General features: G+C 36.4%; 1 protein-coding gene across 3 annotated transcripts; it reads right to left on the bottom strand.

Moving 5' to 3' along the window:
• Positions 1-27,840: 27,840 nt before the first annotated feature.
• On the bottom strand, positions 27,841-30,249 carry LOC143624681 (plasma membrane ATPase 2-like). Of its 3 annotated transcripts, XM_077095247.1 has the most exons (6): positions 30,075-30,249; positions 29,965-29,995; positions 29,599-29,890; positions 29,080-29,277; positions 28,814-28,996; positions 27,841-28,731 (listed from the first exon to the last, which is right to left on the bottom strand). In XM_077095247.1, the coding sequence occupies exons 3-6, from the start codon at positions 29,731-29,733 to the stop codon at positions 28,516-28,518; spliced, it is 732 nt and encodes a 243-aa protein (XP_076951362.1). In that variant the 5' UTR covers positions 29,734-29,890; positions 29,965-29,995; positions 30,075-30,249; the 3' UTR covers positions 27,841-28,515. The 3 variants fall into 3 exon arrangements, with proteins under 3 accessions (XP_076951362.1, XP_076951363.1, XP_076951361.1); XM_077095248.1 differs by having other exon boundaries at positions 29,965-30,249; XM_077095246.1 differs by having other exon boundaries at positions 29,599-30,249.
• Between the last annotated feature and the right edge of the window lie 41,840 nt (positions 30,250-72,089).

Genomic DNA, 72,089 nt, shown 5'->3' on the forward strand with positions numbered 1-72,089 from the left:
GTTGTCATGGCCTTGCCATGGGATGACCTCAAGAAACTCATGCTCAAGAAGTTTTGCCCGAAACATGAGCTTCAGAAGTTGGAAGAGGAGTTTTGGAATTTGAAACAAGAGAGTGTTAATGACACCATCTACAAAGATCGTTTCCATGAACTGAGCCTTCTCATTCCCCACATGGTCACTCCCCTTGAACGTTCAATCGACAAGTACATCTCGGGTTTGCCTATGCAATCCAAGATTCTGTCCTAAGTCGTGACTCTCAAACCCTCCATGATGCCATCACCTTAGCCGGTACCCTCACCGAAAACCACGTTAAGGCCGGAACCTTGACGCGAAAAAATTCCAAGAAGCTCAATGATAAGCCTGCATCCGAGCCCACCAGAGGACCCAAGCCCGAATCTTCCAAACCCGAGTCTTCTAAGCCCGAATCCTTCAAGCACAACAACAATAACTCTCCCCACTACCGCAACAATAAAAGAAAGTCCAATTCCTAAAACTATGTCTTGGCCAACCGCAAACCCAACCCACCAAGAAGCCCTACACAGGACCCCACCCATTATGTGATACGTGTAACTTTCACCATTCGCCTAACCTCAAGTGCCAACAATGCACCCGTTGCAATCGATTTGTTCACCTCTTTACCACATGTTGTGAACGCAACCAACTTTTGATGCAACCATTTACCTCACCTCTTACCCAACCCAAAACTTTACACCATGCTCAACCGTTTACTCAGTCCCCCCTCAATTATTAGAGGTTGTTACAATTGTGGAAGACTCACACTCATGAACCAAATTCAATCCAACCCAACCCAAACCACTCAATATCAAGCTTACCAAGCCCAAGTAAATCAACTTCAACCAATCCAAGCTCAACCCATCAAAGCAATTCAAGCCCAACCCATGCAACCAATTCAAGTCAACCAACTCCCAATCAACCCACCAACCTCAAGTGACCAAGCTACTCAAGGACATGTGTGTTATATCAACTGTTCCCAAGTCTAAGCCTAACCAGTTATGAAGACATGCTACGCAAAAGACGTTTCTTTTAATTAGTTCTTTTCATTTAAATCTAATGTATTGACTTCATTAAATATCCAGTTTTGTTATGAATGAGAATTTTGGTTATTTATAATGGCATTCAATCTCTCAATTATTCCTATCTTGTCGCTTATTGCACTATTTATTGTTACATAATTTATTATCATGATTTAAGTGGTCTATGACCGGTTATTTACCGGGACTATGTGCATGGCGATGCGCATAGTTATCTAATAGTATCGTATTTATATCATAAACTACCTATGACCGATTTCCTACAAACGTTTTGGAAATTGGGACTATGAACATGTGTTGTACATAGTCATCTAATATGAGTCACATGTACAAATTTTATTTCGATATTTGAACACACGGCTACCCAAACCCTCCAAATTCACCACATTCTCACGGTACTCTTTCCTCATCATATATGATTTTATAATCTTAATTCAAAGCCTCATATATTATTATATTCTTTAATCATGTGTTTTGTTGAACTATTTATGTGTTTAGTTATTCATGAAACTTGTTTTCACCTCAAGTATTTCAAATACACCGAATGTGTAAGATAGTTATATAATTTCAAATTTTCCCCCATCTATTTGTTTCACCTTGTTGTTATTACTTTCGTTGATTAACTTAACAATTCTGTTATATTTTGCAAATTTGTTTACTAGTTATTTATGGTCATCAAAGTCCACTAATTCATTTTGTTTCATCACTCTTGACCAAATAATTCCCTTTAATTATCAACTAAAAATTTTTTTTCTTCTACCTTGTTTTCGAACCCGCAAAACGGGACAAATCATGTGCATCATGCGACAATCTAAATAATTATGAGTGCACGCATAATTATCAAAATCCTCGTATGGAACTCATGGTGAGTACGGTTGTGTGTCATAGCACGGAACCTAGGGTGATTTTGGGTAACGGTACAAATATCGATGTGATAAAGACATGGTGGATACGCCGCAGGTAAATCCTATATATAAGTGTCTTTATCATTTCTTCCGTTTGTAGCGTTATTTGGGTCACCTGAAGATCTGTGTTATTTATTTTTTTTTATATAAAAAAAAATCTCCTGACAGTTACGTTCTTTCTTTATGTTATGTTTTTCTATAATTTCGGGACGAAATTTTTAAAGAGTTGTGAATACTGTAACATTCGTCAAATTTAAAACCCGAAAACCCGACCCGTTTATTTTTCTTTTTCCTCATTTATTATTCGAACGTTCGTTACTAAATAAATTCCCGCATTCGTTTAAGTATATATACTTCGTTTATTTATTTATTGATAATAAATATGAACTATTTGCAATAATATCCCCCCCCCCCAACTAACTTAATACCACTTTTCAATTCACACCTATAGACCAGGGACCAAAATGCAATTTGTATAAAAGTTATTTTTTTCATTTCGTTTTTCTCCTTCTTCCCGTCGAGCAGCCCCCCCTTTTTCTTTCTTGTTTCACAAAACTCGGCATAATAAACGGAATTGACCTTGTATAAACGTTAAGTGATCTAAAACGCGTCCAAATCATACCTTAATTTTGTTAATCAACAACCAATTGACAGCTCAATGCCAAAAAAACGAACCGCGGACCAATTGATTTCTAAAACCCTATATAAACTCATTTATATTTTAAATAAACTGGTCCACAACTCACTCAAGCTATCAGCAACCTTTACCCCATAATCATTTTGATTATCGTGACCTGTTGATATCTCGTTCATCACAATTTTTGGCCGGCCATGTTTCTTCCTCGTTCTCCATCTTCTGTTCACCATATAAGGTAATTGAGCATATGGTTTTGATCGCGTTTGCAAGAGGATCAAAACCCCTAAACTTGTTTTGATTAATTGTAACAGATTCAATCAAATCGGATTTAGGGTTTATATAATCAATTTTGGGATAAACAGTTTATGTATATTAATTCTTGTAACTGGTTATGTTTGCACGTCTCCTTAAATGGTGTGCTAGTAACACTTGTGTGTTTGGTGGTGGAGTTCGCAGGTTCGATCCCCCCTTACCCGAATTTTGTTTATTTTGCTTAACTAATCTATTTTATTTTTTGTTATTGAATAATTATATTTAAAAATTAATATATTTTTTTTTCCTGTTCACTCATTTAAAGAACCGAACCCGTCAAACTTCCCAAAATAATTTATCGATTTAACATCTCCGTATATATATATATATATATACAACTTTACATATAGTTATAAATTTATATTTGCTTGATTTAAAAACCTAAAATAATTTTAAAAGGTGACTATATTAAAAATAACTTTTACCCAATTAACAAAAGTTCACCGCTAATCTTTCATAAGAATGGTTCGTTTATTATAAATGACTAAATATAATATATACATATTATATTGGCTTTTAAAAATTAAAACTAGTAAAAAGACAAAAAAATTTGATTAAGTTTCCCAATTCAACTTTATAAGTTGATATAAAATATATTTAACACTTTATCGATCCAAATCTTTTATAAACTCATTCTATCGTGCCTAGTTTGTTATTTTCGATTAGATATTTATTTCATTTATACTTTTAACTTAGGATAACCTGTGAAATTCACCGCGTGACCGATCAACTCGCTTAATCCGACAGCTTGTTAACAACACCTATATATTTCATGTGAATTTACATATCCCCCATTTTTATCTTTTAAATTTTGGGGGTGGCATGTATACCCTATTTAAATTACTCATTTTATTTATTTATCTATTTATAACACTATTCAATATATATTTATGTGTGATTATTGCATGCTCTATGATAATGCTCTATGTGCTTAATTGTTTATTTTATGTTTGGTGGTTGGTATCTCATCCTCATCTATCCTCATTTAATATGATCATACACTTACCCAAGTACTTTGATTTCGTATCAATAAGAACAGGTCCACATCTATTTAGTTGTTTACATACTAATATGAATTGTAATACTCATCATTTACATATGAATTGTGATTTCTCTCTCTCTCTCTATATATATATATATATATATACACAAAACTAAAACTTATGTATTCTCACCAACATTCGTGTTGACAAACTCTATTTTTATACATGCTACAGGTACAAGTAATTTACATTGATCAAGATTGAAGATATTAGTTTTACCATAGGATATTCATTCTAAACCCAAAAAGTATGATGTATTTATTCTGTATATTGAATTTGTGTACCTGTTTTAATGTTAATGAAATTAAATAATTATTGTCTTCTTAATTAGTTTCTTTTGAACTACTGTCCAATCAATACGTTGCGCCCCGGCATGTTTCACCTTTGGTCGGGGTGTGACAGTGCATACTAAAATTCAGCTACGCTAAGTGAGTTCTAGTTAATCAGGTAACATATAATACATTCACATACTTATACATATTCATCCGAAGATATATATTATATAATTAACATGCTTATCTTTCTTTTGTACACACGTAAGTATATACCTTCTTTCTTTCTTTCTTTCTTTCTTTCTTTCTTTGATACTTTACATTTATTACTACTTTACATACTTATACGTTTTAAAGAGTATTACGCCCTACTGCCTCGAGTATTATTAGAGCTCGGTCCCTTTTCTTCCTCGGATATTATTAGTGTTCGGTCCTTTCTTCCTCGAGTATTATTAGGCTTGGTCCCTTTCTACCTAGGATATTATTAGGGTTCGGTCCCTTCTTCCTCGATTATTATTACGGCTCGGTCCCTTTCTTCCGTACAACCTTACTTTAACTTTCTTTTATATTTATTTATAAACTTCCATACATAACATACATATATCGTTCATACATCATATATAAAACAATCACATCTTCTAACGATCATCTTCCCTGGCGATACGTGCAATATCCGAAGATCGTTCACGTACCGACAAGCATTCATTCATAACTTCAACAACTTTCACATATATCATACAAGGCAAACACTTACCACTTAAGTTAAGTGTATTAACTAATCACATCGAGTATGCACACAACCCCAAAAATAAAACAAGGTAAGTCCTTTCCTTAATTGGGCGCGGCTAACAGTATAACAATTACATCTATAAATTAACTAGCCCTATCCATATCATATTCCTAGGTTATTGTAACCCCTAGCTACGGGGATCCGGGGGCAGCGCCCCAGACAGAATGGTCCAAGGGGCATAGCCCCTGGCTGGGATTAAGCTGAAAACCTCATCAGAAAAATGAAGTTCAATTAGTTAATCATATCAAATCTTCATTTTAAATGTCACCTTTCATTGTAAATATTTACTTATTCTAATCATAACCATCATATAAGTCCATATCTATCATATACGTTATTTATCTTTCGTTTATTTTATAAAATCATTTCATCGTATAAGTCATGCAGGCGTGTAAGTTAGTTTGGGCGTATAACTAGTTCTGGCACATAAGTCCTCGCGTATAAGTCTTTCCTTAGCGTATAAGTTCATCCCAATGTATAAGTAGTTCCAGCCTATAAGTTATCCAGCGGATAAGTCTTATAGCGTAAAAGGCATACAAACAAGTTGCATGCATACATATACGTTGATAATACTTATATGGTCCATACATACATATATGCCTTCATACATACACGCTGCAAGTATACTTATATGTTTCATAGACTTATACGGCACATAAATACATATACGCTTCCATACATATGCTCTTCATACTTACACGATGCAACTTATATGATGTATATACTTATACGGCATATAAGTGAATGTCAACTTCTTTTTCACGTGTTTTAAAGGTTTTTTCTTCGATTCCGGCGTCGTCAGCCGCCGTTAACCACCATGGTTGGTCGGGGTTTGATCGTCTATGGTCTGAGTAGCTTCTGGGTATCCTGATCTGAGCTAAGGTGGCCCTTAAGCTCATTTTTGGTTGATTAAACACCCGAAATAAGCTAGATCTTGATCCAAACGGCTCATTCGGTATCCCGGGGCTGCATTTTCGGGTGCTAATATGTTGGGTCAGCTGAGATAAATGATATCTTACCTTCGTTTGGTCTTGGATCGATGAATATAGTAGAGTAGAGAGTGTTTGACTTAAGTGTGTGTTTTTGATGGTGTAGGCTATGGTGTAAAATGAAAGAGATGGATGGAAAATGGAAAGAATTAGGGTTTAAGGGGGTATTTGTACTCCTTAAGCCCATGGACCTAGTAAGCAAGATAGCATAAACGTTAGAAACAAATAATATATTTTAATCTTATTAGGTTGTTTTAATTGTTACATATATAACTATAAAAAATATAATAATAAATGAAATCGGATTATATAAAATAAACATCCAGTAATTAAAAAATTAGATAAAATTAGACTTCTGATCAATTTTTATTTGATATAAATATTATTGATTTATCCCAACGAGACAAGTCTACATCAACCTTGATTTGAGAACCACGATCTTAAAAAGAGTAACATAATATAATTTAGATTTTTGTTTATAAGAAATTTTTAATTATTCATACATTAGCATTTCACTCCAAAAACACAACAAATACAAACATTGCCACGAAAAAATGACATTTCTATGCTTGACCAGGGTGGGAAGATATGTATGCAATCTTCGGCACACCACTCTGGTTTACAATGTGCCGATCCACGATCAAAAGAAAAGGCACAATAATTTTCAATAGGATGCAAACAAAATTAGAATAAATAAATTAGTAAAGTTATTTGATAGTTTCTAGACATTAATTAATACTCAGCATACGAGATAACAAATGGCAAAAAAAGTCATACATGTTGTATGGCCTTCTTTAGCGGTGTATAATGTCACATAAATAGCTTATGCATCATTTGATTTGCATAAACGTGTTTAGGAATTAGCCACATAAACACTTATACAACCCCATATAATCTATCACACAACCCGTGTGATGTGTTAGTGATGTATGATCAGTATTCCAGTAGTGCGTGTACAAACTGTAAGGCCCCGTTACCGGTGCCCTACTTTGGACGTCGGGTTTACTCATTAACATAGTTATAATCATCAGAGTTAATAAAAGCATTCGCGGAATATTATAACATTCATAAAACACTACACATTAATCCATAACTTGTCTTATCAAACATATTGTCTTTCAAATCAAAACATAAATTATAGAACGACTTGAGTCTTCGGATGCCAGTCCCTTATTCTTCTGCCACGTGTCCCCGCTCAAGCCAGCTGTCTCATGCTACTCACCTGCGTGCATACTAAAAGTCAGCTACGCTGAGTGAGTTCTAGTTAATCATACAACATACAATACATTCATGATTACTTACTTTCATACATACTTAATATTCTCATACTTCGTTTATAATATGCATACTTACATTCATACTTTATTCTAAATTCTACTTTACTTTATTCTATTCTGCCTCGGATATTATTAGCATCCGGTCCCTTTTTCTGCCTTGAGTATTATTAGGGCTCAGTCCCTTTCTGCCTCGAGATTATAAAAGGGCTCGGTCCCGTTTCTGCCTTGGATATTAATAGAGCCCGGTCCCTTTCTACCATGAGTATTATTAGGGCCCAGTCCCTTTCTTCTGTACCTGGCTATCTCTTACATTCATTGATAACATACGTACATACCATTCATACATTATACATAGCATTATAACTTGCCAACACGTGAAATATCCGAAGATCGTTCACGTACCGACAAGCAATCATTCATGCCTTTCACATAATCATATATGGCATACACTTATCACTTAGGATAAGCGAATTAACAATTCACATCGAGTATGCACACAGCCCCGAAAACATAACAAGGAATGGGGCTAGAAACTCACCTGAATGCGGTTACGTTCACCGTTAATAGTTATTCCCTTCTTTAGCTGTGCACAACTAACTGTATAACAATTACACCTATCAATTAAATATCACCACCCATATCGCGTTTCTAGTCTAGTTATAACCCTCAACGAACGGGGGTCCAGGGGCAGCGCCCCTGGCAGCGGGGTCTAGGGGCGGCAGCCACTAGCAGGGTCCAAGGGGCAGAGTCCCTGGCTGGAGTCGAGCTGACCTGGGACCATTCTTGTCATAAATCATTAATTAATTTGCTAACTTAAAATTTCAAGGGCTTCTTTGTAATTAAATCATTCTTATCTAAGTCTAGGGACCATTCTTGTCATTTTATCAAACTTCTGGTTCGTTACCCAGTTCTTAACGAAGTGGGTTCATAACGAATGAACCAATTCGTTACTTTATAATGAATTGACTATTATAGCGAACTGGTCCTTGTAACTTATTAGACCTTATAACGAATCGGTCCTTATAGCGAATTGGACCTCATTCGTTTGGTCTAGTTAATGAATTGAACTTCATAGCGAATTGAACCTTATAATGAACTGGTCAGCATAACGAATGACCCCTCTGTAACGAATTGAACCTTCTAATTCGTTATCTCCTTTTAATGAATGGTCATAACGAATTGGGGTTGATTCGTCATCTTTTCCTAGCGAATTGACATAACGAACTGGGGTTAGTTCGTTAGGTTCCCGTAACAAATTAGGGTTAGGTTTGGTCAGAGAATGTCAGAAACATTCTCTGACAACCTTAAATACTCGCACCGCCTTTCCGGCGCAGTCTTTCCAGCGCCGCCGTGCCGGGAAACCGGGTGGTGGCCGGAAAAACGTAATTTACCCCATTTTACCCCGTTTTTCATTGTTTTACGTCCCGTTCGATCCAGATCTGAGCTAGGGCGACCCCTAAGCTCATCTTTTGATCGGTTTATACCCGATTCCATCAAAATCTCGTGACTTTAACGGTTTAGGGTGTCGGCTCGTCGTTTCGCGGCTAGATCTAGCGGGTTTGGATATATACAATATCATACTATCATTAACTCGGGTTGATGCTCGGGTTTCTTGGTGATTTCGGCTAGAGAGAGAAAGCAGGATGAGAGAGAGCTAAGCGTGTGATTTTTGATGGTGTAAGGAATGAGTGAATGGATGGATTATGCATAATTATTGCTTATATATTATGGGTCATGGACTCAAGCCCATGGTCTTTTCTCTCTTTCTTTGCAATCTAAGTCCATTACCAATTTTATTTAACCCAACACAAGCCCAACTCATACTACTTAATATTATTATTTTATTAACCGAAACGAGAAAACGGGATGTTACAAGTCTTCCCTCCTTAAAGAGGTTTCGTCCCCGAAACCTAACTATTATTAAAACAGATCTGGATAAAACTTGCGCATATCTTCTTCAACTTCCCAAGTAGCATTTGATCCCTTATTGTGCTTCCATATCACCTTCACTAAAGGTATAACCTTGTGACGAAGTTGCTTCTCCTTGCGGTCAACTATCTCGATCGGTTGCTCGATGTAATTCAATTGTTCATCAACCTCAATGTCCATTAATGGCACATGAGATGTGTCATCTGCCAGACATTTCCTCAGATGAGAAACATAGAAGGTTGAATGGATTCCTTCTAACTCCTCGGGTAAATCTAGCTTGTAAGCCACTTCACCCACACGATCCATAATCTTAAACGGTCCAATGTACCTCGGACTCAACTTCCTTCTCTTTCTAAAACGGATAATTACTTTCCAAGGCAAGACCTTGAGCATCACATTGTCACCAACGTTAAACTCAATCGTCGTCAACTCTTATCAGCATATGACTTCTTTCTGCCTACCATAAAGCATCTCAAATGGTGGCATACAAATACTTGAATAGTAGCTGCTGTTATAGGAGAACTCTGCTAGATGCAGATGATTATCCCAACTTCCTCCAAAATCTAAAACACAAGCACGTAGCATGTCCTCAAGGGTTTGGATCGTCCTTTCAGATTGTCCATCGGTTTGAGGATGATACACCGTTCTGATGTTCAATCTCGTTCCCATAGCTTCATGGAACTTCTTCCAAAACCTCGAAGTAAACCGAGTATCTCTATCGGACACGATCGATAACGGTACTCCATGCTTAGATACAACCTCTTCTATGAACAAGCTTGCTAACGTTTCTGACGAGATAGCCTATCGTATAGGCAGAAAGTGAGCACTCTTGGTCAAACGGTCCACAATCACTCAGATGGTATCATGATGCTTAGCTATACGAGGTTGCTTAGTTATGAAATCCATGGTGATGTGTTCCCACTTCCATTCTGGTATCTCCAAAGGTTGCATCTTCCCATAAGGCTTCTGGTGCTCTGCTTTTACTTGTAAACAAGTTAAGTACTTACTGACGTAATCTACCACATCATTCATCATTCCTGGCCACCAATTGTCACTTTTTCAAATCTTGGTACATCTTTGTAGTTCCTGGATGAATTGAATACCTTGACTTATGAGCTTCATCTAAGATTCGACCTCTAAGATTCGACCTCTAAGATCTCCATGGCGTGGGATCCACATACAGTCAAACCTAGTCTTAACACTATGCGTGTTTTCCATCAATTCGTCTTGCTGTCCGAAAATCCTTTCTTTCTTCACTAGCCCTTCATCTACCAGCACTTCTGACTGCACTTTAATGATTTCTTCAAAAATACTTGAGTTCATAATCAACGGGTATGACTTCACTGTAGTAATAACTTCCTCATTCTTACGACTTAGCGCGGCGGCGACCACATTAGCTTTATCAGGATAGTATTTAATGTCACAGTCGTAATCCTTAATCAACTTCAACCATCTTCTATGTCTCATGTTCAATTCCTTCTGCTCGAAGAAGTTCTTTAAACTCTTATGATCTGTGTAAATAGTAAACTTAGTACCATACAGATAATGCCTCCATATCTTGAGAGCATGCACTACTGCTGCTAGCTCTAAATCATACGTCGGATAAGTACTCTTATGGACTTTCAACTGTCTAGACGCGTAAGCTATCACTTTTCCTCGTTGCATCAACACACAACCTAACGCATGATGTGAAGCCAGATCCTCGTCACCATCGGGTAAAGAAAGGATTGGAGCTTGCGTGAGTCTTTTCTTTAATTCCTTAAAAGCTTCTTCTTTAAACTTTCCCCTATTGAATACTACCAAATTTCGGGTCATACTGGTCAATGGTGCGGCTATCTTGGAGAAACCTTCGATGAATCTCGTATAGTTGCCAGCTAACCCTAGGAAGCTTTGTATATCAGTCGGATTCCGCGGAGTCTTTCAGTTTGTTATTGCCTCAATCTTAGTTGGGTCCACGATAATCCCTCCAGGATTGATCACTTGACCTAGAAATTGCACTTCTCTTAACCAGAACACACATTTCAAAAATTTAGCATATAACTTTTCTTTCTTCAGAGTCTCAAATACTTATCTCAGATGCTCGGCATGATCAGACTCGCTCTTAGAATAAATCAATATATCATCTATGAAGACGATAACTGACTTATCCAACATCGGCCGACACGCCCTATTCATCATGTCCATAAATGTTGCGGGAGCATTCATTAGACCGAATGACATTACAGAAACTCGTAGTGTCCATACCGCGTCCGAAACGCTATCTTAGGGATGTCCGCCTCTTTCACTTTCAGCTGATGATAGCCTAATCTGAGATCTATCCGTGAAAACCAACTTGAACCTTGTAGTTGGCCAAACAGATCATCAATCCTTGGCAAAGGATATCTATTCTTTATCGTAAGCTTGTTCACCTCGCGATAGCTATGCACATTCTCATACTTTCATCCTTCTTCTTCACAAACAACACCAGTGCGCCCCACGGAGAAATACTCGGCCTTATAAAACCTTTGTCGAGGAGTTCTTGTAGCTGGGAAATCAATTCCTTCTTCTCGGACGGTGCTAGACGGTAAGGCGCTTTCGCGACGGGTTGGGCTCCTAGTATTAAATCTATCTGGAATTCTATTTTCGCTCCGGTGGCAACCCCGGAAGATCCTCAGGGAATACTTCTGGATAATCGCGCACAATATGAACATTTTTCATTTGTTTTGTCTTGGCCGTAGCGTTGACAACATACGCCAGGTAGACACCGCACCCTCGCCTTAACAAACCCTCGGCTTTTATCATCGAAATGACATTAAGCCCATAACTTTCCTTATCACCGTAAACCGTCACCACACTACCATCCAAGGACTTTAACCTTATTATCATACTCTTACACACTATTTGAGCCTCATACTCTAACAACCAATCCATTCCCAAAACCACATCAAACCCTCCTAAGGTCATAACATACAAACTAATAGGGAACTCATGTCCCTCTAACTCTATCTTACAGTCCTTAACCATTTTCACTATTTTAACCGAAGCGTCACTAGCTGTTTCTACTATAAAAGTTTCAGACACTCGGCAACATTTCATTTTAGCTAATTTACTGAATGGCGTGGCTACGAAACTTTTGTTCGCACCCGAATCAAATAATACGAAAGCGGAAATACCGTTTACTAGAAACGTACATGTGACGACATCCGGGATCTGCTTGGCTTGTTCTTGAGTCAGCATGTAGGCTCTAGTCTTTGTCCTTGATGGTTCAACATCCTTCTTCCCACTTCCTCCAGCTTCACTCTCAGTACATTCCCTTGCAAAGTGACCCGTCTTACCGCATTTGTAACATGCGTACTTTGCAGTACAATATGATGGATTGGGATAATATAGTAAGCAAGATAGCATAAACGTTAGAAACAAATAATATATTTTAATCTTATTAGGTTGTTTTAATTGTTACGTATATAAATATAAAAAAATATAACAATAAATGAAATCGGATTATATAAAATAAACGTCAAATAATTAAAAAATTTAGATAAAATTATACTTCTGAATTTTTATTTGATAAAAATACTTTTGATTTATCCCAATGCGACAAGTCTACATCAACTTTGATTTGAGAACCACGATCTTAAAAGGAGTAAGATAATATAATTCATAATTTTATTTATAAGAACATTTTAATTATTCATACATTAGTATTTCACTCCAAAAACACAACAAATACAAACATTGCCACGACAAAATGACATTTATATGCTTGACCAGGGTGGGACGATATGTGTGCAATCTTCGGCACACCACTCTGGTTTACAATATGCCGATCCACGATCAAAAGAACAGGCAGAATACTTTTCATCTGGATACAAACAAAATTAGACTAAATAAATTAGTGAAGTTATTTGATAGTTTCTAGACATTAATTAATACTCAACATACGAGATAATAAATGGCGAAAAAAGTCATACATGTTGTATGGCCTTCTTTAGCGGTGTATAATGTCACATAAATAGCTTATGTGTCATTTAATTTGCTTAAACGTGTATTAGGCATTAGCTACAAAAACGTGTATACAACCCCATATAATCTATCACACAACTTGTGTGATGCGTTAGTGATGTATGATCAGTATTCCAGTAGGGCATGTACAAACTCACTCGATAATTACTAAACAAATTTAGTTTTAACAAAGTATTACCATAATATGAGCATTCATGTTGTGGGTTAAGAGCAGTTGTGCCATTCAAAAGGCTTGACAGTAGCATGTAAAGAACGATAAAATGCATGACAGTTTCTTTAGCAATTTATGGTATTAAGAGTTATGTTAGCACATTTCGATTCTTAATTTGGTATTTATAACATCTATATAGTAGCTATCATAATTTAATATTCTATTAATATAATAAACTTATGTTAGCAAATTGTAATTGTATTCTTTATAACATCTATTTACTAGCTAGCATAATATTATGTTCGATTATTGTAATTAGATATTCTACACACCTAGCAGTAAATACAAATTACATTATTTATATATATATATATATATATATATATATATATTAGGTAGGATACCCATGTACTACACGGGTTGAATATATAAATTATATAAGTAAAAAAGTTGAAATTTATAATTAAAGAACTGATAAATAAAGTTTATTATTTTTACAATTTTTTATTGTTTTACTTCGTTTGCATTACCTTTATTTTATTTTATAATATGATTCGATAAAATAGAAAGTCAGATAATCGGGTAGCAAGTTGTGCCGCAATCCGCTTTTGAATCGATGCTACTGAAATTATTAAGTTTCTTGTTAAATTCAATAAGCACTATATTATTACCCATTTAATGAATTGGATTTGTGAAATACCACCCAAACATTTTAACATTGAAAGTTAAATAGATGACATTCACTTATAATGTTTCATAATTGGATATTTGGTAGAATTCATAATTTATTACGTTTAATATATTTGTCGCTTTCATTCCAACTCCACCATGATGAATAATAATCATTAATAACAATAAATTTATTAAGTTTCTTATGGATATCTGATGTGCGTGTGCGTGCAGTTATAAAATTGGATGATTGGGAATTTAGCTTTCGTACAAGATTTTGTTTTAAATTTATAAAAATGATTTCTACTAAGACTAAACACAAACAAATTAGGCAAGTGTACATATTGTGTATGTAGAATAGTATTGGTAAGAACCATGTATCGATCAGTGGACATAAATATTTCTAATAATAAATCTTTGTTTTACTTTAATCAGAGTGTTTAATTATTTTTGGGGTTGATTTTAAAATTTAATAGAAATACTTATATATAATATATATGTGACAAGAAGAGAAATTCTAAATGAGTAAATCAATTATATGAAGGTTACCATCTAAGATCAAGAATCCCTCCATTCTTCCATGATGATTATTAAGTAAACCTGTGATAAACTTTCCATAATAATATATGATAGAATAGCCCATCATTACTAAGTGAACATATTCTATGACATAAAAGAACTTAGCATGCATATTTTCAAGTCAACCCTTGCTTAATCTCATACTACCACGAGAATGTCAATTTAGGTAGGCAAGTAGTTTACTAAAGTAGAAAGATAAGGATTGAGTTCGTTTTCTTAAATACCAATTCTAACAACTTCGGGTTGTTATAGTTTAATCACACAACCTCCCCTTGGTTTATTGAAGTAGGTTATAATAACACATTTCATTAACATATGATTTCTAACTAGCATGATAACATAAGTAATCGTGTTAACAATGTTACTTCAGAATTACCAAACTAGAGAAATAGATCATAACGTATATCTCATCATTTTTAAGTACAATATAAGGATCCAAGTTTTATCTTGAATAAGTTATCAAGGCCGGTATTCTTTTTTACCATTTTTAGTCTCCAAGAAGATGAGTGAATCATGAATGATTGTTAATCATCAACCTTGATTATTTGAGTTAAAGTGATAAAACATTTTACATCAAAGGATAATTGCAAAATAACCATGTACTTTACTAAAATAAATCACATATTTAGTATAATCATCAAGTAAAACAAAGTTTCTTCATAGAAATTAGATGGTAAATGGAGTTTAGGCCATAATGAGCATGGTTACTAACATTAAAATAGATGAAGATAACAAACACATGATCAAACAAGAACAATCTAAGCAAATGTGGATGAATACGCCTTCTTCAATGGTGATGGATGATGATGATGATGATGGTGATGATGATGATGATGATGATGATGAGGATGATGATGATGATGATGATGATGATGATGATGCTGATGATGATGATGATGATGATGATGATGATGATGGATGATGATGATGAGAACCTCCAAGCCTTCAAACTCTCTACAAGACCTTTAATATGAGTGTAAAGTGAGTATTTTTATAAGTGAAACCCGTATTGTAACATCCTGCTTTCATTAAGAATTAATAAAATAAATTTCGTTTATTTTATAGTGTGTCATTTACTGGTTTAAATAAATAAACTAATAGAAGGTGGGCTTGGACGTTAAAAGATGGAATAAGAGATGGAATGGGCCTTAGGTCTATGGCTTAAGGGAGTATATATACCCCTTAAACCCTAATTTTATCCATCTCTACACCATAGCCTACACCTTGAAAAACACACACAAACACTATCCTATAACCCGAGCCAAGATCCGAATGTGGAAACCCGAGCCCGTTGGTGCTAGATCGTCATGACGAACCAAAACAACATCAAGGCTTGACCGTGCTCGTGAACCGACTCGATTAAGGTACGTTTATAATTGGAAATCGTTCGTTTAGGTTCGGATTTGATTGGAAAATCTTAGATTTGTATGAAAATGATAAAACGAATTCAATGAAGAAAACCTTACTGAAATCCTTTATATTTATATAGGTTAATTGATGATAAGGGTTTGTAGGCGCCTTGATTCCGAGTTCATTGATACCAAATTCGTCTTATTTCGTTGAGATTTGAGGTCCAATTGCATATCTGATGAAGGTTGACTGAGTATGTTCTTGACGATTTTAACTTTAACCCTTGAGTCAAAGATCTGGATAAGAACACATGTTAATTCGTTATGACAAACGAATCAGGTCATTCGTTATGTGCCCAATTCGTTATGTTAAGATAACGAATCAGGAGATTCGTTACTCGCTAATTAGTTATGTTAAGATAACGAATCAGGAGCTTCGTCACTCGCCAGTTCGTTATGTTAAGATGACGAATTAAGAGATTCGTTATGATAAGATAACGAACCAGATGACGAATCAAGTCATGATAAGATAACGAATCAGGAGCTACCGCCCCTAGAACCCCGCTGCCAGGGGCGCTGCCCCCGGACCCCGCTGCCAGGGGCGCTGCCCCCGGACTCCCGTTCGTTGAGGGTAATAATTAAACTAGAAAAAAGATATGGGTAGTGATAGTTAATTGATACGTGTAATTGTTATACAGTTACTCGTGCACAGCTTAATAAGGGAATAACCATTAACGGTGAACGTAACCGGGTTCAGGTGAGTTTCTAGCCCCATTTTCTTTGTTATGTTTTCGGGACTGTGTGCATACTCGATGTGTTAGTTAATACACTTACCTTAAATGGTAAGTGTATACCATGTATGATTTATGTGTTATATATGTATGTATATCGTAAACGCGAATGAAAGCTTGTTGGTAAGTGAACGATCTTCGGATATTGCACGTATTGCCGAGGGAAGTATGTATATAATAGATGAATGTGTATGATAGATATATGTACAACATATGAATATGTATGAATGAGTAAAGAATGTATGTGTATGTTATGGGTATGTAAAGACAGAATGTACGAAGATGAAGAAGTAAGGGATCAGACCCTAATAATACCTGAGATAGAGAAAAAAAAGATCATACCCTAATAAAATCTGAGATACAGGAGTAAAGAGGGATCAGACCTTACTAATATCTGAGATAGACAAAAAAGGGATCAGACCCTAATAATATCTGAGATAGACAAAGGAAAGAAGGATCAGACCCTAATAATATCTGAGATAGAAATGACCGTAATTATATAGTATGAAAGTAATAAAGTATGAATGTTTATATATACTTATGTAATGGAAGTAAATTAGTAAGTAATTATTATGTATCTTCGGATGCATAATTGAAGGTAAGTATATCTATCGTATGATGTGTGATTAACTAGAACTCACTCAGCGTAGCTGACTTTTAGTATGCACGCAGGTGAGTAGGATGAGACAGTTGGCTTGAGCGGGGACACATGACAGAAGAATAAGAGTCTGACATCTGAAGACTCAACTTGTTTTATGTTTAATGTTTTAATGATGAAAGACAAGAATGTTTTAAGACAAATTATGAATTATTATATGTAATGTTTTATGAATGTTTTATATTCCGCGCAAAGTTTTGATTAACTCTGATATTTAGAACTGTATTTATGAGTAAATCCAATGTCCAAGTAGGGCACTGGTAACGGGGCCTTACACGTATAGAATTCTTCTTCAAGCACACTTGTTTAATGCAACATGCTCCACTATTTATAAGTAGTCTGGGTGATCAGGCACATCCTCGTGTAATGGGAGGCACGCCCCGTCTCCATCTGTCTTCTCGCATTTAATACTATGTCAGATCGTACATGATGACTCACCATGGGGGCATGATTCATGAGGCACAACCCCGTGTTTTTGGTATCTTATTATAATTTCTTTTGTCTTTTCTGTAAGGTGACCACGACACCGTGTCTTTTGGGGCACGACCACGTATCCAGCTCTCTAGTATTTGTCTTATATTGCAGATTTTTGTCTTTACTTGCACAGGAAAGCATGGGGGCGTGTTCCATGAGGCATGAGGGCGCGTTTCACTGTTTTCATGGGTTTTCTTTGATTTCTATTTGGATTTTCGTTTATTTCTTCGTTTGAGGCTTAGGTTTACCTGAAAATACATTTTAACATGATAAGTAGCTATTTGAACTACTATTTGATAGAATTTGCAATTTTTAGAGATTATTTAATGCTAAAAAGATGTATATTTTTATATACATCAATATCCATTTTAAAAGTCAAAATAATAATTTGGGATATTGGTATTTAATACTCTCAAATTTCACCTGCTGATAGATACCTCTATCAACTTTCGAATTATTACCCATCACTCTCAACTTCTACTCTATTTGTTTATGGCACTCTCAAACTTAACGGACCCTAACTTCGTTAGTGAAGATGCTGATGTGGACGTTTTATACTTTAAGTTGCATGTCAACATGAAAAATACCCAATTAAAAAAAATTAAAGTGGAAATTAAAAGTCTCTTTTTTTCAATGACTTAACCCCCCCCCCCCCCCCTCTCTCTCATGCTACCACCACCACACAACACAACTGCCACTATTAACATCCTCCACTACAACCATCAATTGTCTCCCAAACCCCCTCTTCCATTGATGCCACCGTCTACCACCTTTACTACAACTAAAAACCCTTTACACACTCTTATCTCTCTCAAAACCTTTTACATCAACTGTCTCCAATCTCCACCTCTTCCAACAGTACTATCGACGACCATAAACGAACTATATTCATGGCTATCATAAACCTAACCTAGCGCCCAAGGACAATAAATAAGCCCTAATCATGACTATCCGAAACCTAATTAGGGTGCATTTCTTCCCTTGTAGCAGCATCGGCGTCGCTAGGGCAAACAATCAAACAATGATAGAGCAATTTTGGGTTGTTACCGAAACCCTTTGTTGATAGAACTGTCGACGCTGATAGTAATCTTAATCATGGTTTCGACGACATATCTAGAGAGAGATTATGATGGTTTTGAGGTAGGGGTGGGTTGTTGAACAACGATATGCAGATGGTGGTGGGTGGAGGTGGAGACGGGGGCAACGGCAGATGGAGAAGACGGGATTGACCAACCATGGTGGTGATGGTTTCCATCTGTGGTGATTATTTGCTATGGTGATGGTTGTTTATGACAGCCTTAGTCAGAAAATGTTGTGGTGTCTTGTCGGAGGAGGAAGAGTTATGGCAGTAGTGAACAGAACAAAGGGGAAATGGGGAGCTAGGGTTGTGTATTTTTTTAATCATTTATATATATATATATATATATAAATTAAAATGTTTTTAATTTTTTCAAAATGACTTTTAAACTTTTTTGAAAGGGTATTTTCCATGTAGGCATGCCACCTCAAGCATAAAGCGTCCACATCAGCATCTTCATTAATGGAGTTAGGGTTCGTTAAGTTCGGGAGTGCCAGAAACAAATAGAGTGGAAATTGAGAGTGATGGGTAACAAATCAAAAGTTGGAAGTGATATGTTCCAACGTATGAAAGTTGAGAGTATTAAAAACCAATATCCCTAATAATTTATGTTCATTCACATAACTAAAAACAAAAAATTCAAACATATATAAAAGTTATCAAATCATGAATTATCACATCATATTACAAAGAAAAACATCATCCAAAGTTGACAAAACCACCTAAATATTATAATACTATGCCATTTATCAAATAAAATAGACCGATAACTAAAATTGTTCAAAAAATGTTGTATCGTGTAAGTTATTTTTGCAAATCTGCGTCTTTGCATTGGATTTTTTTTTCTAGATTATCGTTATTTAAATCTGAAAACTGATAATATTATTAAATTAATAATTATGAGTTTATAGAATTGAAAAACAATGCAGAATATGGTTCAAATAAGAATAAGGAGTTTCTTATTTGATAAAAACCAATCAATGTTTGACATTTGGCATTAAAAATGATGATGAAAGAATAATTCTAGGAAACTATGTGGGTTATAATGATTAAAGAGTAATTCTAGGAAACTATGTCGGTTATTGGTGATTTTAAATCTCAATAATTGATTAACATGATCCAATGGCTATGATTTATTCTTAGTCTTCCTAGAAAACTATCTCTTTTTATTTTAACCTACCCCTAATTTATATAATCTATATTAACAAATGAAAGCGAAATTTAGTTTTATATAAGTAGTTATATAAATAATACCATATTAAAATGTATAAGCACTTAAGGTACGTAGGATCATATTATAAATCAAAACACTTAAAACTGTTCTAACTTTATAGTTAGAATCATGATGATTTCCTTAGTGAACACTAAGCTTGATATCCATCAAAAGGTGTGCAATTTTCGGATAGAATCCATAAAACCCAATAATTGACCAAAAAAAATTACCGAAACCGGACTTAACCGTCTATATTCGGTTGCTTATCGGTTCCAAATGTAAGAGGATTTCGGTTTGGGTCTCGGGTTCGGTTTTGGACGCAAAACTTAACATAACACCCGAACTTTCACACCCCGATCAATGTCGGCGGAACATGCCGGGCTTAACATATTGATTGGACAGTAGCTCAAAAAACACTAATTAATGCGACAATAATTATTTAAGTTCATTGATCTATACTATATATAATACACCAAACAAGAGCAAATTAAGACATCCATTTTTAAGTAATTTACAACACTTAAAGCATGAGGTACACGTGTTAGTAAGAGTAAACATATTTTTTAAACACAATCCATTCAACTTATAAGTTTGGTCCCTCATCTTTAATCATATTATGTTTTTAATTTAACTTGTAAACTAACTTCTCACCCATGATTTATAAATGACTATAGCCTTTTCATACGTTAATATTTTTATAAACAAATTGCATCATAAAAACGAGCATTTTATTCTCTTTAATTTGGATATGATATTGTTGTAATTTTTTTCATTTTAAATAAATTAATATGTTAAGTAGGGGTGTTCAGTGTCGGTTTTGATGGCTTTTAAGTTAAAATTGTGAGTCCAACCGTTAATACTGATTTTTTGTCATCCAAAACCAAACTCAACCATTGAAAGTTGAAATCGAATCGTTATTAACGGCCTGGTTCCAGTTGGTTTCACAGTTAAAAATTTAATAATAAATTTAGTTAAAATAATTAATAATTTAATTATACCGTCAATTTTAACTAAAAACCAACATAATATGATACTTGAGATGATCATAAATATAAAATGATAATTTTAGCCACATAAATATTATATATTAATGGGAGATCTAGGACGTGAAATAATAACAATAAAGATTACAAAATGAATCATATTGCAATTAGGTTAATTTACAGTCTTTTCTGGTTTCATATAGTCGGTTGCCGATATAAACCGCGAACCAACCGTTCACTACGTTTTAAAAATTTTGAAACCGACCAACAAACCGAAAGTAAAAAAGAAAAAGAGAAAACAAGTCAAATCAATGACCGATTTAAACGATTTCAATGTTTTAACCGAACCATAAACACTTATATTTGTACGTGATTAGCATGTTCAAACACCCGCTGCATCGCGCGGGCACCCGTCTAGTATTAACAAGTACATAAGTTCAAAACAAATACATCATACATTTGTATTTTTAATAAATATGTTAAGGTAAAACTAATATCTTTAATCTTGAAAAATATGAATCACTTGTACCTGTAACATGTATTAAAATATGTTATATATACACACACACACACACTAGTATGAAACCCGCGCGATGCGGCGGGATGGAAATTTACATCGCGATACACGTTTTTTGGTTAGTTTATCAATTCACTCATGACATACCGTATAGTAGTTATCGACCCACGTGTTACGGCATGGACAATCGATAGCAATTCAGTTCGGATATCCCCAACCAACTCATAAGTGAGCAACAAATGCTTGATGTTCACCTTCGTCTTCACCTTCACCTTTACCTTTGTATACACAAGTTTTTATCACTTTTTAACACATTTATTAGGGCCGATGTTAACTGATTCGGAAATCCAAACAACCTGAATCCAACTAAAATTCAAATTTGATGGAAACATATATTCTAAAAAAACGAAACTCCTACATATGTGTAAGTTTGAATCAAATGTAGCTTCTACCCACTTCATAATTAATTCAATACATTTCATCAAAACATATCCAAATATGCAATCTGCAACAGTAACAAGATCATAACCCACAAGTACAAACATAAAAACTCCATTTTCAAACTCACATATGTTTTATTTGTACTAATCAGAATTTAAAACACAACCCAAAATTCAATTAACATACATTAAATACCAGTTGTACAGCTTTAGAAAACATCATAAGTTGCAGCCTGCAGATTACTGGTCTAGGCTTCAAATCAGGTCTGTACATGGGCTCGGGCTAGTTTGAGATACGTGCAGTGGCTGTGGAGCGGGACCATATTGTTTGCTGAACATTTGATTAAAAGATTAGCGGTCTCAGTCCACATACAAACTTCTCCGCAAGTCACAAGTTTCTGTTGACCATAATCTGTCATTTCATTCGTGTTGGTTCGGTACGTTTAATACGATTATCCATGGCTGATAAGCTTGTTGATGAAATAATTGTAGTATCGTAATCCCTTCCAATTCATAGGTCCTCTACCCTCTACAAAACGTAAGCAAGATAAGCAGAGTTGTTAGTTTTGTTTTAACTTAAATCTAGAAAATAAACTACAATACTTAGGATAAGCTTATAAGCTCGTTTAGGCTTGCGACCCAACTCGAACTCCATAAGTTAAGCTCGAGCTCAGGTTGTTTATTACTTAATAATTAATTTATGTAATTTTTTGCTTACTTTTTATGTATATTAAGTATAACTTTTATATATAAAAATATAAAATAATATATAGTATCTAGTTATTTTTAACATACTTTTATCTATAATATTAACTAGTTTTTTTTACCCGGCGCGTTGCGTCGCGGCAACTGGTAAAATCCCAATATTGAAACCCGGGCGTGGGTAAAACCTGAGCGTCATGACGATGAGTCGACGCAAATTCGGTCAGTAGTGGTTGCATTCGTTACGATATAGACACCATTGGTAAAAATTGAGGGTTAAAACCCAAAAAAATAATTCGTCAAATTAACATATAAAAACATTAACATATAAGAAAACAAAATATTTAAGACGATGTTTATTTGGTTGGCAAACCCGGTCGGTGGTAAAACTCAAGCGTTGTCGGTGTCGGACATTAAGGAGATAACTTGACACAAAGTCAGTCGGTTTTGATTATGTATCTTCCGGTACCAAAAGTAAGAACGAAAAGATATAAACCGGAGGTGGGCCGACAACCAATTTACGCTATTTGGGGGGGGGGGGTTTGGTAGCGTTGTCGGTCATGGGCTTAAAAAAAAAAGGCAGCGAGTCTGCACGAACTCGGTCGGTTTCTTTCAGATTTGTTATGGTATCGGAACTAAATAAAATGACGTTTGGTCACTTTCTATTACGTTTTTTATGGTGACTAAACTAAAAAAACAAAATTTACCGACCAAAACAGTGCCGCCAAATAAAACAATAGGCAATTTGCTGCACCAAACTTGTTACTTTTGTATAGTAAATAGTAATAATAATTGTAATATATAATCATAAGTGCATGCAAAATACAAAACTCAAAACACTTATGAAAAATCCTAATTATATAGCTAGTAGACAAAAACCTAATTAAAAAATAAATAATATGCATCATGAAATTAAAAAACTAAGGAAAAAGACAGAACATCTATTATACAGGTGGTACACAAAAAACAATAAAACAATAACATAAAAAGAAAGAGAAGAAAAAAATTAAAATATGCAACCTAACTATTATACTGGTGGTACGCAAAAACAATAAAACAATAATATAAAAAAGAAAGAAAAGGAAAAAAGCAATAACATAAAAGAAAAGGAAAAAAATTAAAATATGCTACCTGGTGGGAATCGAACCTGGGCAGACTATGAAAAAAACCAACCAGGACAACCACCTAGCCAAAACAGACAATCTGTTTTCTAAGCACAAAATATCAATATATAGTCAAAGTTTGCTTCTGTGAACCAAATTTGTGTTTTACTCTATATAGATAATTATTACAAAAACATTAATTATCACCGAAAAAAATAATTATTTCACTGACAATGCTCTTCATGAATATCTTTAGCTCACCAGTCCGGTTGCACCGGGAATCGCTGATGCTAGCGATCCATTCCTGCATATTTAGGCCATTTATTAAAAATGGCCAGTTATGGCGGTCACACAAGTTGACTGGCAGGCAGTCGGATAGGGAAATTTTTGTTAGGCATCCCGAAATATGTTAAACTACTTGGCTCTTAGTGATCGGAGATATAACCGCAACTTTGTTGTTCATCATAATGTTTACTTCGAATATTTGAAGGCATTAAGATGTTAAAGCTATCAGTTGCTGTAGATACGAACATATTCCTAGAAATTATGTATGCCAATGAAGTTTTTTCAAGTATTTCTAACTTTGTACACATCCAAACAAAAAGTCAGCAGAATTCAAAATGTTCTATTGGTAACACCAACATTCAAAAGTGTAACTTAACCCTTGTGGTGTTAGATCACTGGATGAATGTGTTAACTATTTTTTTGGTCAAACGCCTCTTTGTAACAAAACAAACTACAATAAACTTAGTTAAATATACTATTTACCTAAACAAAAATAACACCTAAAAGTTGTTAACCAGTTGTACCGACTGTCACTAAACAAAACAAAATACCTAAATATATAACGAATTGCAGACACCTATAACAAAAAGGAATTTAATGAATTAAGTCGTCATGTCAATTGAATTGACCCTGAACAAATATAATTTGAAACATAAGTTGACCCGTTTATAAACTGTCCTTAACAAAACAGGTGTGGGTGATAGCAAAACAAAAGGCTTCCGAGTATGGGTGTAGGCCATCGAACTCTGGAAGCTATAGTGGCGTTCCAAAGCGGGGGTGTTAGATTGTAATTTAAAATACAATAATACAAAAGTAGTAAATTCATAAAGTTTAAAATTTATGAATTTTTATGTGAGATAATGTCAAATATTAAAGTTTGGGCTTTACTTTAGCGACCGGAGCCTATATTGGCGCAAGCTGAAATGTTAAGCTCTAGCACGGCTAGCAAAAAACTCGAGTTAGTTCTCATCAAGATAGCTTATTTATTTTAATCAAAAAAATTATTTTATATTCAAACATATTGACGTGTATAAAAGGGGGAAAAACTAACAATAAAACAATAAAATTTATTGATTATATAGACTAAAATTTAAATTATACTTTAGGGTTATAACCTATATTAAAATTTGGGCTTTAAATTAAATGAGCTAAGTACTCCAATTTGTGTCATAAATAATACAAATGCCAAAAGTTTTTATTATTATTTATGAGAAAAGTCGAAAACCCATATCAGTTTTAGACCAAGGAAGTTGTAAGTTTGACCTCAAAAGTCAGACTGTACCTCGTTTCTTTAAATTAGATAAGGAGTTCACGAACCTTTACAGTATTGAGAACATTCTTCCCAACATGCCCCATAACTGCAATCCCAGCTTCAACGATGTGTTTTGCAGCCGAAGTTCTTGACGGCACACCATCTTCCAACTTGATTGCATCCATTCCACATTCTTCTAAAACTCTAAAAACTGTATCAACAACCTTCATATACAAAATTTAATCATTCTTATTACATAATATAAACAAAGACCTCAAATTTTCATAACAATGCTAATGAATCACAATCCACCGGTTTGCCTACATGAAGCACCTAATATATATTAAGAACAATAACTCTAAATTTACATATACTTTTAAAGTATGTCAGATTTTCTTTATCAGTGTTAAAAACCCAAATAATTTAAGCTATTTGGATCAAAGGGGTCATCTCAGAACCCGTCGGGTTGACATGAAAATGACCCAAACCTGTCTAAACTAACCCCAAACCACCACGAATATCATGTTAGGCTCGGGTTGTGGCTTGCTCTTCAGCTGTTTCGAGTGTTGGCTCGTTCAAATTAAAGTGTGCACACACCTACACCCACTTGAAGTCGTATAACATTTATGTTAAAATCTTTTAATATAGCTGAGCTCAATCTCAACATTTATGTTAAAATAAACGAGCCTAGCCGGCTCAATTAACAAACCGAGTTCGAGCCCACCATGGCTGATCCATAGACATTTTGTTATAAGAAAACATTGACAAAGTAGTTTTAAAATTGGAAAAGCTCTCTTCTCATATTGGTCCATCTTTATTATCACTTGTTTCAATTTCAGATTGTGTTTTGAACTTTTGGATCAAACCGGCCAAATTTAACTTTTTAATCAAATGGATTGATTAAAATGTTTTAGCGAAACAACCCAAATAAAACTTTTTAGCCAAACAGTCGGAATAAACCAAACGTTTGTCAAATGTTTGGTCCAGATTTATTTGTATTCTTTTCCAAGAGAGACTTACAGCTTATAACTTACCATTATATAGAGAGCAATATGCATTCTAAAAAACTTCAAAATGCAATGAAATTAAAATATAGTAATGATATAATAAACTTCAACCGAGAAAATTTACAGCACTATAAGAATGGCAGTAAGAAACTTCCTATTGCGAGTCAGTTGCTTGCCTCTATCAGTTAGCTCCCTCCAAGATATGGTTTTCTTTAATATTATAGTTCATTTAAAAAAACCATGCTTAATTATATAAAGGAGCATAAATTTTTATTGGGAACATTAATGAATTAAAACATTCAAAATACATTCACTTGCACCAATTTGTTTGCTAAGTTCCTCACCCGTCACCCCTGACTCAATATCTAATTTTGGTATAAAGAAACATGCCCATTAAGTCAAAAAATGCCCATATTACTCAGTTTTTAGAATATCACCAAAACTTCAACCAAACGCATTGACCATACTATTCTTACAAAGACACAAAATTTTGCTGTAACTCCTATTACAAAGCCACATATCACTATGTTAGAGTTGTCTGCTACTCCATTGCTCCAAGGTGTCGATTCCTAAATAAAATTGAATATTTTCAACAAATGACCAAGCCACCATGATCCGGAAAATATTCAGGCATCTCGAGCATCAAACACACCTTGCTTTGCTACTTATGTTTCTAGTCAATATTCTGACATATTCAGCCACTTATGAATAATTATTTGAACAATAAATATTAAATCAAACTAATCAATGATCAGTCAAATTAAAAGAAAAAGAAATGTACGGTCAAATTCAAAATTCAACTCAAATTACTAATAAAGCCAAGTTATTATTAATACTTGATTCGTAAATTGACTGATTAGTTTAAAAATTCATTCAAATTTATTTATAATAATATTAACTTAATATCAATTTGATTCTTATAGTTTAAGTCCATTTGTTTAAATGTATTTGTTTAATTTTGAAATGTTTGGTATATTAATGATGATATTTAGACTGGAATTTAGATTTTCTTTTTCAACAGTAGAATTGAATTTAGATAATTAACGAACGCACATAAACAAACACGAACACATTCATATCATTATGAATAAACGGAAACAAAGTAAAACCGTTTGCTTAAGTGTTCGGTAAAGTTAAATGAGCGAACATGAACATGTTCATTTTCTAATGAAATGAACACAAACACGTTAATTTTCGTAACGAACAAACACGAGCACGTTCATTTTTGAACCATACAACCATGAACATGCTAATTTTATTAACGAACAAACAAATTTCTTTTCTTAACGAACAGACACAAATATGATTATTTTTTTAACACTCGAACTCGTTTATTTGTTAACGAACGAACATGAACAAAAGAGTCCATTCGTTTTAAGTGTTCGTGTTCATGTTAGTTCGTGTGTTATTCAAATGAACACGTTCAAATCTTTAACAAACTCACAAGAACAAACAAACAGCACGTTCAAGTGTTCATGTCTGTGTGTTCGGTTAAAGTTCAACAAACGAATTTACATGACTAATTTGAGCAATTGTAAATGTACCTTGGCATATACATGTACAGTCTCATTCCTAAACTTCTACAGTACAACGATATTCGAAGTTTGACCAGCGCTTTCTGAAAAATCCCTTTTTGCCCATGTCATCAACTTCTTATGCATCAACAATATTATCTAACGTATCAGAACTTACTACTGAAACCCGTTAAGTGTCAAATTATCTAACGTTTGTCATAGTTTCTGCATAATAGAAAATAGATAATACAAATTACTTAAAATGAAGTTCAAGAAATAGTTGCTGCAAAATGAAAAATGGATAAATGGCAAAAGATTGTTACCTCTTAAGGTGCTGCACATATCATATAAAAACAATAATAATTTCTTGGTGTCCAAAAGATGACTAATACCTGATCTTTCAAGCGAAGAAGTTCTTATAGTAGCTCCAAGATCTTTTCCCGATCGTTAAACTGGATTTCAACAAACTTATTAAACACAAAAAATTGTTTAATTATATGTTAATGTTCATGTTTGCTCGGTTCGTTTATAGAATTCTAGGCCTAGTTATTGGTCGTTAGTCTAATCAAGTAATCATAGTACCTTGCCATCTTAGCTCTGCGTTTTGCATCTTCAGCCATTTGATTAAGCTCATTGTAGTTGTTACGGTCAACGTTATGGATTTCAGGCGGGTCCAGCCTGTGCAGTGTTCTTTGAGCTTGAGCCCATTTAAGCTCATGGTCTTCCTTACCAAAGTTTCTTTTCCTGGTGATAGCAACCTGCATACAACAAACAAGTTTATTCCATTAATCGGTGTGTTAGTTAGTTAGTTTATTAGTTAGTTGGTCAACATTTACTCACGCGTTGGTCAATGACAAGATCCCATGCTTTACCACTTAAAGCATATCTAATGAAGAACTTTATAAAATCAAGTGGGATGTAGAACACAATGTTGTAAATCCATACAACACCGGCCCAACCCCATCCGATCCCTTCGATTGCAGCAAAGTTCCAGTCTGCATATACGGCAATCAACATTGCAATCTAAAAATGGAAAATATTAATCAACTTATTGAATTAATTATTATCAATATTATTATCTATAATTGATTGATAATTCCACTTACCAACTGAGCAATCAAGAAAGCAGCGAAAAAGAGGGCTCTGGGACGTTCATAAACGGACCAGCTTCTAGATCGTGTAACGAATATTAATGCTTGACTGATGGTACTCACTTGTAAGTATACTGCTGATGCTAGCTTTTTCTTAAACTCATCAGACCCAATGTGGTCAGCTTTTTGAAGGCTTGAAACTCCAAAAACGCGCTGGAAAATGTCACGTCAGATAAATTTTTGTAAAAAATTTTAAGCAGATGATTAGAAAACAACTAAATTTATAACTTTCTCAGTTTCTTGCTATAATCACACATTAGAAAATGTCATCTAACCAATTTATTTTCTTAAAATGAGGTTAATATTTGTATTTGTACATTTCACACGTGAACATAAAGTTGATACGTCAAACTTGTTTAGTTAAAAATTTATTTGACATGCACACTGGCGTGTATATTGTATAAATATAATAAAGAAACAATGAGTAGTTTCTTGTTTTCTACAAAATTAAAACATGAAGAGAAACTTTCTTACTTGGAAAAAATCTGTATCATATGCAGCCCAGAAGAAAATGACTGTCATCATAGCTAAGTAGCTACTGAGAATAATGCCTGTAGCGAAAATCTCCGGTTGAGGGGACGGTTTCACTCTATCCTTGGAAATAGTCATAATGGTACCAGAAAAAGCAATTCTTTAGTTGAGACGATTCAATGATTTGTTGTCGGTTGAAAAACGAATTCTAACTGTCATTGAGAATTGCAATGATCAGGACCATGAAGGGTGGAAAGTCAAACTTCCATATGAGAGCTAGTAGCATGAAACCAAGCTGTTGAAACTGAGATTAGTCAACATACAATAGTGCATAGTCAAAGTCAGAACAATATATACAGAATTACATACCACTATGGATAGTAACCGAGACTGCATATATCTGCATAAAAGAAATCAAGAATTAAAAATTTGATATATAAGTGAAATATGCTTATTCAAGTTCTAAGCTTAAAACTTACAGTGTAGTTTTTCATCCTCTGAAAGATCGCTCGGCTCGTGAACTGCACTGATAATAACACTAAGATCAGGTTCAGTCAACACAATATCGTGCAGCATCAGTTGCATCTGCAACCGCGATTCCGATATCCGCTTTCTTAAGTGCGGTGCATCATTCACTCCATCACAGTCATACCACATATATTTGTTATTGATTTTGATCCTTTTGTTGTAATTTTTAGGTTTCTTTCTCTGTTATTATAAATCATTGTTTACGTAGATTGGTATTGTAGTTGATATTGTTTTTTACGTTCTCAATTTTTTATAAATTATTATTATTTCCTACGTTCTAATGTTAAAATTTTAATGTACATGAACCATCCCCTATATATATATATATTATATATATATATATATATATATATATATATATATATGTAAATCACAATATATATGTAAACGGTGAGCATTGCAAATCTTTCGTTTGCCCTCTGTCAGTTGAAATTGATAGAGGGCCTTTACTAAGCATGCAAATCCGAACTACAACCACATCTCGATTACCTGTTATGATATCTAATTGCAGGAGATCGATGAGTTAGGGTTTCGGGAAGAACAAGATAATCAAACTTGCTTCTGGATTGTTTCGGAGTGCCAATTGTGATAGGGGCTTGTGTCGAAATGTTGTAAGCAATGTGTGGGACTCGCTAAAAGAGTTTTAATTGAGTATTTGTACTGTAAAGAGTTCAAAGTTGGTTCGCAACGAGTTATAATGCTAATTGATCAATTCGTTCGATGTTTGATGTCAGTTATGCGGGATTACCGTATTTGAGATTAACGTGTTGGACAAGACCCGAATAAAAATGTCTAATTTCGTGTTTCACGGGTTGATTTGAGAATCAAAACTCGAAGAACAAGAAGAAAAATGGGGGGGGGGGGTGGAATCATTGATGACGGGACAAAGATAAAGGAAAATGGGTTTTGAATAATATTTGCAAATTGATCCCTGGTTTATGGTTGTTTGATCACAAGTTGTAAAAACTATGTGTAGGGGGTATAAAGCGCATAAGCGTCACTTTAAAACAGAGTAATTATTAATAGAATAATATAATTTGTAATAATTCGTTTTTTATTTAGTTAGTGCGGATCCGAAAATAAAAGTTTGTTTAAATAGGTCGGGTTGCGGGTTAAAAATTCGATGAATGTTACAGTATTCACAACTTTTTTAAAATTTCGTTCCGAAACAAAAAGAAAACCATAACATAAGAGAAGAAATAAGTGCCAAGAGAGAACCCTTTTTTATATAAAAATAACACAGATTTTTGAGTGACCCGAATAACGCTACAGACGGAAAATATGATAAGGACACTTTTATATAGGATGTACCAGTGGCGTATCCACATTCCCTTATCACATCGATATTTGTATCATTATCCAAAATCATCCTAGGTTCTGAGTTATAACACACAATTGTATTCACTATGAGTTCTATGCTAGGATTTCAAAAATTATGTATGAACTCATAAGTATTTAGATCATCGAATGGTTCACATGGTTCGTTCCATTGTGTAGGTTTGAAAACATGGTAAAAGAAAATTTTTTAAATCGATATTTAAATGGAATTATTTGATCAAGTGCAATGAAACTAAATAAATTAATGCTAGTAAACAACTTTGCAAAATATATCGAAATTGTTAAGTTAATCATCGAAAGTAAAAACAACAAAGTGAAATAAATAGATGGAGGAAATTTTGAAATTAAATAACTATCTTGCGCATTCGGTGTATTGAAATACTTAAGGTGACAATAAAATTCACAAATAATAATACACATGAATAGGTTCACATTACAACAAATCACATGATTAACGAATGTAATAATGAGATTATAAAATCAGATAAGATGAGGAAAGAAGTACTATGAGAGTGATGTGAGTTTTGGAGAATTTGATAGCTATGTAATAAAATTATCGAAATAAAATTTGTACATGTGACTCATATTAGGTAATTATGTATAATACATGTTCATAGTCCCAATTTTGAAAACAAAACGTTTGTAGGAAATTAGTTTTAGGTAGTTCATGATACAAATACAATACTATTATATAACCATGCACATCACCATGCACATAGTACCAGTAAATAACCGGTCATAGACCACTTGAATTGTGATAAGAAATTGTGTAACAATAAATGGTGCAATAAACTATATAATAGAATACATGATAAATTGAATTCCATGGGTAGGTTAAGTTCACGACATGTGGTAAAGATGTGACCAAAACAACCGCAATGGGTGCAATGACGACTCTTGAGGTTAGACGAATGATGAAATTTTACATGTATCATATAATGGGTGGAGTCCTGTGTAGGGATTATTGGTGGGTTGGGCTTGCGGTTGGGCCAAGACATAGTTTTGGAAATCAGACTTTCTTTTATTTTTAAGGTAGTGGGAAGATTTGTTATTGTTGTGCTTGGTGTATTTCAGGCTCAGAGGCTTCGGGTTTTTGATTCTTTAGTGGGCTCGGGTGCATGCTTATCATTGGGCTTCTTAGAATTCTTCCGTGTCAAGGTCTCGACCTACACGTGGTTTTCAGTGAGGGTACCGGCTAAAGTAATGGCATCATGAAGGATTTTTGGGTCACGGGTTAGTACGAAATCTTGAAATTGCATGGGAAAACTCGAGATGTACTTATCGATGGCACACTCGAGAGGAGTGACCATATGCGGGATGAGGAAGCTCAATTCATGGAATCGATCATTGTAAGTGGTATTATCACCACCTTCTTGCTTCATGTTCCAGAACTCTTCTTCCAACATCTGAAGTTCATATATCGGGCAAAACCTTTCTAGCACAAACATCTTGATATCATCCCATGGCAAGGCCATGGATATCTTAGCCCCGAAAGAGTCCGTTTTACTATTCCACCAAGTGAGGGCACTCAGTTTGAAGACGCGTGAGGTGTAGGTGGTCTTCTTATCTTCCGCGTACGCACAATGATAAACACACGTTCCATCTGCTCGAACCATTGGAGGAGGGTGGTAGCACCTTCGGCCCCAACGCAATTGATTGGGTTAGCATTCGTGAATTTTTTGATAGAGCAAGCAATTGGGTTTGGATTCACGGGTAAGGTAGCAGGATTCACGGTTTTGAGCTGAGCAATTAGTGTTGGAAGAACTTCCACGATACCTTTCGCAATGCGGTATGCCATGTTACGACCAGAGTTGTCAGTGCGACGGTTACGACTGATGAGGCGCGAATAGGATATGCTAAAAGGACTAAACGTGAAAAATTTATTAGGTTTTGGGATAACTATGCAAAATTTTGTGTTTGGTGAAAATTCATGAGGTTACAAAATGAAAATTTTATTAAACTTAATTTGGTGTATTGATGAAAATAATTAAATAACGCAATAAAACTTAATTTGAGGGTTGAGGGTTGAGAATTACATGAACCACTATGAGATTGAACCAACTAAGTGAGGAAATAATCTTTCATCAAAAGTTAAAATAATAATCTCATCGTTGAAATATCCATGTATCATCATGGCTTAATTTTCTAACAACATATTTAAAATTGATTAAAATCAAGATGAGGGTGTTGTGATGAATGGTTGGGGTATCCATGTATCCCCATGACTTTTCCCACACATTCTTTCATCTTAAACATCTTAAGAAAGAACCTAGCTTAGCCACGTATCACCATGAATTTGGTTATGGTTTAAGGGTGTGGTCTCCACATGACCACATTTGATACAATGAGGTTAGTAGATTCATGGATGTTTGGTGTTACATGCTTTGGCTTAATAAGTTTCACACCGTCACAGACCCCTCCAGGAAAGCAACCGGGTCTCGCGGTTGATTGAAATTTATACGCAACGCTTTTCTTTAGGCTCGCAATCCTTGGTGTCAAAGGTTTGGAGAATAAGTGTGTCTCCCTTACAGTTACTACATATCTGTCACACGAATCATCCTCAAAGAGAAGGGAGTAAAAATGGTGAGAATTTTTAAAGAATTTCCCAATTTAAAAACATTTAATGTATTGAAAATGATTTGAGAGTGAGGCGTAGCCTCGGAGTTATGTGTCCTTTTGTGTACAAGAATACTATAAAATCATTAAATAATATTTAAGCTACGACAGTCAATAATATAATTCAGGGAGCAGACACATAAACACATATCACGTATAGGGGCCCTAAGCGTGCTACTTGTTCGTTATATCTAACGACCTATATTATAGCCTTCGGCTCTGATACCATCTGTCACACTCTGACCAGAGACGGCATAACGTGTTGAATGGACAGTAGCTTAAAAGACACTAATTAAAGCGACAATGATTATTTAATTTCATTGATATTTGCAAGTACACAAGTTCAAAATAAATGCATCATACATTTGTATGTTGAATAAATATCCTAAGGTAAAACTAATATCATCAATTTTTAAAAATATTTGTTACTTTTACATGTAGCATATATAATTATAGAGTTTGTCAACATGAATGTTGGTGAGAATACATAAGTTATATATATATAGGCTTAAGTTCGAGTGATAAGTAATTTTATTGCGAGAAATGAGAGAAGTGATTCTAACCAATCATATAATTTTCTTTAAATTTTCTGATTATTGAACTAAAAGGAAATTTTAGTAAAATATGTAGTTTTTTTTGGTAAGTGTCACTAATTAATGACAAGTTAATATCAATTTATTTTAGTTAATTTGTTTTATTTTAACCAAACTTCTCATCGTTTGTTATATACTCAACTTAATTGTACCAAAATATAATAATTATGCCTGGCGTTTGTTTTCCGATTAACCACACATTCAAGTATCTACAAATATTTTCTTTTAGTCTGTTCCCCAAATTGATACTGTATTTTAATCCAATTACTGCACTAAACAGTTTATTGATTTTGGTATAAACTGGAACTTATATGTTTTATTCGATTTTTATTACGAAAATATTTTAGCTCAATGAAGGTGTTTTTTCCCTCTCTAAACCTAGCTAGCAGAAGTTATAAGACAGTAGAAACCATGAAGTGTTTGGTTACATACATAAACTTTGTATTGGCACAAACTATTGTGGTTTTATGTTATAGATATACATATATAATGAAGAATAACTGTGTTATTATGTAAGGGAAACTATATTCATTGTGTAAGAATAACCTAGAATGTGTGTTGTTACTTTGTTTGTTATTAGCATGAATTATGTGTAGGTGTTGGATATATGTGTAGGGATATGCAGGTAGTGTCTTAATAATTTCTTGATATGTGTAGGTGTATAATGATTTTGCGTAGGAATAAAATGATATGTTGCTTCTAATAATGCTCTCATCTCACAAGACAACTTCTCTATGTTCAAATCCTCTCATGGTTAGTATGCTCAGCCATAACAGTTTTAGAACAATTTCTCAGTGTTTAAGTCTGCTCAAGGTTAATTCACTCAGCCACCAACACATCCTACTCCTGTGTTCTTTAAACAACCTGCTCCCGCAACTAAGCCTCAATCAACTACTGCATCCTCCACTCAGTCTCCCACTCTGGTTCCTATTATTTCAAAAGAGACTCAAGAAAACATTGCCTTGATGGCTGGTTTCATGAACTGCTACAATGCTTTTCTTGCTGGAGATCTGGTTTAACTAGTTGTAGCTGCTGAGCTGGATCAAATCCATTGGGTTTATGTTGAGGAAATCCATATCTCTTGGAAAATAGCCATGGGAATGTTTAGAGCGAAGATGTTTACCAAGAGGACAAGAAGAAATAACTGGAATGTGCTAGCTAACCAGAAGGTAAGATTTAACAAAGATACTCTGAGGTGCTATAACTGTCACGAGCTGGGTCACTTCGCTCGTGAATGCACGAATCCAGCCCAGGAGGGAAACAGAGAAAGGGCATTGGTTCTGGTGACTAATGCAAGAGGAGAAAATGCAACCGATTCAAATGAGAGTGAGCAGGGACTGGTGGTTCAACAGTTTTCTCGGAATGACCAGATGGCAGCTCTTAACATCAGCAATCAGACTGCTAATTTGCTCGGATTGATGTCACTGAAGAAGAAAATAATGCATAGGAACAAGTTAAGGATCTTCAGCTTGCCTTATGGCCTTTACTTCTTCTAGCTCATCTGAGGTAAGTTCCGAATTATGCTCTCAATCTTGTGTTAATAAGGTAGATTTATATAAATCTCACAATAGTAATATTGTTAGAGAAATGAAGGGGCTAAAACATGAAAACTTCACTCTCAAGAAACTTGAAAAAGCCTTTAAAAGAAAAACTAGAGGCATAACAAAAGGATTTCAAAAAACTTCAATCCGGTTTTAGCATAAAATGTTATCACCAATTAGATGCTAAACAGAAAATTGCCGAGCTAACCGCTGAGTTAGAAGCCTCTAAGTTGGAGATTGCTAAGTTAACTAATAAGTTTGAAAATGTTGAATTTAACTTCAAGAAATTCGATGTCTCAAGTGTTGTTGTGAGTCAATGATTGAAAAGCAATTAAAATGGAAAGAAACCAAGGGTGAGGGTATTGGGTACAACGTGGTTCCCCCTCCATATAACGAAAACTACACTGGACTTCCTCTTACCAAAGAAGAGGAAGAAAAGGAAAAGTTTATGCAGTATGGTAAGCCGACTGCTAATTGCAAAGGTGCTCTTGGTTCAGTCAACGCTACTGAATCAACCTCTAGGGTGAATGATACTAATGTGTTTGCTTCACGTGCAGATGAAGTAATTGTTGAGGATTGTACTGATGAGGATGAGGACATATCTATTTTAAATAAAAAAGACATTAATTTTAATGTTTCATTAAGTTTGCCTGTTTTGAATTCTGTTGCTACGAATGTTTGTGTGGGCTCTATTTTTTAAGAGTAAAGACAATTGTGTGGTTGATTTTGCTAAAACTTTTAAAAATGGTGGTGTGTTTCCGAATAAATCCGATAAAAATAAAGTTTGCATAAATCTTTATCACCTAAGTGTTGTGTCCAAAGCAGGACAAACTGGCTCACATAACAGAACAAGACCAGGAAATGACCACAATGATCTTTATGTTAAAAGGAAACAGTGTTTTAGTTGTGGCATTCATGGTCACATTGCTAGAAATTGTCCACACCGTCCTTATATCCCACACTATGGATATCAGATGAATATGCCTCAAGATACCTTCCATAAATTTAATTCTAATAAATCAAGGTATTATAAGACAAATCCCTCTGATGGTAATTGGAAAAGAAACAAGGTTGATAGGTTAAACTCCCATCAGACCAATCCTACCATGTTTCAAAAGCATGATGGAAACTCGGTTTCGGTCCCGAGAACCAAATGGGCCTCTGGATCGAAATCCTTCTGGAAGTTAAAGTCCAATGTGTCTTCTGTCCGCAAACTGGAGACAAAGTCAACTGTTTATGTTAATAACAAAATTTTAAAACCAGAATATAAATGGTTGCCCAAATCTCCGGTGTCTACGTCATCAAAAACTTCCTACTCAATCTTAGATAATCAGGAAGACATGTCATGGCAACATGTAACAAGTTTAGATAAATCAGGCTTACCCAGCACTAGTACGGACTGGGTACCAAAAACTAATTACTCTCGCACATTAAGCAGGAACAACTATGAATGAATATCATCAGACCTTGGTATGTTGATAGTGGATGTTCCAGGCACATGACAGGAGACATCTCCCAACTGCACGACATTCAAATATTTAATAGAGGGTATGTTTTCTTTGCAGGACGAGAAAAGGGAAAGATTACACAGAAGGATACCGTAAGTAATGGTGTTCTTCAATTTGAGAATGTTAACTTTGTTCAGGAATTGAAACATAGTCTTCTTAACGTCTCGCAGATATGTGATAAAGGTTTTTCAGCTCACTTCACTAACAAAGAGTGTCATACTTTAAAACCTGGTATCATCATACCAGAAGATTGGGTTCTTGTTCGATCACAAAGAAAAGATAATGCCTACATGATCGACGTGAAAAAAAATGTCCCAGATGAAATTACTTGTCTATTTTTAAAAGTGTCGAAACATAATGCCATGCTCTGGCATCGTCAACTTGGTCATGCAAATGTCAAAACTTTTTACCGTGTTCCTAAAAATGACATAGTCCGGGGTTTGCCTGTTAAAGATTTTGTGACAATTGAAAAATGCGTAGCTTGTGCTTTAGGCAAATATCATCGTAAATCTCACTAGCCAAAACTGGTCAACACGATTTCCTCAGTTTTTCAATTGCTCCATATGGACTTGTTTGGTCCGGTTCACGTATTGAGTCTTTCTCGCAGTTCTTATTGTCTGGTTATTTCTGTTGAATACTCACATTTTACCTAAGTGTTTGTCTTGTCAAATAAGAGTGGAACTGCAGAATTGATAAAACGACTTGTCGTGCTTCTGGAGAATCAACTCAATATGAAGCTAAAAGGAATTCATTGTGACAACGGAACAGAGTTCATGAACCCACGTTGAATTATTTTTGTGCCGAAAGGGAGTACTTCGACAATACATCTCAGCTTGTACACCGCAACAAAATGGTGTTGTTGAGAGAAGGAACATAACTCTAATCGAGGATGTAACAATTCCGACAAATTCAGGTATACCCTAGCCGGAATATACTATTTACGTGTTATTTAATATTGAATATATGAATTATAATGTGATTATACGAGTATATAAGTTTCTCAGTACGAATTATACTCAAATGTACAACTAGTCGTATCGGAATTACGATTAATCGATGAACGGTTATTGAAACCCGAACGAATCGGGAATTACATTATAGACGAAATATATAATGTTTAGTGATGTTTACGAAGTATTAAAGCTTCGGGATAAGTGAATTATAGCACAGAAAAAGGATTTCGATTTATTAGTACGTCGGTACGATAACCGAAACCTTTAACATCAAACCAAGCAAGAGACGATCGATCAAGCCGAAAAAGACGCACAATTACCGACAATACGATGTGTTAAGTCATTAAATGTCATGGGTTAAGTTTTTAAAGTTTTTAAATCAGTTTTATATAAATTTAAATTTTAAGCCGAAAAACGACTGTTTTGGACTCGTTTTGAGCGGAATTAAGCATTTAACCGAAAAACGAACTGAACTAGATTATCCACAACATTATCCAGATTACGTAATCTGAATGTGTGGCTAGTATTGAAGGTGTGGGCCCCACCCCACACCCCTTATGACATCGATCGGACCAAGGGGGATAACCCCTTGGCCTTCATTTCTTTTTTCCAACTCCTTACAACAAACTCCATCACTTTCTTTCAATTCCTCATCCAAAAACCCAAGTGTTTAAGCAAGAATCACAAGGTAAAACATGATTTTAATGGTTGAATCATAGTTTTAATTCCATAATCTTGAGAAAATGAGGTTTCAAATGAAAAATGGGTGAAAACCCGAGATGAAACCGATTCTCGTGTGATCAAGGGATGTATACAAGTTATACAAAGGATCTTGGTCCAAGAAAGTAGTTAAAAGAGTCAAAAACGAATTTTTACGGTCAAAATCTTTGTTTTGATGTTTTAATCGAAACCATGAAAGAAATGGCTTGATTGTGGGTATAACTTGCTTGGTGTGGTGTTATTGTGCTTGTAGGTGTTGTATCTAGTGGCTAGCAAAGGCTAGAAACCAAGATCTTTGCGATCTAACGCTAGAAACATAAGGTAGTTCGGTTTTTCGTATGATTTATGTGATTTGGACAGATTGTGGTAGACTTAGAGTTGGGTCATGAAATTTCACAGAGATGATCTACACATGAAAATATGAGATCTGTGAATTTTTGGTAATTTTTGGATAAAGGATGAATATTTGGTGAATTTAATGCTCGGTTTTGGCTAAAAATGGTGAAAAATAGCTAAACATCATGAAAAATTCTGGAAAATTTAAGATAAGCTTTTTATAACATATAAAAGTCACACACAAAATTTCAGGTTCATTGGAGAAGTCTAAGTAGGCTTTTAGGTAAAACGAGTTCTAGGGATTTCTAGCTCGGTTTTGGTAAAAATGGCATGAAAAGTGAGTTTTTGGTTCTGGAAAATATACAGGGAACTATGTGGGTGATAGGGGTCATCCCAGAAAAATTTGGGATTTTTCGAAGGTCGTTTGGTATTTTCGACATATTTGGTGTTTAAATGACATTTAAAAATGGTTAAATAAATTTTAGATATAAAAATTAATTCTGGAAAAATTTTATAAAATTCCTTACTGTCAAAATATGGTTTGTACAAAATTTCAAGGTCCGAGACTAAATGGATATTTATTTGTGCTAAATGGAACTTAAAAACAAACTTTTAAAGCTTAAAACGAGTAAACCGGCAAAGTTCGCCTAAGCGAGCTGACTGGTGTTTGAAAACCTTAAAAATGGATGATTTTTATGAAACTAAGGTAATCAACTAAAAATAAATCATCCGAAAATAATTCGGATGATTTGGGTAATTTTACCCGACTTAACCGTTTCCGCTGTATTAAAGGCAGAAACGGGCCCCGCGGCCAAACGGGGTGTCTAACCGAGCTCTAATTTCACCACTTTAATGAAAATATCAATAATGACTATTTTCGGGACGTATGTGGTCAAACTCATTTTTTGAAAACATAAAGACGAATAACCGTGCTAGGCACGCAAAACGAGAAAACAAACCATCGGTAGTTTTGACTAAAGAACTCTAAGTGATATCACAATCTAAGTCCTGAGAAGTGTATCGGGGTTAACATGGTCCCCGGATCGTGTACGGTACTGGGTTAACAGTGTCCCCGGACGTACCGGTTAACACGAATTTAAGTTATATTGATAGAAATTGTGTAGTAACGATTTGGGGATCGTATTACAGATCTGTACCAGTAGCCGTGCACCGTAGTACGTCTTTGCTCACAAGAAGGTGAGTTTTCACGAGCCCCTTTTACTGAACTGTTTTAAATATTTTCCCGGGGCGGAAAGCATGTTTTTATCAAAGTGTTTAAGTACATGCTGATCGCATGGAAATGAACGTATTTATATAATGTTTATTGTACGGGAATAGTACGGTAATGAATTAAGATGGTAATTGTCTGAGTTGCTAACAGTGTAAGGCCCGAAACAGTGTTCTGGGGTAACCGAGTTCCCAGAGGTTGTTAAATGCGTTCTGGGGTAACCGAGTTCCCAGAGGTTATTAAATGTGTTTCTGGGGTAACAGAGTTCCCAGAGGTTATTAAATGTGTTTCTGGGGTAACAGAGTTCCCAGAGGTTATTGGAAGTATTCTGGGGTAACAGAGTTCCCGGAGGTTAATCGATATGTTTTGGGATTAACAGAGTTCTCACTTGTGGGCTTAGCGTAATTACATCGCTTATTTATGATTATTATAATGATTTGTTATGGTTTATTTAAATTAGTGAAACTCACCAACTATTCGTAGTTGACCCGTTTTCTTTACATGCTTTCTAGGTACACTCAAATTGGAATGAGTGATATGTGTTCGATGCTGTGTGCTATTTTGTGGAAGTCTAGAGATCTATATTTTGCATTAAATATGTTAATGTACTATCAGTAACACTTATGTGATAAAGCTTAGATGGTTATGAAACTCAGAACAATGTAATACGTTTAAATTAATGTAGTGGTGTTTTCTTTATAAACAATGCTGTTGATATCAGATGTGTCTGTTGCATCCCGTGTACGTTTCCGCTGCGGTTACGGGGTGTTACAGAACTTGGTATCAGAGCCATTGGTTATAAAGAATTAGGATGTCTTTAAAAGATACCTAAAATATAACCAGTAGCTCAAGTATTATAGGATCTGAATATCAACTAATAATTTATTGTGACGAGATCGGGATGAACTTGGATGGACAAGTGGGTTATTATGGTCCGGAACATAATAACAGACTTGTCTGCACGAGGGAATTCAGGGGAAGTCACGGGGGACTTTAATAGGTAAAATTGGCAACATACGTGCAAATATGTGATAATATTGTTATGTGGTCAAGTTGTATAAATAAGTGTATATTAATTTGATTATGATTTACACTATGGAAAGAACTACATGTTTGTTAACTTGTGTGCAGGTAAAATGTCAAGAACTCCTAGTTTGTCGATTGAGGAGGACCCGGAGGAGGTCAGCTCCGGGGACTCTGGGAGCCCACTCGTAGCATCTAGCACAGAGCCTAGCGAGGCTAGCCTTAGGAGTTCCGGCCAGTCCTCCCCAGCTAGGATTGCCAGATCCCCTACCCCACCCGCACCACAGGCCGCCCCTGCACCCCCCCGGATTCGGACCCCGCCTCACGGCGCGGATCAGTATCTCACATGTCCGACCTACCTCGCCCCCACCCAGACCTGCTACCCGCAGGGGCGAGTCCTCCCGCTCTCAGCCCGAGCCTGCGACTCCACCTGTGTGGGGTCTTCCTAGACAGGAACGGGACGCGGCGGCCTGGCTCCGAGTGCTCACCGAACAGGTGAATGAGCACTCCGCCGCCCTGACGGTGGGAGTCCAGAGGAGGATGTACTTGGGGGATTGCATACTGGACCATCAGTAAGCGATTGCCCAGCTGAAGAGGGAGTGCTCATACTCCCAATGGATGCTCGGCCGGATGGAGATGCGGGTCCGGGTTATGATGGCTGTGTTGGTGGTGTTGGTGGCGATCTTGGTGGGGTTGGTTTACCACCGTGTTTAGTTGTGTTGGGATGGGAATAGACAGGGACCGCTTTTTGATACTCTGTGTAAGCAGTTAGTGGTGATGCTAACATGGAGTGAATCTTGTTTAGTTATAATACAACCACTGACCCTTAGGGGGGGTCTCTTTTAGGGCATATCATTATAGATACTTTTGGGTATCATTCAAGCACTGACCCATTGCGGGTTATGTCGAGATGATGCCGACATAGGCCCTATGTAGGAAAACTTATCTTATGTAATGATGACAGGAAAGTATGTAAACTAACATGGATGTAATATGTACTAATGTTTACTATGAATGGAATGTTTGTTGTGTTTTATGATTGGAACTTGTATTAATTATATATATTTCTTGATGTTGTGTAGAATGGCACCAAAACGATCCGCCCAAATGTCGGAAGGGGATGTGAGCCGTTTGATTGCTCGACAGTTGGAGGCGGCGATACTGGATATAGTATCGCGCATCGCCGCCAGTATTAACAATTCGACCAATCCAACCCCTCCGAGCAATCAAACGACCACCAATAATGACGGGGAACGAAATACCGATCCTCCGCAGAATGATAACACGATTCCGAGTAATGACGCACCTCCTAGGGTGGTCGTTACAGACAGTAATGGCCCTATACCTACGGTAGAGACGAACCGTACTGAACCGATTCGTGCATCCAGGGGATGTTCGATCAAGGAATTTATGTTGTGCAAACCTCTAGAGTTTAGCGGGTCTGAAGGACCAAATGGGTTGGTTAAGTGGATCGAGAAAATAGAATCTGTGGTGAATATCAGCAGCTGCCCCGAGGATTGTGTTGTTAAGTATGCTGCCTGTACATTCACGGACCATGCCTTGACATGGTGGAACACGATAGTGCAGACCTGGGGCCAGGCGGCGACAAACCGCATGACCTGGATGGAGCTCAAGGCTCTTGTACTGGAACATTTCTGCCCGAAAAACGAATTGCAAAAATTAGAAAATGAATTGTGGAACCCGGAGATGCAGGGGGCAGACCATTTGGGTTATACGAACCGGTTTAATGAGTTGTCGCGATTGGTACCATGGTTGGTCACCCCAGAGTCGAAGAGGGTGGAGCGTTATATTTGGGGGCTAACTCCAGTTGTAAGGAGTATAGTCAATTCTGGGGGACACCAGACATATGAGGGTGCGGTGACGCAAGCGGGTATCGTAACGTACGATTTCGTAAGGAGCGGGTCACTGAAGGTGGCGGGAGAGTCCGCTGGAAGAAAGCGGAGTTCACATGACTATAGGACCCAGGAAAAGCAGCAAGGTAAACGTGCTAGACCCACTGCCCAGAACTACGCCATGACTAGTTCGGGCGGAAGGCAAGAACCGCAGAAGGGAACGTTTCCTAAGTGTGGGAAATGTGGTTACCACCATGGTGGCGTGTGCAAAGAGGTGGTGTGCCACCGGTGTGGCAGGATTGGACACTACGCACCAAATTGTAAGACAAATCTGAACAACCTGGCTCGACAACCGCAACCTATCCGTGCGCAGCCATTTAAGACCCAACCAGCCCGACAGCAGAACCCGCAAGGAAACCAAATGGTGACCACCAGCCGTGCTTGCTATGAATGCGGCAGCACGGATCACTTCAAAAGACACTGTCCGAAACTGAACCAGGGAGGAAACGGGAGGCAACCCTCGGGTCAGGCATCGTCGTCCAATCCGGCGCGAGGCCGAGCATTCGTGATGGGGGCGAACGAGGCACGCCAGGACCCCAGCGTAGTGACAGGTACATTCCTCGTCTCTGATCATTACGCTTCTGTATTATTTGATACAGGCGCCGATAGAAGTTTTGTCTCCGTTAGATTCCTGTCGATAGCAAACCTTCCTATTGGTGAAACCATAGAACCTTACACCGTAGAAGTCGCTAACGGTAAAACCATGATAGTTAATCAGATAGTTTGGAACTGCCCTTTTATTCTGAACGAACAATCCTTTCTGATTGACTTGTTACCGGTAGAATTGGGTAGTTTTGACGTGATAGTGGGAATGGATTGGTTAGCACGTAACAAGGTAGAAATAAACTGTGAAAAGAAAATCGTCAAGATCCGGGTGTCGGATGACGAAGAGGTATTAGTGCAGGGCGAGAAGTCGGGCAATATGATACCGTTTATATCCCACCTCAAGGTGTTAAAATATATACGCCAGGGATGCGTGGCGTATCTAGCGAGCTTGACGGCCACGGATCCTGAGGAAAAACGGGTGGACGATATCCCCGTGGTACGCGAATTTCCACAAGTTTTCCCGGAGGAACTTCCTGGATTACCGCCAACCCGACAGGTCGAATTCAGAATCGATCTGTTACCTCAAGCTGGCCCTGTTGCTAAAGCACCTTACCGACTTGCACCATCTGAGATGCAAGAATTATCCAACCAGTTGCAAGAATTGTTGGATAAAGGATTTATTCATCCTAGTTATTCCCCGTGGGGTGCACCGGTACTATTCGTGAAAAAGAAGGACGGGAGCCTTAGAATGTGCATTGATTACAGGGAGTTGAACAAGTTGACAATCAAAAATAGGTATCCTCTCCCCCGAATCGATGATCTGTTCGACCAACTACAAGGTGCGAGCTACTTCTCAAAAATAGATCTTAGATCGGGATACCATCAGGTTAGAATTCAGGAGGAGGATATCCAAAAACCGCATTCCGGACTCGCTACGGTCATTACGAGTTCTTAGTTATGCCTTTTGGGCTAACAAATGCGCCAGCAGTGTTCATGGATCTCATGAATCGAGTCTGTAAACCCTACCTCGATAAATTCGTCATCGTGTTTATTGACGATATTTTGATATACTCGAAGAGTAAAGAAGAGCACGAGCAACATTTAAGATTAATTTTAGAGCTTCTAAATCAGGAAAAGTTGCATGCAAAATTCTTCAAGTGTAACTTCTGGTTACAAGAAGTGCAATTCCTTGGTCACGTTATAAATCACCAAGGAATACACGTTGATCCAAGTAAGGTTGAAGCAGTTAAGAATTGGCAAGCGCCTAAATCGCCAAAGGAAATCCGCCAATTCTTAGGCTTAGCTGGATACTATCGTCGATTTATAGAGAACTTTTCCAGCATCGCCCAACCTTTAACCCTCCTGACTCAAAAGGATCGAAGGTATGATTGGGGTGAAGAGCAGGAAACGGCGTTTCAAACGCTAAAACAAAGATTGTGCCAAACGCCAATCTTAAGCCTCCCCGACGGAGACGATGGTTTTGTCGTGTATTGTGACGCATCCCGAAGAGGGTTAGGATGCGTGTTGATGCAAAATAGTAAGGTTATAGCCTATGCTTCTCGACAGTTAAAAATACACGAGAAAAACTACACCACTCATGACTCAGAACTGGGAGCAGTTATTTTTGCACTTAAAATATGGAGACATTATCTCTACGGTACAAAGTGCACCATCTTCACCGATCATAAAAGTTTGCAACACATATTCGATCAGAAAGAACTGAATATGAGGCAACGAAGATGGGTCGAGTTGTTAAGCGACTATGACTGTGACATCCGTTATCACCCCGGCAAGGCTAACGTTGTAGCCGATGCCCTGAGTAGGAAATATCGAGTTAAACCATTGCGTGTGCGAGCGCTAGGGATGATTGTCCAGTCTAACCTTTCAGATTTGATTCGAGTCGCTCAACGCGAGGCGTTGAAAGAGGAACAAATGGAAAAAGAGGGACTTTACGGTAACGAGAAGAATTTCGAACAGCGCGTGGACGAAATTCTCTATTTCAAAAATCGGATTTGGATCCCGAACCTCCATGACCTTCGTGAATTAATCATGGACGAAGCGCATAAATCAAAATATTCCATACATCCGGGATCGGATAAGATGTACCAGGATGTGAAGGAGTTCTACTGGTGGCCGGGTATGAAAAAGGATATAGCCACATACGTCGGCAAGTGTACGACGTGTGCGAGGGTTAAGGCGGAGCACCAGAAACCCTCGGGAATGTTACAACAACCGGAGATTCCTGAATGGAAGTGGGAGCAGATCACGATGGATTTTGTAACACATCTCCCTAAGACGTCCCGTGGGCATGATGCAATTTGGGTAATCGTGGATCGATTAACCAAATCGGCACATTTTATCCCGATTAGAAATAATTATAACACTGAGAGGCTTGCACAGATTTATATAAATGAAATTGTGTCTCGTCATGGTATACCCATCTCGATCATCTCTGATCGGGATAGCCATTTCACCTCCAACCTTTGGAAAGCTGTCCAAGAAGCATTGGGAACACGTATTGATCTAAGCACAGCTTACCACCCTCAGACCGATGGTCAGTCTGAGAGGACCATCCAAACACTGGAGGATTTGCTTCGTGCATGCGTACTGGATTTTAAAGGAAATTGGGATCAACATCTCCCACTCGTTGAATTTTCCTATAATAACAGTTATCATAGCAGTATAAAGGCAGCGCCTTACGAAGCATTGTATGGTCGGAAGTGCCGATCACCACTCTGCTGGACTGAAGTGGGCGACACACAGATTATTAGATCAGATCTGGTCCAGGAAACGACCAGCAAAATCCTTGAAATTAAGAACAATCTGAAGGCCGCGCGGGATCGGCAGAAGAGTTATGCCGATACCCGTAGAAAACCGTTGTCATTTGAGAAAGGTTATAAGGTGTATTTGAAAGTATCACCGTGGAAGGGTGTGGTTAGATTTGGCAAGGTGGGGAAATTAGCCCCTAGATACATTGGACCGTTCGACGTTATTGCAAAAATCGGTCCTGTAGCATACCGATTAGAGCTGCCTGATGTACTGAGTGCAGTTCACAACGTCTTTCACGTGTCAAACTTGAAAAGGTGTCTGTCGGATGAGACATCGGTGTTACCTTTAGAGGGTGTCCAAATAAATGATAAGCTCAACATTTTAGAGGAGCCCATAGAAATAGTTGACGGGAAAATCAAACAACTTAGACACAATAAGATCTCGTTGGTCAAAGTTAGATGGAACTCGCAACGAGGCCCAGAATATACATGGGAACGAAAGGACGAATTTCGGAAGAAATACCCCCACCTATTTCCGCAAAAGGAAATAGTTGATGCGTAAAATTTCGAGGACGAAATTTTTGTAACGGGGGGAGAATGTAACAATTCCGGCAAATTCAGGTATACCCTAGCCGGAATATACTATTTACGTGTTATTTAATATTGAATATATGAATTATAATGTGATTATACGAGTATATAAGATTCTCAGTACGAATTATACTCAAATGTACAACTAGTCGTATCGGAATTACGATTAATCGATGAACGGTTATTGAAACCCGAACGAATCGGGAATTACATTATAGACGAAATATATAATGTTTAGTGATGTTTACGAAGTATTAAAGCTTCGGGATAAGTGAATTATAGCACAGAAAAAGGATTTCGATTTATTAGTACGTCGGTACGATAAACGAAACCTTTAACATCAAACCAAGCAAGAGACGATCGATCAAGCCGAAAAAGACGCACAATTACCGACAATACGATGTGTTAAGTCATTAAATGTCATGGGTTAAGTTTTTAAAGTTTTTAAATCAGTTTTATATAAATTTAAATTTTAAGCCGAAAAACGACTGTTTTGGACTCGTTTTGAGCGGAATTAAGCATTTAACCGAAAAACGAACTGAACTAGATTATCCACAACATTATCCAGATTACGTAATCTGAATGTGTGGCTAGTATTGAAGGTGTGGGCCCCACCCCACACCCCTTATGACACCGATCGGACCAAGGGGGATAACCCCTTGGCCTTCATTTCTTTTTTCCAACTCCTTACAACAAACTCCATCACTTTCTTTCAATTCCTCATCCAAAAACCCAAGTGTTTAAGCAAGAATCACAAGGTAAAACATGATTTTAATGGTTGAATCATAGTTTTAATTCCATAATCTTGAGAAAATGAGGTTTCAAATGAAAAATGGGTGAAAACCCGAGATGAAACCGATTCTCGTGTGATCAAGGGATGTATACAAGTTATACAAAGGATCTTGGTCCAAGAAAGTAGTTAAAAGAGTCAAAAACGAATTTTTACGGTCAAAATCTTTGTTTTGATGTTTTAATCGAAACCATGAAAGAAATGGCTTGATTGTGGGTATAACTTGCTTGGTGTGGTGTTATTGTGCTTGTAGGTGTTGTATCTAGTGGCTAGCAAAGGCTAGAAACCAAGATATTTGCGATCTAACGCTAGAAACATAAGGTAGTTCGGTTTTTCGTATGATTTATGTGATTTGGACAGATTGTGGTAGACTTAGAGTTGGGTCATGAAATTTCACAGAGATGATCTACACATGAAAATATGAGATCTGTGAATTTTTGGTAATTTTTGGATAAAGGATGAATATTTGGTGAATTTAATGCTCGGTTTTGGCTAAAAATGGTGAAAAATAGCTAAACATCATGAAAAATTCTGGAAAATTTAAGATAAGCTTTTTATAACATATAAAAGTCACACACAAAATTTCAGGTTCATTGGAGAAGTCTAAGTAGGCTTTTAGGTAAAACGAGTTCTAGGGATTTCTAGCTCGGTTTTGGTAAAAATGGCATGAAAATAAGTTTTTGGTTCTGGAAAATATACAGGGAACTATGTGGATGATAGGGGTCATCCCAGAAAAATTTGGGATTTTTCGAAGGTCGTTTGGTATTTTCGACATATTTGGTGTTTAAATGACATTTAAAAATGGTTAAATAAATTTTAGATATAAAAATTAATTCTGGAAAAATTTTATAAAATTCCTTACTGTCAAAATATGGTTTGTACAAAATTTCAAGGTCCGAGACTAAACGGATATTTATTTGTGCTAAATGGAACTTAAAAACAAACTTTTAAAGCTTAAAACGAGTAAACCGGCAAAGTTCGCCTAAGCGAGCTGACTGGTGTTTGAAAACCTTAAAAATGGATGATTTTTATGAAACTAAGGTAATCAAGTAAAAATAAATCATCCGAAAATAATTCGGATGATTTGGGTAATTTTACCCGACTTAACCGTTTCCGCTGTATTAAAGGCAGAAACGGGCCCCGCGGCCAAACGGGGTGTCTAACCGAGCTCTAATTTCACCACTTTAATGAAAATATCAATAATGACTATTTTCGGGACGTATGTGGTCAAACTCATTTTTTGAAAACATAAAGACGAATAACCGTGCTAGGCACGCAAAACGAGAAAACAAACCATCGGTAGTTTTGACTAAAGAACTCTAAGTGATATCACAATCTAAGTCCTGAGAAGTGTATCGGGGTTAACATGGTCCCCGGATCGTGTACGGTACTGGGTTAACAGTGTCCCCGGACGTACCGGTTAACACGAATTTAAGTTATATTGATAGAAATTGTGTAGTAACGATTTGGGGATCGTATTACAGATCTGTACCAGTAGCCGTGCACCGTAGTACGTCTTTGCTCACAAGAAGGTGAGTTTTCACGAGCCCCTTTTACTGACTGTTTTAAATATTTTCCCGGGGCGGAAAGCATGTTTTTATCAAAGTGTTTAAGTACATGCTGATCGCATGGAAATGAACGTATTTATATAATGTTTATTGTACGGGAATAGTACGGTAATGAATTAAGATGGTAATTGTCTGAGTTGCTAACAGTGTAAGGCCCGAAACAGTGTTCTGGGGTAACCGAGTTCCCAGAGGTTGTTAAATGCGTTCTGGGGTAACCGAGTTCCCAGAGGTTATTAAATGTGTTTCTGGGGTAACAGAGTTCCCAGAGGTTATTAAATGTGTTTCTGGGGTAACAGAGTTCCCAGAGGTTATTGGAAGTATTCTGGGGTAACAGAGTTCCCGGAGGTTAATCGATATGTTTTGGGATTAACAGAGTTCTCACTTGTAGGCTCAGCATAATTACATCGCTTATTTATGATTATTATAATGATTTGTTATGGTTTATTTAAATTAGTGAAACTCACCAACTATTCGTAGTTGACCCGTTTTCTTTACATGCTTTCTAGGTACACTCAAATTGGAATGAGTGATATGTGTTCGATGCTGTGTGCTATTTTGTGGAAGTCTAGAGATCTATATTTTGTATTAAATATGTTAATGTACTATCGGTAACACTTATGTGATAAAGCTTAGATGGTTATGAAACTCAGAACAATGTAATACGTTTAAATTAATGTAGTGGTGTTTTCTTTATAAACAATGCTGTTGATATCAGATGTGTCTGTTGCATCCCGTGTACGTTTCCGCTGCGGTTACGGGGTGTTACAGAGGATGCAAGAATGTCGGTCCCATTTATATCGCTCAATCACTATGTGGTAACCCACACATTAAGTGTCGACAAGAAGGTTAACAACTTGCTAATTTAGGAAATAACGATAGAGTATTAATGGCGGAATCACTAACACACTAAATGTTGCTTACTAGACACAAAGGTAACAAACACACGTTGTAACTCAAAAGATTTCCATTAGTATAATATGTCAGAAAAAATCGAAAATCAATTAGGGTTTCAGAATGGAATATTTGGATTTTAGGCAGATTTCCATACATGAATATATCAGCCGTCAAAATCACAATCAGGTGTAAGGTCTAGGTGTGTCATAGGTGTGCTATAAAATATTTCTTTTGAAGGCCTGCCCTGACACCTGACATTCCTTCTTGAAACCCTAGTGATAGAGACATTACATATTCAATCATATTACAAAAGATTCTAAGTGTAAACAGGTCTTCGGGCAAGCTTTACAGCTTTTTTCTTCATCGAGCAGACTTGGTAACCAAAGTGTGTTTGGAACAGTTCTCCGGGTAGACTTTACTTAGATTATTTTTCTTAGAAAATATTCACCTAGAAGACTTCAATCCTCTTGACCATATCAAACTTTGCTCGAAATAGTCCTATGAGCAAACTTGTTATTCAGAAACCCCTTCAAATCTTTGTTAATATTAAATTATTGAATAAACCAAAGTGTGCTGATAACACTGTAGCTTGTGCTGGTAAAACTGTAGCTTTTCCTGAGTTGAACCTTGCTAGAAGAAGTCCTTAGCATATTTCTTTATCAACTTCCTTCAAGTTTGCTGGGACCACTGTTTATTATATGAACCTTGCTAGATCTTCCAAAGGACTGGGTTTCTTTAGTTTGGTTTAGTCAAAAGTTTGCTAGGAAACAAACCTTTCTTGACTTGAAGAACAACCTTGCTAGACAAAGTGACTTTGGTCGTTTTAACACTTAAGCGGAATTCTATAATACAACCTTGCTGGGAAAGAAAAATACCTTGCTAGGATAAGTAAAATCTTGCTGGGAGACCTAAGTGTGCTCGGTTTCTATAGTTAGCCATTTTCAGAGAGGTTGAGGAGATTCCAATCTTCATTATGTCTTTTCCTCATCCCCAAAACCCCTAGATTGGAACACCTCAGCTGTATCAAAACACCTCTAAGGTTGCATACACTTTGCCAAAATACACATCAAATTTCAAAAGAGAAATTACATAACATAATCAAAAATATTACAAGTTGGAATTCTGTCCCATGGACATTACAAAGTAAGTCTAAGCTAATAAATAATCTCATCTTCTTGAGCTTGAGGCTTCCATTCACCTGCGGTCTTTCTTTGAATAAAAATAATTCCCTTCTGTGAGGATGATTGAGGGGAAGAGTCCATCTCATTATATCCCTCAAGTCCTCATCATGAAAGAATTCCAATTCTTCGTCTTCTTTAATGATGCCCAAGGCCAGTCCATCAGAATTTCTGAGGATGAAGGATTCGTATTTAGGTTCAAAGGCAATTTAAGTGATTCTTCCATTCCTCTGGACTTCATAATGTGGCATTGTCATCTGTTGCCTCATACTTAAACGTTCCATCATATTAGCAACTTGGTCTTTGAATTGTATGTTTCTTCAATGTACCCAATCTCCCTCATCTTCTTTACCCTTTTGTTTCGTTCAAATTCAGAAAGTTCCAATTTCCTCTTCTTGTTTAGCACGGGGAATCCCTTCCAAGCTAGATCCCAGAGATGTTTAGATAAATCATTTTGTTGTCTTCCAGCAAACATATGTCTGTTGTGATAATCATACTGATTCATAGTTGCCATCTCAGTTAGCTGCTCCCTCTTGAAATCCAAAAAAGTCGTATCTAAAGATCACTTCCTTCAGTTCACCACTAGACATGAACACTTTAAGTGTTTCAGTTTATGAATCAAAGAACAGCCTCTTTGGTAGGTCCACATCAGAAGGTGGCCTTTGTTGTCTTTGATGAGAAGCTTTAATGGTAGGAATGTGTGTTGAGTCAAGAATTTGACATGAAATGACTTAAGGAAGATTGGAATATTCTCAACACTCCTTTCAAATGGCTAAGTATGGAAACCGAGCACACTTGGACATCCAAGCAGAGTTTTCCTTGTCCTAGCAAGGTATTTTGCCTATTGGGCAAGGTTATCTTCTTGAAGTCTTCTTAAGTGATGATCCGAGAAGGGTTCACTTTGTCTAGCAAAGGTGTTCTTCTAGTCGGGCACAGTTTGCTTACTAGCAAACCATTGACTATACCAAGCTTTTGAAGCCAAGTATTTGGAAGATCTAGTAAGGTATGATTAATAAACAGTAGTCCGAGCATGCTTTTGAAAGTGATCAAGAAATATTCTAAGTACTTTCTCCAGCAAGGTTCAACTCCAAGAAAGCTACAATGCTACCAGCACAGTTCAAACTTTGTAACCAGCACACTTTGGTTCACATAATAAGTTATTATTTAACAAGGATTTGTTATGATCAAGAAGATTGAAAGGATTCATGAAGAACAGTTTGCTTGTAGGATCATACCAAGCAAAGTTTGCTATGATCAAGAAGATTGAAGTCTGCTAGGTGAGTATTTTCTTAGGAAAATACTCTAAGTAAAGTCTACCCGGAGAACTGTTCACCAGCACACTTCAAGGTTACTAGGTCTGCTCGAAGAAGACAAATGGCACAAAGTGTGCCCGAAGACTTGTTTTTACACTTAGAATGTTTTTTAGTATGTAATATGATTACGACCAATCATTAGGGTTTCTAAAAAGGAATGACAACTATCAGGTGGTGGCATGCCTATAAATAGAATATTTTTGGGCACGCCTACAACGGATTTGCCACTTTACACTTTTCAGACCTAATCGAATATTCCTGATTGAGTGTGACGATTTTCCTAAGAATAGTACGGATAAACATTCCTTACAAGAAACCCTAATCGATTTACATTTGTATGAAACCTTTTTGTATAAATGGAAATGTTTTGAGTTATTGTTTGTGTTTGTTATATTTATTAGTCTTTAAGCAACAATTCTGTTTGTTTCTGATTCTGTCGTTAGCAAACATTTGTTCTTACCCTAAATAGCACAGTCACCAACCTTCTTGTCGACACGGTTTTCTGTGTGGGTTGTGACATTTATTGTGAGTTTGAGTGATCAATACGGGACCGACAAGTGGTATCAGAGCTTGTTTGTTTCTGTTTGGGTGAAGAATCATTGCTTATTGTTGATTGATTGAAGATGAAGAATGACGTGAGTTGAGTACTGTTCCATTGATTTATGACATCAGCAACTCTGTTTTTCCTTCATTCTTCCAGATCTGCAACTTTCGGTGTTTTCTTTCACTGATTTTTAGAAAGTTTATATTTTTATTAATAGATCTTTCTCCAATCGAATCGGAAACATCAGATCTGAAGAGTTATTTCTCAGATTTGATTGATTTTAAAATTTGATTTTTCAATCTGTTTAAAGCTTCTCTCCGTTTTTCTTTGAAATCACCTTACAAAATACCAAAAATATGCTTGGTTTTGAAGAGTAAGAGGTTTCCACTAACAAAATTCCCAGGCTGTACGGACAGGAAAATTTCACCAAGTGGAAGGTATTGTTTGAAGATGCTATGTGTTATAATGACGTTGATATGTGGAACTCCATAAAAAGAGGTCCATATGTAGCTGAAGGTGCAAATCCTAACCAAGCTGTTGGTGAGAGGATGAGAAAAGTGGATGACAGGGCTCTAGCTATGATCAAGCTAGGTCTCTCTTGGGAAATCTTAACCAAGGTTTCACATCACACAATAGTTAAGGCTATGTATGATGCAATACTTGAGATGTTTGAAGGGAATCCTGCGCTGAAGAACATCAAGAAACAAAGACTCAAACAACAACTTGAGAGATTCAAGTATAAAGATAGGAAAAGATTGAAATCAATTCTTGATAGGTTTCTAGCTATTGTGAATGACCTAAGAACCACTGATTATGATATGACAGACCTTGATTTGAATAATAAATTATTGTCTTTAATGCTAAAGGAGTGGTTTACAGCTAGCAAATTCATCCTTTAGAAACCGCATTTTGACCAACTCAAGTTGGATGATGTAATTTGCTTTCTTCAGGCTGCTGAGATAGAAATGATTGAGAACGAAATGATAAAGAAAGAGAAGCCATGTTTCCAGGTGACCAATGCTCTTATTGAACCTATGGGAAGCTTGTCAACCAAAAACCAACAACGGATCCCTATCATAGAGGAACCTACTGAACATGGTGTTGATACACATAAAGCATTTGTTGGTGGTAGTACAAGTAACCAAGGAAACCAGTCAAGGTTTAATGTTCAACTCATAGATGACAATGATTCTGCCTCCTTGGCAAGTGGACATTCACCTTATACTGGTGGAAACAGTTGTCATGGAAGTGAGACTCAAGCATTATTCACTATGTTCACTGAGTAATACAATGTATTTGTAGCCAAAAATATGATTCACACAAGTGCCATTCAATATGATTTGGAGCAGATTGATGCTGATGACCTTGAAGACATGGACTTGAAGTGGCAGGCTGTAATGCTAGCACTCAGAAGCAAGAGGCTGTTAAACAGGACTGGAAGATCTCTACTTTCTGGTCCAAATGAAAGGATTGGCTTTGATAAGTCCAAGGCAATCCGTTACAATTGCCAGCAACCTGTACACTTTGCTAGAGAATGCAACCAACCTAGAAACTTCCAAGTGAATCACTTCCAGAACCAACAACCATGAAATCAGTTACAATACCAACAGAACCAGCCAAGAAACAACAACTACAACAACCATCCCAATTTCAACAACTACCAACAGCCACAAATGAATAATCAGCAAGTTGTGCCACAAAACCAAAATTACCAAAGAAACCAGAACCTTCAATCTACTCCTAATAACCCCAACATAAACAATCAAAATCGACCCAGAAATCAAAGGAATGTAGCTCTTGCTGCACAACAAGAATGGAATTTTGATTGGAGTGATCATGCAGATGACATCACAAAGGCCAATGTTGCTTTGATGGAAAAGATTGAAAATGAGGCAGAATCTTCTTCTTCTTCATAGTTACTTTCACTCTCTACAACTAATTTACTTGAAACAATTGATGCATTGAATGTGAAGGTAGGCAAGTTGGAGAGTGAATGCTTTAGAAAACAAAGCATAATTAATGGATATCAAGTAAGTGATATAATCTATGAAGAGAAGATAAGAAGTCTTGAAGATGATTGTGTGATTAGTTATAGAATTCAGTCAAGGTATGTAACTGAAATTGATGATTTGAAGAAAATGATTGTTGAAGAGAAGGTGAAGAATACCAAGTTACAAGTTGAGAATGAATTTCTAAAGAACTTGGTTTCTACAGGAAACATTTGTGGTATTTTAACCAAGGTAAATGTAGAAGATAAATACAAAGTTGTTCCACCACCATTCAACAACAATTATTTATCCAAGGTTGACAAAGAAAAGAGAGATGGATATCTTCAATAGTTTAGAGATGTTTTACAAGACAAAGAAGAGTTCATTAACATTTACAAGATGGTTGAAGTGAATGAAGATGGAGAGTTTGTTGTGAAGGAAGAAGTAAGATATGATAAGTCAATTGGTATGCAAGTTTCTGAAGATCACTTCAATGATGAAGATCTGAATGTGGATGATTTGAGTGACTCCAGTGATCCAATTTCAGATAAAGAAATCCAATATGCAGAAAAAAATAGAAGACATAAGAAACCTAATTCGGTTGACAAACTTCCTTCGCTGCCACCACAAATTCCAAAAATGAAGAAACAATATGAAAGAGTGAAGAGAGAACATGTGTCTTTTGACATATGTGAAAAGTCAAAGGTGAGCTATAATGTTGTTAGGCCACCAAGCAAGGCTGTTTTGAAAAAGTTAAGTGAAGTTAATAGGAAAAAGGTCACTGAAACAGTTGTTGGTGACAACAACATTCCAGTATACCCTGTTTTCTCTAGTCATGAAGTGCTTGACATAGGAGAGGTTGAAACCTTGGGAGAATATGAGAAGAGGCAGCCAAGGCATAAGGGAAAATTAGATGAAGAGCCTATGAATATGCAGAAAATCATCTTTGTGAAGAGCAAGACTGAAAGACAAGATCTCAAGATTGAAGAGTTTTTTCCTTTTTCAATTGATTTTGATGGCTTGAAAATTTAGAAAACATTTGGGATTAAACCACCTAAACCAAGTGAGAGATTCAAGAAAGGGAATGCTCATGAAAGTTTCAAAAGAAAAGTGTGGTGCAAAAATGTGATGAATATGGTCACCATACTGATTCTTGCAATGAAAGATTCAACTTCAAACCATTTCATGTTCCAAATGAGACAAAGTTTGGTCAAAACTTTGAGCTTTACAAACAGAAGTATGATGCATACTTGGGAAAAGGTAAAGTGTGTGAAAAGAAGACTGAGAGCAATACTGATCAGAAAGCTGATAACAGTGTCAAGAAAGAAGGGAAAGATGAAAAGAAACCAAAGAAAATGTGGCTGAACAAGTCAAAAGAAGCATATCTCCTAAGAAATCTGAAACTGTTGTCAAAAAGAACTTTCAACCTTTGAGAATTATTCCCAGTCAAGACAAAAAATTAGTTAATTATGACGATTCTCAAGGATCACCAAGCAATGATAAGAAAGGAAAGAAGAATGTTTTCTCAAGAAAGAAACCAAGAGAACTAACTGGTGATGAAAAATTCTTAGTGAAGCATGGATTTGAACCTCAAGGATTTCTTTGGAAACCAAAGGGTGAAGTTCAGGAGAAAAAGGATTTTGATGTAAGAGATTATTCAAGCACAAAGGATTATGTAGTTCAAAACTATCAAAGCATAATAATTTGTGTGCAAAGTCCAACAGAAAGTGGTTATGAAACAGACAAATCTGAAGATTGAGAAGTTGTACATAAAGATCCTAAGCCCATTCCTCTCACAACCAATGCATCTATTGTTACTGAATCTGATGACTTGCAAGTTGAGTCAACTTGCAGTTCATCATCCAACTAATTACTCTCTTTGATATGTGCAGGAACAATCCACTCCACTGAATGAAGTATGCTATATGGATAGTGGATGTTCTAGGCACATGACTTGTGACAAGAGGTCACTTGCTAACTATGAAGAGAAGTTTGAGGGTCCGGTAGCATTTGATAGTGATGAGAATGGTGGAAAAATTATTGGAAAATGGATCTTGACCAATGGTAAAGTCACATTTGACAATGTCTTCTATGTGGAAGGGCTACAATATAACCTTTTGACCATATCACAAATATGTGATAAAGGTATAAGGTCGGTTTTGATGACTCACACTGTTTCATCTTAAGACCTGAATTTTTAATCCCACCTGACATGATTATGATGATGGCCCCAAGGAATGACAATTTATATGAATTAAACATGAAAAAGCTGTTTCAAGGGGTGGTACATGTTTTGTTTCTAAAGCCACTTAAAATGAGTCAAAATTGTGGCATAGGAAATTGTGTCATGTGAATATGAAGAACATGAACAGACTTGTGAAGGGTGAGCATGTGATTGGCCTACCTACAAGAGAGTTCAAACTGGATGATAATCGTATCTCATGCCAGAAGGGAAAGTAGCACAAGTCTTCACACAAGACTAAACTCATCAACACAATTGATCAAGTGCTTGAGATGCTTCACATGAATCTCTTTGGTCGTGTGAGTGTACCAAGTATTGGAAAGAAGACTAAACTCATCAACACAATTGATCAAGTGCTTGAGATGCTTCACATGAATCTCTTTGGTCGTGTGAGTGTACCAAGTATTGGAAAGAAGAGATATTTTCTTGTGATCATCGATGATTTCTCAAGATACACTTGGGTTTATTTCCTTTGTACAAAGGATGAGATTGCTGAGTTGATTAAAAGCTGTGTAGCCAGGATTGAGAATCAGTTGAATGCAAGGGTGAAAGTGATGAGAAGTGATAATGGAACTGAGTTCAAGAATGGAGTGATGGAAGAATTCGGCAATGATAAAGGAATACTTCAACAATTCTCTGCTCCTAGAACTCCTAAACAAAATGGTGTTGCAGAAAGAAGGAATAGAACACTCATTGAAGCTGCAAGAACCATGCTAGCAGATGCTTATCTGCCTATTACTTTTTGGTAGAAGCCATTAACATAGCCTGCTATGTTCAGAACATGGTACTTGCCAACAAAAGTCAAGACAAGACTCCTTATGAAATCTTGTTTAAAAGAAAGACCTACATCAAGTTTCTCAAGCCATTTGGATGCAAATGTTCTCTTTTGAACACCAAGGATTATTTAAACAAGTATCAAGCAAAATCCTTGGATTGCTTCTTTGTTGGTTACTCTACACACTCAAAGGCCTACAAAGTATATTTGAAAGATCATTTGAGTGTGATTGAATCCTCTAATGTAATTTTTAATGAAAATCAGTTCAACACAGTTGATGGTGCAGCATGGCTGTTTGATCTTGAGAAATTGATCAAGTCTTTCAAGATTTATCCTGAAGACTTTGATGAATCTTTTTACAAGACCAGTGTATTGAAGAGAAAAATCAGAAAACATTGGATTTGGAAAAGTTGTGGAACAAGGTTGCTAGTAAAGAAAGTGAATATACATTCATAAAGGATCCCTCAAGTGCAAATGTTGACCAAATTCAAGACAATGATCAAGAACATAATCAGAATCCAGAAAAATATCAGGCAAATAGTGATCAAAATAATTAAGTAGTGCAAAATGATCAAGTTCTAAATGGGGAAGATCCAAGCAATCAAACCAGTGAAGAGGAGACTGTCACAACAACAAGGTTTCAAGATTTATTTGAAAGATTAGATTTGGGAACAATGGTGCATCTACCTCAAGGCAGAACAATGAGGAAGCACCGAAGTTAATAATGCAACAACTGATTTGGTCATTGATGAACCAAATATAAATGAATCAAATCTTAACACAACAGTGTCTACAGATATGATAGTTCAAACCTCTTATGTTGAAAAGAATCATCCCTCTGAAAACATCATTGGAGACATAAATGAAAGAGTTACAAGAAGTCATTTTGAATCTGCAAACACTTGTTTGTACTCCTGCTTCCTATCCCAGATAGAACCTAATAACATTGTTCAAGTATTGAAGGACAACAGTTGGGTAGAGGCTATGCAAGAGGAGTTGGCTCAATTCCAATCAAGCCCTAAGGTTTCTCACATGAATGCAGTTAAGAGGATCTTTAGATATTTGAAGGGAAGACCTGATCTGGGAATTTGGTATCCAAAGAACCAGTCCTTTGATCTGATTGCCTACACAAATAGTGACTATGATGGATGCAATATGAGCAGGAGGTCTACTTCTGGAGTATGTCAATTTTTGGGAGACATATTGGTGTCATGGCAATGCAAGAAGTAGACAACAGTCTCAATCTCACCTGCAGAAGCTGAGTATATAGCTGCATCTACCTGCTGTGCACAAGTCCTCTGGATTCAAAATAAGATGCTGGATTATGGTCTGAATTTCTTAAACACCCCTATTTACATTGATAATACTGTTGCATCTTTTATTGTTAAGAGCCCTGTGCAACATTACAAAACTAAGCACATTGAAATCAGGCATCAATTTATAAGGGATTGTAGTGAAAAAGGTTTAATTGAAGTGAAAAGAGTTGATACAAGTGATAATTTGGCTGACCTATTCACAAAATCACTTGATAGAACCAGGTTCAACTTTCTTCTGAAAGCCCTGGGATTATCAACTCTAATGAAGTCTGATTCATGATGTGTGCTAGTTAAACAAACTAAATATCTTTTCAAAGTCTCAATGGATGTTGTTTATGTGTTTAATTATGATACTTTTTGATGTTTAACTGATATGTGCTTAACTGATTATCTGTGCAAATTAGGTATTTTTGAGGCTTATGCTTGTTTATCAGTTGACTTGTAGGATGTCATGATAAGTATTTTGAATTGACAAACTTGACTATATGCTTATATGATGTCATAATTGAGTGTTTGAATATGTGAGTAATCTGATCTGATGATGTTGCCATGATGTATTTGTAACATCCTACTTTTGGTTATAAAAATAAAATCAATTTCGTTTATTTTATATTGTGTCGTTTATCGGTTTAGATAATAAACTGTACACGGTTGGGCTGGACTTTAGAAGGTGGAATATAAGATGGAATGGGCCTTAGGTCCATGGGCTTTAGGGAGTATAAATACCCCTTAAAACTTAATCCTATCAATTTTATCCATCTCTACACCATAGCCTACACCTTGGAAAACACACACAAACACCATCCTAAAACCCGAGCATTGATTCGAAGGTGGAAACCCGAACCCGTTGGTGCTAGAACGTTGTGACGAACCGAACCTACATCAAACACCAGCTCGTGTTCGTAGTTCGACTCATTTAAGGTACGTTTATATCGAGAACTTGTTCGTTTAGGTCCGGTTTATATCTAGAAATCTTAGATCTGTGTTTAAATGGTAAAAACGAGCCCAATACATCAAACCTTACTGAAATTTGATAACATTTGATGGTTTAATTATTGGATAAACGAGCCGTATGTATATATGCTCAAATCGCACCCTTTAAAAACGTATGTTTAGCCGATTGGACACCTAGGGTTTGTAGGTGAGATGAATACGAATCCAGTGATACCAATTTCGTGTCATTTCGTTGAGATTTGAGTGTTAATTGCAAATATGAGGTATGTTGACTATTTGCTGTTTTTGGCGATTTTGTCTTTGACCCTGGGTCAAAGTCTGGATAAGATGGGTGTAAGGTAATGAATCAACTAACCAATTCGTTAAGACAAGATAACAAATCAGTTCGCCAATTCGTTAAGTCCAAACAACGAATCAATTCACCCATTCGTTATGCCCAAATAACGAACTAGACAACGAACCAAATCATGAATCAGCTAGCGAACCAGATACCGAATCAGGTGGTTCGTTACTCGCCAATTCGTTAAGAATAAGGTAACGAATTAGGGCTTGTTCAGATAACGATTTGTAATGACGAATCAGTTAACGAACTAGATTATGAAAGTAACGAATTAGTTAACGAATCAGGCTTAATTTGTTATAGAGAATGAGTTAACGAATTAGAAAATAATTTAAAAATCCTAATGGAAAATGTGTTAAGACAGTTAATGAAAATAATTTAACCCCAGCCAGGGGCTCTGCCCCTTGGACCCCGCTAGGGCCTGCCGCCCCTAGAACCCCGCTGCCAGGGGTGCTGCCCCCGGACCCCCATTCATTGAGGGTAATAATTAAACTAGAAAGACGATATGGTAGTGATAGTAATTGATACGTGTAATTGTTATACAGTTAGTCGTGCACAGCTAAGGAAAGGGATTACCATTAACGGTGAACGTAACCACATTCAGGTGAGTTTCTAGCCCCATTCCTTGTTATGTTTTCGGGGCTGTGTGCATACTCGATGTGATTTGTTAATACACTTATACTAAGTGATAAGTGTGTGCCTTATGTGAATTATGTGAAAAATATGATTGACTTCTTGTCGGTACGTGAACGATCTTCGGATATTGCACGTATTGTCAAGTTATGATTATGGATATAATGCTATGTATAATGTATGAATGATATGTACATATGTTATGAATGAATGTAAGAGGTATCCGGGTACAGAAGAAAGGGACTGAGCCCTAATAATACTCAAGGTAGAAAAGGGACTGAGCCCTAATAATACTCAAGGCAGAAAAGGGACCGAGCCCTTTGTAATCTTGAGGCAGAAAAGGGACTGAGCCCTAATAATACTCAAGGCAGAAAAAGGGACCGGACCCTAATAATATCCGAGGTAGAATAGAATAATGTAAACTATAAATTAGAATAAAGTATGAAGGTAAGTATATATATAACATATACAAAGTATGATAATATAAAGTACATACGAGAGTATGTAATAAATGAATGTATTGTACGTTGTATGATTAACTAGAACTCACTCAGCGTAGCTGACTTTTAGTATACACGCAGGTGAGTAGGATGAGGCAGCTCGCTTGAGGGGAACACATGGCATTGAATAAGAGGCTGGCATCGGAAGACTTGGGACGTTATCAGTTTATGTTTAATGTTTTGTTTACTTTAAAAGACAAAGATGTTTGTTTAAGACAAGTTATGTAACGTTTTATGAAGGTTTTATTATTCGCGAATGTTTTTATTAACTCTGATGATTAGAACGATGTTAATGAGTAAATCCAACGTCCAAATGTGAGGCACCGGTAACGGGGCCTTACAGTATTAGACTATACATAATGTGAAGTCTGCTTGTTTTTAATGATGTCATTAATGACTATGATTTGAATATGTTACTTGTCTTTGTGTCAAAATGTGCTTTTGTTTCAAAATATTATACTCAAATGAAATATGTTAAGAAAACTTTTGATCAAAACAATCTTTTTGATAAAACAGAGCAAGTTGTTTATGGTGTTGAGATATGATAATACTATTCAGTTCAAAGCTTTAAAGAAGCTTAAAAGAAAGTTTTCAATGAAAAGTCTCAGAAGAATTACTTTTGCTTAAAATTATGTCATGTGCTCAAGTCAGAGGAGCATATACTTGTAAATGTTTGGTCCTGTCATCTATTTACAGATTTAAAGGATAGCCATTAATCTAAAGACTGAAAGCATTCGGGGCAATTGTAATTTGTTCTTTCACTTAAAATTATAACAATGACTCTAAGCCAAAAGGACATGTATTTATTTATGTGTTTGGTCTTGCTGACTATCTGTAGACAGACAAGATAGCCATTAATCTGGAAGCTAACAGTAATTGGGGTGACTGAAACCTTTAAATTTGGAAAATGATAGCACATTGACTACTTAGCCAATCATATGGATTTAATAGGCAAGATAGCCATTAACCTGGAAGCTAACAGTAATTGGGGTGACTGAAACCTTTAAATTTGGGAAATGATAGCACATTGACTACTTAGCCAATCATATGGATTTAATAGGCTAAAAAGACACTTTATACAGTCATTAACATGTATGGTTGCTTTCCCATGATGTGTTAAATCTAAGGTGATATAAACATAAAGAATCTACTAAACTTAATGTGGAGTTACATTGTTGTCTATGCATGTCCAAGATAAATCTTTCCGAATGATAGGCAGAAAAGTGATTATCCAGTCACACACGAGCCCGTTGGTATTTGGTCCTCAAAATGAAGTATTTATAAGAAAATGACAAAGAACAAATGCTAAGCAAAAAGTACAGTTTAAACAACACAATGTTGTTATGTGCTCACAACCTTATATATATATATATATATAAAATTATTTCATTAAAAGTTTTAACCAAAACCAGGGGGTCAAAGTCAAATCAGGGTGATCTGGATAATGCCAAATAAGCCTTGAGAATAGATATAGAGCATCAGAAAACAATATGTGTTATCAATTGAGTATTATGCATCTTAATTGAACATTAATAATATCACCAAATAAATGAAATTAATGCTAAGTCTAGACCTGCTGTTAACCTGTCTATATTGTCATAATAATGTTGAGAATGAATTATTGAGAAAGCTACTTAGTCAATATGATCCCATACTTTAGATCTTTTCAGAAAAACGAAAGAAACTGTTTTGAAAGGAAACATGACTGAAATTTGATCTTTTAATGCACCATTTGCTCTTAAACAATGATCTTTAATAAAAAAAAAATATGTTTGATAATTGGTTTAAGTCAAAAAGAGTTGCATTTTACCTTAAAAATGTTTGAATATGTATTTTCGAGTAAGGTTTGATGTTTTGTAACCTTTTCGAGCATACTTAGACATTTTGGTCTAAGTTTATCATTTTCGAGCATGCTTTGAAGTTTTCACACGTTTCGGGTAGAGTTCACTATTTTACTTGAGATTTTAACTTTCCAAGCAGGCTTGATATTTACTTATGTTTGAATATGTTTACTCGCAAGCTTTTATATAGTTAAGACTTTCAAGCATACTTAGTGTTTTGATTGAAAGTATAACTGTTTCTAGCAAGCTATTTGATATACAGTGTTCACTAGCATGCTTTATTGATCTTTAAACTTTCTAGCAAACTTAACTGTTTTATAGGTTGTTTAAGTCAGTCTAGCAAGCTTTGTGATTGAATATGTTACTTCCAGCAAGCTTTAATGATTTTAGATTGTCTAGCACACTTAGGTGTTTGTTTAACTGTTTGAATTCATTCTAGCAAGCTTAGTAACTATGAGTGTGTATCGGAATTTTTTCTTATTATGTTCAAGTAAACTTTAAATTCTAGCACACTTGATGATTATGTGAAAATGAATATGTTTCTTTGAAATTACAAGTGTTTTCGGTTTTCCGGGTACACTTTATGTTTCGATCACACTTTAAAATTCTCAAATGTTCTCTCAACATACTTGGTAATTTTCAAAATGTTGCTCTTCGAGTACGCCTAGAACTCATCTCTAGCACACTTTGCTTATTCAACAGTATCTCGAGACACTATGTATAATAGTGTATTTAAATGATTATGTGTTAACTGTTTATACATTTACGGGTAAGGTTTGAGTTAGTCAGTCATTCGAACAAGGTTGACAATTAGGAATATGTCTAAGATATTATTTTTGGGATTCTTAATTGATTCCTAGCAAGGTTGCCTATTTGATGATTTATACTTGATTTGACTTGTGATTTATTTCTTGAGCAATCTTGTATTTCGAGTAAGCTTCCTTCATTTTACTTAGATTTATTTCTAAAATACTTAATATTTTGAAATAACCCTGAAACGAGCAAGCTTTGTGAAAGTGAAATATACCTAGCAAGCTTTGTAAATACTGACTTTTCCGAGCAAGGTTTACTAAATGAAATTTATCGAGCAAGGTTTTAAATGTGAATTTATTTAATGGATAATGTTACTGTTTGACATCTATTAACTCAATAAATGACAAAATTCATTTAAAACCCACTTTCAAAAAGGTATAAAAGAGGGAGATAGTGAAATTTTTCATCACTCTCACTTCTCTTTCTTTCCACACTTGCTCTCATTTCAGACACCCAACCGACTTATTGCATTCATCAATATTCCTAACCCTAGTTTCTCAGCCCACACAATCCGAATCAGTATGCATCAATTAAGTGTTTTCCGACCACGATTGAGTAATAATGGGCTTTGATTATTCATTTTTATTAAATCTCTGTTCATGTGTAGGTTATCAATTTGTCGAAGATCAGGTTCAAAAGACATTTCTTTACTCTTTCTTCAAATTATAACCTAAATCGTTCTAAGTTATGTGCTTTATGACTAATATCTACTTTGAATATGTTGTTTTTGTTTGCGTATTCAGATATGGCTGATGAATTTGAGCCGAGATATCCATTTGAACACAAGCACAACATGGGTGCTTTGCTGCAAATTACTCCTGATAATGAGGATGTAGCTCTGATTATTAGATGGCTACAACGGTCAAATATAAGCTTTGCCTTGACAGAGTGCCCGGTGATATATATAAATCATTCATTAGATTTCGGGCGCTCAACTCAATTGATCGATGATATAAATGGTAGGCAGATAGAAACTACCGTGGCGTGGCAGGAGATAAGAATTATTGAAAGAATGATCAGAAGATGTCTCCTACTGCATGATGATGACCACAATCCAATAAATTTAAACACTGCTCATCTGCTGAAAATCTTTACACAAATAATGGGCTATCAGGGTAACGTGAAAGAAGGACAATTCCAAAAGGGAATGTTCCCAAACCTTTACCGGTTTCTTATTCATCACATTGTTCAGGGCTTTGCCCCTAGGAAGGGTTCTTGGACTCTTATGAGTCGGGATTTGGCCAATGCCACAGTTGCTATTCTCTATGATCTGCCATTCAACTTCTTTAAGATGATCTTCGAAGGAATTGTGAGCGTTCTGAAAAAGTTAAACAAAGACAAATTTTCTGCAGATTATCTTCAATATTGAGCTACAAGATTTACCCACAATGGGTACAACACATGTACTGTAGAATCCAAACACATACTAGTGGATAGCTAATCTGGGTAGCACAAGCAGATTCAATCCTTCTGCTGAATTTGAGATATTACCATGGTTAGTAAACCATTATTTGGAGATTATGCATGTGCCTGAGTTAACCTCAGAGGATGAGGAAGATGATGAGGATTCTGAGGAATCCAGTGGTGATGATAATGGAGATGGAGGAAATGGATATTGAGGAGCTTTGTGGAGGATGTACCTGTTCAGGGGGAGAACCAACCCATTCCAACACCACCAACCACACCAATAGCCACACCACCTTACTCACCACCGGCCTATGACCAATCTACCCTCAAACACCACCTAAAACCTTAAACCAATCACCACCACCACATGACCTATCACCACCTCAAACTACAGACCAAACCATATCCCAACCCTTAACACAGACCCTTACACAAACCCAGCCTACCCATGAACCATATATCCTAGAAATCCTACCCACACACTTACATACATTCCCATCCACACCAATTGCATCTCCAACACACTCACAAACCTTAGACCCACCCATCCAACCTACATTTACCATAACCCCATTCTAGAACACTATTAATACCAAATATCAATCTTTTACCCTCAACTAGAGGTGCACAAATCGGTTTTTTTAAAAAAACCGGTTCGGTTATTAACCGGACCGGTTTTTTTTCACCCGGAAAAAAACCGGTTCGGTTAATAACCGGACCGGTTAATAACCGGTTTTTTTATCTGAAATCCCTAACCGGTCTAACCGGTTAGGACCGGTTTAGAAACCGGTTCAGACCGGTTAATAAACCGGTTTTTTTACTAACCGGTTTTATAAAAACCGGTTTTTAGGTTAACCGGTTTTTTTTTTTTTTTTTTTTTTAAAATAACCATTATTTTTTCACAGTATAAACAAACCGGTAACTACAAGGCAAACCGGTAACTACAAGGCAAAACTTGACTTACTCCATTCTTTGCTTTCGTTGTTATGGTTCTTTGCTTGGAAGATTAAAAACACATAACTTTCATTTATAGCTTTTACATTAAAAATACAAACATTAAATCGTTATCGCATATTCGTATCTCAAAAATACAAACATTAAAGAATGCGTAGACACGATTACATTAACAACTTGCTGTTTCTTACTCATTATTTGCCTCCATGTTTGCTGTTTCTTTAACTAATTTTCTTCGCTACCCGATCCCGAGCTATTCCTTAGGTAATCGTCGTACGCGGCTTCTTCATCGGTCATTGGTTGAGTGTGTCCTTGATTGACCTCGTCTTCATACAAGCCCGCCTCATAGTCCATTTCCCCCTCGAGTGAGCGTTGATGTTGTGCCCTATCTAAAGAGTCCAAGTAATCCTTGTAGCAAATCGACATCTCTACAGCTGGTGGAGTGAGTCGAGTCCTCCTAATCGATATAACCCTGCCAGAAACAGAAAAAGCAGACTCCGAAGCTACCGTGGAAGCTTGGACCGTTAGTAAATCTTTGGCCATGGCGGCGAGGATCGGAAACTCATCCTCCTTACCTCTCCACCAAGCCAGCAAATCAAGACTTCTAAATTCATCCGGAGTCATGTGTTTCACAAAGTTGGTACCACCATACCTTCCAAGTTCACTGCTTGGGGTGTTTACCTTTTGACGTTTACCGGCGTCTTCCCAAATCATGTAGTACATCCCCATTTCAAGGTCGGTTTGGGATTGGGATTGGGCAACAGCTCTTAACGAGTCATGAATTTGGGAAGACGACCCGTATTTTGTAAGGTAAACATCATACATGTTTGACAAGGTTGGTGTTGAAAGCATTCTTTAAAGTTTGGTTATAATAGGGGTTTTGATCGTCGTTTAACTCTAGCTCGTCACAAATTTTTTCTATTAAAGCTTCAACACCACCAACATTGATGCAAGGGTTTAACGCAGCAGCACATGTCAAAACAGCGGGTAGTTCTTGAAAATATTTTCGGAATTTTTCTTTCATTTTTACACCCATATCAAAATAAGGTGCACCCCGACAATGAAGTTCACTCAACTTTGTGCACATGACAGCAATTTTTGGTAAAGCAATGGGGCTTGTTGGATAGTAAACCCCGGATAAACTAGTTGTGCAAGATTTAAAAATTTGAAGGACCTCCGTAACGATCTCAATCAATAACCAGTTTCTAGGATCGTACGGTGCACATTTACCCCTACTTGACAAAATTTGATGAAACGCAATTAATGATTCTTTTTGTTGGATGGCTTTCTCAAACATATCACAAGTCGAGTTCCATCTTGTTGGACAATCCCAATTTGGCCCCAACCATTGACAATTAGCTTCTACACAAAATTTTTTGTATCTTGAAAATGTTTTATTGTTGCTAAAAACATCTCGTAACATTCTTTTAAAATTGTTTCTTTGCGTTTCGATCACGTTTAACCCGTCTTGCACGGCCAAGTTGATAATATGTGCAATGCATCGGCTATGAAAAAACGCTCCATCACAAATAGGTTTATACTTTAATTTTAAATGGCCAACCGCGGCCGTATTGTTGGACGCGTTATCAAACGAAATTGAAAAGATTTTATGTTCAATCTTGTATTGTCGAATGACTTTATCCAAGAGTTTAAAAATATTTCTACCCGTATACGGCTAATCAAACAATTGAAACGCAACGGTTCGTTTCATCATTTGCCACGACTCGGGGTCAACCCAATGAGCCGTCACACAAATGTATGAGTCGGGCGAACCATTAGGTACCGACCACACATCCGTTGTTAAGTTTACACCAGTTTGTAAGTTTGAAAAGTATGAAATTAGTTCGGATTTAGCGCTTTTCCAAGCTTTAAGACAATCTCTTCTAAGGGTCGAACGACTTACGTGTTGGTAGCGTGGTTGAACATACTTTTGCATCATCTCCGTGAATTGAGGGTTGTCGAAGTGGTTGAAAGGAAGTGTTTGTTGAATCACAAAGTTTGAAAACTGTTGACGTACCGCTTCAAGGTCGTACGTAAACACCGTTCCTTGATTCGTCATCTCCGGCTGCGAACTACTTCCCGATTCGTCCTTCAAGGCCTTGCAAAAGGGCCTTTGCACATGCGCTTTTAAAGTGGAGTTTGCATCTTTGCCATAAAACTTCAAACAATGTTTGCATCGAGCTTTTTGGCTACCGTTAGACATTTCGCATAGGTCGAAATGTTGCCAAACATCTTGGTTTCGTTTCGTGGGGATGACCCGAACGACCGTTTCTCCCGTGTTCGAGGCACCCATGTTGACGGATGAAGCAGCACTTTGGGAGGCCATGATAATCGACTACGAAATAAGAGCGTATGGAGTGGTAATGTGGTATAATTGAGCGTGAGATAACAAAATAATCGCGTATGAAATAAACGTTTAGAGCGTTTGGAGCGTTTGAGGTTGTATAAACGAGTGTGATCTAACCAATACCCAACCTAAACTATATACAGATGTTTGTGGGGGTAATATGGTAAAAAAAAAAAAAAACGGTAAAAAAAAAAACCGGCTATATAGCCGTTTTACAACGGAAATAAACCGGTTTTTAACCGGTTAACTGGTTACTAAAAAACCGGTTAACCGGTTTTTCTATAACGGTCATAAACCGGTTTATAAAAAAACCGGTTAACCGGTTTTTTAGTAACCGGTTATTTAAAAAAACCGGTTTTTTTTATAACCGGTTTGAAAACCGGTTTGGGCTCAAAAAAGTATAACCGATATACAAACCGGCGGTTTGTAAACCGGTCAAACCGGTTTTAAAAAAACCGGTTTTTTAAAAAACCGGTTTCCGGTTTAAACCGGCAAACCGGTTCGAGGACCGGTTTTTTTGACCACCTCTACCCTCAACAAGTGAAACTATTATTGAAGACCTAATTTCTACCACTAATCCAATCCCTCCACAAACCCAAAAAACAGAACCACCCACCAACCCTACACCTGTACCTTTCTCTACTTCACCACCACACACCCCTCCCTATAATATCTTTTTGCTACAAAGAAATTTTGATTTGATATGTCAGAACATTGACTTGAAAGGAAAAAATGCTGATTTGAAAAAGGAAAATGATGACTTGAGAGCTCAGTTGGCCCAGGAACTTTCAAAGATTCAAACCCTGGAGCAGGAGGTTGAGATGACCTCAACTGCCCCAAAACAGGGGGAGAATATTCCAACTATTGAGGCAACTGGAGCTGATGAGGAGATGGTGGATACAGGAGTGAAGGCAGTTGATGATGATGGTTTGAAAAGTATATTGAGTGCTTATGGTGACAATGAAGATGAGGATAGTGGAGAAAGAATGGTATTTGATGAAGACTATGAGGGAGATAAGTCCGATGATGATGTACAAAACTATGATGTGAATGATGAAGTGTTAAACACCTTGTATGGTGATTTTGATGATGAATTATTGAGGAAGGAGAAAGAGATTGTTAATAAAACGAAGGGACAATACATTGAAAATTTGAATACTGAAAACATGGCCAAACCAGAAGCAATAGCAACTGATGCTATTACTACTGATGTAATGACTGATGTTGTGGCTACAGATGTGATGACAGATGTAGTGATGGATGAAGGAGCTGCTGCTGAGGAACTTGTACTTACTAAACAAGAAACAAATGAAGTAAGTTCCAAGAGAGTAGAACATGATAAGGAGATGGATGACTTGGTGGAGGATATTGATAACTTTCCCCAGGAAACAGAAAAAGAAAAGAAAAGAAGAATAGAAAAGGGGAAAGCTATTGCTGCTGATGATGAGGAGGAAGAGCCTATTACTTCCAGAAAGGCAAATGTTGGTGAAGAGGATGAGAATGCTACTGCTGCCAGAAGGCTTGAACAAGTCATAAATGAAACTAGGGAGAGGGAATTCATTGCCCAAGCCCCAACTGCTAAAGAGATGGCAGAGCAAGAAACTTTGATTGAGCAAGCTAACATTGCAAAAGTTTTTGATGAAGGTGATGAGGAACAAGAGGTGATTGAAACCCTGATAAAGATGAAAAGGGATGAAGAGGTTGATAATTCCTTAGCCATGGTTGTGAGTATGTTCAGTCAATCCCAAAATTAGCCTGACAAGGAACCTAAGAAGAAGACTGAGGAAGCTGAAAATGAAGAACCTACAAATAAGGGAGAAACCATAGAGACATTGCAGGAAAAGATCTCCAAGTTGCATGTGGTGTTCACAGCAAAAGTGAATAGATTTGCAAAG

The sequence above is a fragment of the Bidens hawaiensis genome, unplaced genomic scaffold (assembly GCF_021521415.1).
Source record: "Bidens hawaiensis isolate Kalapana, Puna unplaced genomic scaffold, B.hawaiensis_p1.1 tig00003956_1, whole genome shotgun sequence".
Classification (NCBI taxonomy): domain Eukaryota; kingdom Viridiplantae; phylum Streptophyta; class Magnoliopsida; order Asterales; family Asteraceae; genus Bidens; species Bidens hawaiensis.

Coding starts and splice junctions, on each gene's coding strand:
- LOC143624681 (XM_077095247.1), bottom strand. CDS start 29,733: ATGACTATTTCCAAGGATAGAGTGAAACCGTCCCCTCAACCGGAGATT. Junction 28,997..29,079: donor CTTTCTTGATTGCTCAGTTG/GTAAGTGGAATT, acceptor TTCCATTTTTAG/ATTGCAATGTTGATTGCCGT. Junction 28,732..28,813: donor ATCTTGTCATTGACCAACGC/GTGAGTAAATGT, acceptor TGTTGTATGCAG/GTTGCTATCACCAGGAAAAG.